Source organism: Gastrolobium bilobum, unplaced genomic scaffold (assembly GCF_033153095.1).
Source record: "Gastrolobium bilobum isolate Gb01-03AN ecotype WA unplaced genomic scaffold, APGP_CSIRO_Gbil_v1 utg2457, whole genome shotgun sequence".
NCBI classification, from domain to species: Eukaryota; Viridiplantae; Streptophyta; class Magnoliopsida; order Fabales; family Fabaceae; genus Gastrolobium; species Gastrolobium bilobum.
The window spans coordinates 237,950-310,038 of record NW_026897884.1 but is presented as its reverse complement, the minus strand read 5'-3'; the positions used below and the strand labels follow the sequence as shown (position 1 = coordinate 310,038).

Genomic DNA, 72,089 nt, shown 5'->3' with positions numbered 1-72,089 from the left:
ACACTTTATAATATATTTATTATATAATTTAATATAATTTAATTAAATCAGTTGAATTAGTGATCCATCAATTAAACTAATAACCTAATATCTCAACCAAATCCATGACCGGGTCGAATTTTAAAATACTGATCGAATGTCATATTTAGAATTCCTAATTGGCATAAGCTTTTTAATTTCCGTGCAATGCATAAACTAATTGGGCATTATAATAGAATTTAACGCGCGCAGCCGATCCTCTTTAACTTATCCATTGTTATTTCTATCATTAAATGCTATTAAGATTACATTTAAATTTTTTTATTAATAATTATTTTTTTAGAGTTATTTTCAGAAGTTACTTTTTGAAAAATTACTAAATATAGTTACACATATACGGACTAAATTAAAATAATTATGCAATACCCAACTTAGAGTAAGTGTTAAACTTTTACGCATCAAATGTGTTATGTTCCTAAAAATTGACCAACATCCGACTTCTATATATTGGAAAAGAAGCAGCCACTGAAATCCCTTTCTGCTTTCGTAATTCATTTTAATCACATCGCATATTAATAAGGAAATGTATACAGATTTAATTAAGAATATGTATATCTTTTGAGAATCCACTAGCAAAATTATATGATTTCGAGTTTGGGGCAAAGGCTGTTTTATTATAATTAACTAGCTTTAAGCCTGTGGATTCCACGACAGGTCTCTCTCAAAAGTATTGAACTTGTACCACAATCGAAACCATTAAGAACAAAAACAGATGACATATTTTATTCCCTCTAATTAAATCAAACAATTGATTCCCTCTAATAATGATATGCATTTCTTTTCGTTTTTCTCTAATAAACTAAATATCAGTCCATGGACATTAAATTTTTCAGAATGGAAGTCTTTTTTAGTTTTTTAGTAAATAAATGGCCCCATTTTTCTAAAATTCGTTCGAGCGATACATTCTAGTCCTTGGCCATACCTCAAAAATCAATCATTTTCACCCTATAATGGCTTGCAATTTTGTATGCTTGGTATGTCATGCAGCCATGTCACTCATACGTAATATTGGGATAATCTATCCTTAATACTATTTTTTAAATAAAAGTTTTAAATTAAATGAAGCACTTTTATACTGAACATATACTTTTAAGAAAATACTCACCAAGTTGGCCCATCCCACAAGGCCCGTTGAGGTAAAAATAACTAACCAATACCAAGTGAGTTGTGACCCTATGATCATAAGATGGGAGGAGAGGAAAATTCAGAAAGATAAAATAGAAATTAAAACACAGAAATAGCGTGTATTTTTTTTTATTAAAAAATTATACAGGCATCTTTATATTATACACAATTTCAAATTTAAACAAAAATAGTCTAGGTCCTTCTTTGTATATATAGAAACCGTTTATTTGTTATGTGGATTAGCTTGGATGAATTAATAAGAGATACAACGTGAAAGCAGTAAATATAAAAAATGAATTGAGGGGACAAGTTAAAATTTGACAAAATGAGAAACAAAAGAGAAAATCATAAAACTAACAAATTTCAAAATATCCTTAAAAAAGTTTAACATGAAATTTATCTATATTATTACAAAGTTTACTTTCAAAGGGGACGAACTGGAACAGTAGTAAAATTTACATTCAAGTTTTTTTTTTTATTATAAAGTTTACATTCAATTCATAAGTAATATCTAAGTAACTGTTTAATTATTTTTCTTTAAATTTCATGGAAAGAATTTTTTAACACATGCTACATAAGATTCAAACGTCTATCTTTTATTGGAAAGATAAACTGCTTTAGGGCCATCCCTAATCTTTCCCTGGATTAAAACGCACAAATTTTATACTTTTAACTTTTTTACCAAAGAATTTCCGATTGAAAGATAAATTCGTGTCCGACACTTACCGGTATTTCTGTAGGAAATCTTAGATTCGACACTTTTCGACACTCGAATACTCGTTGCAAAGACTCAAAAATGGTTCAAATGTTGCGTTGCGTTGTATTTTGAATTCCAACTATCAGATTCGTTAAATTACGATTACCATTTTATTAAGTTTAATATAAACATTTGAGATATCTTATGTTTCTTTACAAAATTGATGGGTATTATAAGTGTAGCTTAATTTTTTTATTAAATTATTGAATATTAAAAATAATATACACTATATAAATTAAAAATATTATATAGTATCAAAACGTGTCAAAATTTAATATTTTTAGAATTAACATGTCAGAGTGTTATATCGTGTTATATCATGTGTCCCGTGTCAGTGTCGGTACAATATAGCATGTGTCTACCCTCATCTAAATATTTGTATTCCCAAAAAAAAAAAAATTATTTATCTTATCGTTATTGTCCACAATAACTTCTTACTGTATGTCTAGTTGTACAGAAATTATCAGTTGGTTTATTTATAAAATAAAGTGTGCATACTATTGATTAAAATATAGAGCATCTTTGCTGCGTCACAACTTTGATTACAAGCCCACTAAGCACATATTATTTATTTTCTCTTCAAAATCAATGAGAGCCCCATTTGATCAAATCAAGTTTTACCACATTATTTTTTATTTTTTTTTTGATCAAGTGTATGTCTTTTTAGTGGACATAAGTTGTGCTTTTTTAATTTTTAACATTATGTCCTATCAATAAGATATAATTATAAGGAAAAAATATTTGTCTTTTTAAATGACACAACTTATATCATTTCACTCTCACAAAAAGGTGGGACCTATATCTTTATTTTTGTTGTCCATTCTCTTTCCTCTTTTATCTATCTCTTTCTCTCACTTAAAATGACACAACTTTACATCTTTTAAAATGACACACATTTTTCCCTAATTATTATATGAAAAGTTGTTCTTTTTCTCTTTCCACGTCAGCTGATGAAGTGACTGATGAGAGAAAAAAAAAATTTCATATTATAATTATATCTTACTGGTAAGAAATAATATTAAACACTAAAAGAACGCAATGTTGTGTCATTTAAAAGCACAAATATTTTTTCTTTTTCTTTTTTCTTTGTAGAATACCATATAAATTTAGGGTGTAGCAAGAGAACTCCCACTAATGATAGTGCAGAAGGAATATGACCTTGAAGACTTACCAAGAATAATATACAGTACGTTCTGCGTTTTTTTTTTATGTATATATTTCTGGTAAAAGGGGACGAACTGGAGTGATGGTAAAATTGTTCTTTCATGACTGAAAAGTCATGGGTTCAAATCTAAGAAACAACCTCTTTATAATTATGTAAGAGTAAAGCTGCGTATAAAAAAATTTCTACTAGTCGAATTTAACGGAAAATGATTTTTATGTATATATTTCTGGTGTGCTACTTTGAGAAATTGCATCGGTATACTCTCTAATCAAACTATCAAGTAAATATAATAATAAGTTTCTGTTTGCTGACTCCGTTTCCAAAAGAGAAAGCACAAGTGAGAGAATACATAGTGTAGGTCCACATATACTAGATGATCTTTTATTATTTGAAATTGTATTCCTCTTAGTAAAAGCTAAACCTTAATTAATCAATGAATTAATGGCGCACCGTACTTTCTTCTGTCTTTTTAAATGGAAAGATGCCACTAAGCAATAAGACTAGTGGTCACTAAAATGTTATGGTCAGATTCCCAAATTCATCAACAAGCATTGTTTACGTGGCTTTGCGCAATTTGGAATTAGGGAATCGTTTTTTCTTTTTCTTTTTTTCTTTGAAGAAAAACGTAAGTGCCTCAAAGCTTAAATTGTGGGTTATTTCTTATGCGAGGTTGGCTTTTGCATAAATAAGCTATTAGCCAATGGAGAGACTGATTGCACTATTCTATTATTCCTCCCTCTAACTACTAATCCCCTCCTTCCCATTATCCTATGTCTTTTTAAAAGAAGCTTCTATCTGATTTTTTGCACACTTTTTTAACACCTTTTAATAACTTGTCGTTCTACAATGTTGAGATATATAGTCTCACATTGGTTAGATGTGCAATTAATGTGGAGTTTATAAGGCCTTGGACATTCTCACCCTTTGAGCTAGCTTTTGGGGTGGTGACCTCAAAGTTCTTAACATACAACTTTATTATGCTGTAATAATGTATGGAATTTTAGTATGATAATTTTACATGAGATGGTTGTATCATATATATATATATGGGAAGGGATCTTTTGACTCTAGAGTAAGACTTACAGCTCTTACTCCTCATCTCAACCGTTGATTTCCGTCCATCTAACGGTTATTATTTATTTGAAATAAATAATTAATTAATTGTTAAGATAACCGTTAGATGGACGGAAATCAACGGTTGAGATGAGGAGTAAGAGCTGTAAGTCTTACTCTAGAGTCAAAAGATCCCTCCCCATATAGGTTATCTTAACAATTAATTAATTATTTATTTCAAATAAATAATAACCGTTAGATGGACGGAAATCAACGGTTGAAATGAGAAGTAAGAGTTGTAAGTCTTACTCTAGAGTCAAAAGATCCCTCCCCTATATATATATATATATATATATATATATATATATATATATTTAGAGGGTAAGAAATGTTATATATATATATATATATATATATATATATATATATAACATTTCTTACCCTCTAAAAATAAAAAAGATAAAATGATGTTCCCAGGTTGATTAATTCTAATTGGGCTCAAATTTGACCAGTAGTTTTGGGCCTTCTACAGTCATTTTAGATGGATTTTTGGGGTAACTTATGTTGCAAAAACTTTAAGAAAAGAGAAATAGTTTTCTCGCAATTCTTGTGTCCGTTTTTTCTTTCTGTTTGACAAATTGGTTACTGCTTCAACATTATTTGTTAATCAAACCTCAACTTGTTGCATAAATGGATGATCACAACAATGGCGGTCGAGGTCGTGGACGACAAGGTCAAGGCGATGATGGCAGAGGACAGGGCAACTCAGCCAATGGCGGTGACGAACAATCACACATCAACACACAAGATGCTATATTGGCAGAAAAAGATAGGCGAATCCAAGAGCTTAAACAATTGTTTGCCTTAATGCTTGAACAAGTCAAAAGAAAGAAGGTAGTACGAAAGATCGTCTCATGCAGAAGAAAGAAGCAAAAACCCATTCTGAAATTAGGAGAGATAAGAACAAAGTCAACTTGGTGATCAATCATTTTTTCCCAACATTGGGATGAAGGTTGAGTTCTTGGAATTCAAAGGCACCACACACCTAAATGAGTTTATCGACTAGTTACACACCGTAGAGAGGGTATTTGACATATAAGACTTGAAAAAAGACCATAATGTCAAATTGGTTACTATCAAACTGAGTTGATGCCTCTATTTGGTGGGAACATGTCAAGAAGTAGCGAGCCAGAGTAGGGAAGTCGAAGATCAAGAGTTGGGATAAGATGGAGAAATTGTTGCAACGAAAATTCTTACCTACTTACTACCGGTAAGAGGCATTCATTGAGTACCACAATATTAAGCAGTTAGACCTGTTAGTCGAATAGTACACTTCTAAATTTCACCAAATGCAGATGCTCTATGATATCACAAAGGAGGACAAACGATTGATTGCACATGAATAGGGAGAACTGTTGACTGAGATCTCTAATGTTGTATACCTGCAATAGTATTGGTCATGGGAGGATGTGTGACGACTGACTTTGAAAGTAGAAGGGCAGTGTAAGAGAAAATAAGGTACTTCAAAATTCAAACCTAGATTTTCTAACAAAGGGAAGTTATCAAGCTCATCGGCTAACACTAGTACGGGGAAAAAATTTTCTAACCCTAAACTAACGAGTAAAGAAGAAGGAATCAGTGGTGGATCAGGCAAGATAGATTCTGTGATGAAGAGGTGTTTCAAGTGTCAGGGTTTAGGGCACTTTACTGCTAATTGTACGAACCGACAATATGTCATTCTTGCTGATAATATAGCCAATGATATAGGCCCTACCTATAATGTGTATTAAGGGTGTGAAGAGGGTGAGGTTATTTATGGTGATTTAGGTGAATCCTTTATTTTTTGAAGGGTGTTGAATGTTGACATAGTTGATGATGAGTTATGGCTCCAACACAATATATTTCACACCAAATGCACCAGTAGCGGTAAGGTATGTAAAATGATCATTGCTGGAAAATGGTGTAGTTTTTGAGTGCATGAACCCTTGCGCAGTACCAGCACTATTGGTGCCAAAAAGCATAGTTCATTGAGAATGTGCTTAGAGAGCCAAGCTATTAATCAGATAACAGTTAAATATTGTTTCCTCATTCCTCACTGTGTTAACCTAATCGATCAGCTTCATAGAGCATCCATTTTCTCCAAGATAGATATGCAGAATGGCTATCATCATATCATGAATGAAAGTCTGCTTTCAAGATGAGAGATGGCATGTATGAATGGCTGTTGATGCTGTTCTAGTTGTCCAATGCGCCCAGCACCTTCATGCAGTTGATGAATCAAGTTTTTCTAAGTATCATTGGTGATATTGTAGTTGTTTATTTTGATGATCTTTTAATATGTAGCTCAGATGTGGAACAACACTTATTGTACTTGAGGAAGGTATTTAAGGCTTTGCGTGAGCAAAAATTGTATGCCAACTTAAAGAATGTCACTTTCTCACTATCAGAGTGACCTTTATGGGATATGTTATCTCTAATGATGGTATTCAGATGGATCCAGCAAAAGTAAAGGCTATTACTGGGTGGGAAGCTCCAAGGAGTATACATGATATTCAGAGTCTTCTTGGTTTGGCATCTTTTTACAAGAGGTTAATCTGAGATTTTAGCACCATTGTAGCACCAGTTATTGATTGTTTTAAACGAAGCAGATTTGAAAAGAGTAAGGAGGAAGAAGAGGTGTTTCAGCTACTTAAGCAAAAGGTCACTCAAGCCCCCATATTGGTGTTACCAGACTTTTCTAATGTGTTCGAAGTACATTGCAATGCATTTGGAGTAGGTATTGGAGGCCTACTAAGTCAGAAAACCAAATCAGTTGCATCCTTTGGTGATTAACTAAATGAAGCCAGGAGGAAGTACTTAACTTATGATAAGGCGTTTTATGCTATTGTTTGAAGGTTAGAACATTGGAGACACTACCTTATCTTAAAGGAGTTTGTCCCTTTCTTAGATCATTAAGCACTAAAATACATCAATGGGCAAGACAAGTTGAACATCAGACATGCCAAGTGGGTGGAGTTTCTTCAAGCTTTTAGCTTCATAATTACACACAAAGCAGGAGCATTGAACAAGGTTGTAGATGCGCTTAGCAAAAAGCATTCGTTGGTATCCACCATGTAGGTGAAGATTGTTGGTTTCGATTCCTTTAAGGAGTTGTATATTGATGATACTGATTTTGGGGAGATTCGGAAGAAACGCAAGGCAGGTCCTTATATGCAATTTCTAATAGTTGATGAGCTCCTTTTTAAAGGCAATAGACTTTGCATTCCTCAATGTTCACTATGAGAGGTGATCATCATTGAGGGACATTTAGGAAGGTTAGTAGGACACTTTGGTGTAGATAAGACCAAAACATTAATTTGCGAACACTTTTGTTGGCCACGAATAAAGCATGATATTGCTAAACTTGTGAAGAGGTATAGGTGTGTCACATAGCTAAAACCAAGGGCACCATTGTTGGCTTACATTTACTCCTACCCAGTTCGAATGCACCGTGAGAAGATATTAGCCTTGACTTCATGTTAGGCGTACCAAGGACTCACCGCAATAAGGATTCTATAATGGTGGTAGTAGACAGGTTCTCAAAGATGGCTTCCTTTATCCTATGTAGCAATACCTTTAATGCTTCATAGGTAGTTCGTTTGTTTTTGCAGGAAGTAGTGATCCATGGCATGCCTAAGACTATTACTTTCGATCGTGATGTGAAGTTTGTATGTCACTTCTGGCACTATCTTTGGAGGGCTAAATGTAACACCCCATAGTATTCTGGTTATTAACATCATGATATTATAGCGTACACAGCGGAAGATTTTATTGAAAGATTAATAAAACATTTTGTAAAAATACGAGCAAACTTTTTCCAAAAGAATTTCTGGAAACATTTCCAAAAAAGGGTACATGATATATTACATTAGCGTAATTTAACATCGTGATATACTAACTAAGTCCCATTAGCTATTACTAGTGGCCATTGACCAACCGGATATGACAATAAGTGTCATTCCCGAAGGAGTCTCGTGGACAACATAACGACTGTTTATCGAACAACCGAGGATATCAATCTCACACATAATCAAACGTGATAAGCACAATTAAATAAACAGACAGCTCGCAAGTCCCACACGGACTGCGATCCCCTCTCAGGGTCAAAGCATACATAATGGCTTTGTGCCCAAATAATACATCCATACATCATGTCTATATGTCCTCATCACATGCATCTACATAACTCATAATAAATACATCCATAATCCAGAAGCTCAACTAATAACAATCCTGAGCATTATTACATACATCAACATAGTCTTAAAATAATCTATCTAGGCATGTCAAAACACTACACATGCCATATAATCAAATAACACCGTAACATACACAGCAACATCAATCCACTAATCTGTAGTTGGGCACTTGCCCCTATAAGGCTCACCGCTACCATGGGTACCTAAAATGATGTCCCTAAAAAGGGATGAGATAACAAAATCTCAGTAAGCTCAAGGTTCTTAGAGCCCGTTTGTTTGCACTTCTTAAAAAAGTAACTTTTATCTTTTTCTTATTTTAGAAGTGTTTTTTATAAAAGTTAAAGCTATTTATATTTTTTAAAATATACTTAATTTTTAAAAAAATATTTGGCTGTTGACTTCTTCTTTTCTTAGAAGTTAACATTTGTAGCTTCTGAAAAAAGTAGGTTTTTGACTTTTTTTGTACTTTTGCTTTTTTAAAAGCAGATATCCAAACGAACTAAAAACGAAAAGTGCTTTTTTTCTTGAAAAAAAGCAACTTTTGAAGAAAAAAGCCCATCCAAACGGGCCCTTAGAGGATCCTCTAATCTCCTAAGCCCACTTTCTGCATGACAAATCAGATATAAAGCATATATAACAAACACACCGGATAATCATAACATCATAATTCATTATTTGGTTAACTATTCAAGGGCTCTCCCCAAGAATAGCTAACTGACATGTCCAACATGCCTAGTGTGACTTCCAGGGTCAAACCATAGGCAGTCAACACGAACTGTAGTATGAAATAACTCCCAGGATCAAGCCATAGGCAGTCTACAAACCATGATCACTGGCCAGGACCTCATCACATACATCATCAGTGCATCATCATAACATCAAGAATCATATCATCTCTATATGAATGTGAATGAATGCACATATACAACATACCATATACTTTCATACAATTCAACTATAATGCCCACCATCATGGTAGGGCAACAAGAGAGGAGCAACTAACACCAGGAGCTTACCTCAAGGAGCTTAGCATAAGCCCACACTCCAATATAACCATGTATGCTCCAAATCAATCCTCAAGTGCATGGTTCTCTAGGCACACCTAGAATAAGAACCATTCACATCATTAATTGCATAGTAATTAATTAAGTCATATACAAGCCTTAACCATTTAATGATTCCACTTTTTATACTCATATGCCAATAATATGCCCATTACAAGTCTAGACCATTTATTACATAAGTACTTGTTTTTAGTGCATTATGAAGTGTTATCTTATTACACAGCAACCACATATTTCAAACACCTTTTCTAACCTTAAAACCACACTCTAGGACCACTAAGGTAACTTATATTATTTTCAACACTTCCATGTCATAATATTCCCTCAAGGCCGAACATATATCCTTAGGCAAGCCTTAGGTTAGATTTTCAATTTGCTAGTTGATTCAAGCCTTGAACACACATTAAACCCTAATTCATCCTTCAACACAATTTTTGCACCTAAAACCCTAATTATTTCACACATGGCCTGTAACACCCCGTGTGCACCCGGCGTATTAACATACAAATGGTAATAACGCAACTAATTAAATGCGGAAGCTAACTTTTTCTTTCCAATTATGAACCATTCATTATTAACCAAGTGGATTATTTATTCCTTTTCAAAATAACGCCTCTATGTAAATTGCAATAAATAACTAACTGAATAACCTCAATAGATATATGTGTATCTAGTCACGGCACTACAACACGTAGACTGGACAAAATCCTAATACATTATACAACTCAACTCTAAAAGCATAACAGAAATCAATGTGGCATGGACAATCCCCATGCTCCCCAAATCAGGCAACAAAGCCAAACAATGTCTCAAATCAATAGCCATATCATAATAACAAAGCATGTATAAATCCAAAAGCGATAACAGGTAGACATGCATATATCAACTCAGCTCCGGCCTCCTGCCGCCAGAGGTCTCAACCCCCAAGGTACCTGTACCTGAAAATGTGCCCCAACACGGGGTGAGATCTCTAAAAAGAAATTTCAGTAAGACTAGGGGTCCTCAAGGATCTCTCCACCCTAAGCTCACTTACATGTGCAATATAAGTTCAAAAACAGTTTAACAATATAATTTCCAAAATCTTTGCAATGCAGCATATATCCATGTCATGTGTGTAAGCATCCTACTGGCCAGAGAATAATGACACGAGCTGTCGAACTCGCCTAAATTAAAAATTATTTTTATTAGGGTTCAGAAAATTAGCAGTAGAGTGGAAACCCTAAGTCGTCTCTCTCAAGGAAATTGCATCGGTCTAAATCGTTTTTTTTTCTGAACGTGATCATCTTCTTCTTCTTCTCTAGTTTTCGTTTCTGTTTTTGAAAAAAAATAAAAAAAACCGTAAATTTCTGTTTGCGCACCTGTCTTGTTTTTGCGTTTTGCACTCGATTGCGTTTCTTATTCCGATTTCTGCACCTTTGATTCTGCATCGGAATTTGATTCTGGAGAGGCATCTTTTATCATTTTTTGAATTTTTTGCATTACGGTTTACGTTTTGGGAAGTTTTGGGCGAATTTGGGGAAATCGGTAAAACTTCAGTTTGAGATATTGGCTCCGGGAGTTCTGTTCCCAAAGGAATTCGACCTTATGAGCATAAGTCACACCCTAAATGGGTGTGAGGTGACCCTTAATTTTGCCAAATTCTGTCGTTTACTAACCCGTTTTGGTGTTTCTTTGTCGTTTCAGGACGTGTCGGGTATTTCTGGATTTGTTCGACTTACTTTGATCGATCTGAAAATTGGTGAACTGAAGAAGACGATCATCCCTAACAAAAATCATGGGGCATAGCCCCAAGCATCAAGCCCTAGTTTTTTCGAATTCGTTCGTTTAGTATTTTATTTTATTTTTCGAAAAAATTTTATTTCATTTTTGAGTCCATAGGGTCATTTAGAGTTTAGGAGAGTTGGTCTCATATCATTCTGAGTTCATTTAGTATTTTTAGTAGATTTATTTTTGCTTCTATTTGCTATGAATCCAATTTTTCACCCTACAGATGCTTGTCCTTCCTTTCCAGACAGCGGTTTCCAAGTTGATCAGTCTGTTGCTGCAGTTTTTCCTGCAAAGCCACAATACCAGCAGATGCAGCAGCAACAGCAAAAAAACCCATCTCTAATGCATATAATCTTGGCTGGAAAAATCATCCAAATCTCAATTGGAATTAGAACCAGCAAAGTGCACCATTCCAACAGAGGCAGCAATTTGCACCTTCTCAGCAGAGGCAAAATTTTCAACAATTTGCACCTCCACAGCCAATGCAGCCGCCGCTAATGCAGCAGCAAGCCAGTAGCAATGGTCCTTCTTTGGAGGATTTAGTGAAGCAGATGGCAACTATCAATCTGCAGTTCCAACAGATTACTGAGTCTTCCCTCCAGAATCTGCAAACACAGATTGGCCAACTTGCAACGGCAATGAGTCAAAATCAACAAGCAAGTGGCAGCTCCCTTCCATCCCAAACAGTTCCAAATCCAAAAGGAAGCGGAAATGTGAGTGTTGTTACTCTGCGGTCTGGCAAGCATATGGAGGAGCCAAACCACACTGCTGCTGAGTCATCTAAGGGAAGTGACACTAGCTCCAAGAAGCAGAGCACTGATACATCTGAGCATTCTATTTTCTGCATTGATGTGATATGCGAAGTTGTTGAGGATGTTTCTGCTGAATTCCTTAATGATTTTTCTGATTTTTCATCTACTGATTCTGATTTCTGTGGTTGTGGTGATAGTCAAGAGTGCATTGTGTGTGCTGAAATAGCATCTCGTCTTTTTGGTTTCAATGATGCACTGAATGATAATTCTGATTCTGAGTGTGAATCTGCATTTTCTGAATTGCCTGCTGATATTATTGATGATCCTAATTCTGTTTCTGAGAATTTGTTTACAGGCATTGCTGCTGACTTGTTTTCTGCAGAATTTGCACCACCAACTACACCTCTTCCATCCATTGAGCAGCCTCCGAAATTGGAGTTGAAGGTTCTGCCCGACCACTTGAAATATGCATTTCTTGATGAGAATGAGCAACTACCAGTCATTGTGGCAAAGAACCTTCTACCTGAGCAGGAAGATAAACTGTTAACCCTGCTGAAAGCAAATAAGAAGGCAATTGGGTGGATAATGGCTGACATTATTGGCATTAGCCCTTCCATGTGCATGCACCGTATTTTGCTTGAAGAAAGTGTTAAACCAGTGAGGAAGAAATCAAGCTACTTGATGTTGTTTATTCTCCTTAGGGAGTTCAGGGAGTTCTCTTCCTTCTTTTTCTTTTCTTTCTGTTATTTGCTTTTTTATTTTTCTTTTCCTTTCTTTCTTTTAGTTTATGATTTTTCATAGGTAGATTTTCCTTTTCTTTCTGGTAATTATTGAGTGGTACATGGAGTAGACTTAGATCACAGTGTTTGATAGCATAATCTGTTAGGCTTTGATCTCGATTCTTGGATTATAACTACCTATTGATTGATTATGTGTTGTTGATTGCATGACTTGGTTTACCCTTGTGAGGTTTTGAGCCCGCATACATGGCATATCTTCTGGCCATGCTTTCTTTCTTGTGTGTTTCTGCTCTTGATTGTTGTCCTCTAGAACTTGCTCTTGTTCTTTTTGAAACTGCATTTTTCACTTTCATGCATGAATATGATTGAGGCATTCTTTCTTTCTTTACTCACTTTAGCCAGATAACCATCCCTTATGTTATTATCCCTTGGTGAGCCCTTTTGAGCCTTTATTTCCTTTATTTCTTAAGCCGCATTACAAGCCTAAGTGAAAAACCAATTAATTCCACACCCTGGAGTTTTACTGAGCATTGGTTTCATTGTGATGTTGTGTTTAAGTGTGGGGGTTTACCCGAGACGGACAAAATTTTAAGTGTGGGGGGTGACCATCTGATTCATTTCTGCTATGTGGTTTTACTTATACAAAAAAAAAAAAAAAATGTGTTTATCTTTTCAGTATCGTTGTTTTATGTTCTTAGTTTAGTTCTTAACTTTTGCTCTGTGTGAATTTCTGGGGTGTTTAGCTTTCTCTTCCATATTTATCCATACCTTTACCTCAGCCCCATTACAACCCTGCATAAAGCCCTCTTGATTTGTGCATGCATGTGTTATGAGCAGTGGAGAAGTAGAACTTGAGCAAGTCTATGGTAGGATGATTTTCTTGAGTTGATTTGAGTGATATACTGAATTAACTGATACATTTAAGAGAAAAATTGAGAGCATCTTGTGAGGAACCATTTTTGTGCAGTTAGCAGTTGCAGTTGAAGTTAGCAGGTCTTGTGATTCAAGATTAGGGAATTTCTGTCCTGATTGATTTACCTGTGGAAGACTTGTGATCTTTGTATATTTTCTGTATGCTTCATAGTTGTTAGAAAGGATTGGTTGATCTTAGTCTTTGCTTTCAATTTTAGTTTGTTTTTGCCCAGGAGTGCAAAAAGATAAATGTGGGGAATTTGATAACTCATATTTTGTTACACTTATTTATTACTCTTGGTTGGTATTTTTATGATTTATTTGAATTAAATAAAGGTCTTTTGGGTCAATTTACAATTCTAGATTTTAGTTGGGTTTAATTGATTTTCGTCATAATTTTCCAGATTTACACTACTTCCGTATTTTGACCATATCTCACTCCACAGATATCCGATTGACTCCGTTCTTGTTGCTTTTTGCAGCTAACAGATAGAGCTACAATCTCTATTACTTTTTGCACGAGTTCGACAGCTCGTGTCAAATTTGAACTCGCGCAAATTAAAAATTAATTCTTTTAGGGTTCAGAAAATTTGTAGTAAAGTGAAAACCCTAAGTCGTCTCTCTCAAGAAAATTGCTTGGGCAAAAATCGTTTATGATGACAGAAAATAAACGGAGGGTTTGTTTTGATTTCAGTTTAATAATTAAAAAAAAGGCAGAAGATAAAATTGGATGAAAAATTCGTAATTAAAAACAACCAACCTAAGGTTTGGAATCCATGGACGTCTTTCCTCGGATAAGACGATATCAGAATCGTGATTGATTTGTCATTCGGATCAGAATCCTTATTTCCAATTGACAACCCTCTCTAAGCGATCGCTTAGCATTTGATCAAAGACGATGCTTCTACTCATACAATCGCAGAGTATCAGCCCGCTTGATTTAAGGTCATAGGGTCAATCAACCTAATCATCAAATCTGATGATTAATCCCTTTCCATAATCGCAATCGCGAACCTCAGATTGAATATCCACAATCACACGATATCAATCTGAGTTGGGAAGGGAAACAAAACTGATTTGAAATAAACGCAAATCCTCAAGACTAATCCATGGAATCCATTACCCTTAGGTTGATTAAAAGGTTCTTAGCCTCGCATGGCTAAGGTAAACATGATTAAAATAAAAGAAGAGGAAGAAAAAGATGAAGAACAGAATTGAATTAAAACTCAGAGAGAACTTTTCTGTTGTAGAAAATTGACTGCTGAAGGGTTTCCTAGAGTCTCCCTTAAATAGCCGTCACGCAGGACGGCTAGGGTTTCACCGCTTCAGTCCAAACATAAAATAAAAGCTAAATAAAATAAAATAAAACAATAAAACATGGCCTTGAGCCCTAAACACATTGGGTCCTAATGTGAATTACAAGTTCAAACGACAAAATAAAATTCCAGCAAAACATGTCATCTTGAGATCAAGTTTCGACCATCTTCCCGTCCGAATTGGGCTTCAGTAGCGGAATAGAGATTGTAGCCCTATCTGTTAGCTACAAAAAGCAACAAGAACGAAGTCAATAGGATATCTGTGGAGTGGGATATGGTAAAAATACGAAAGTAGTGTAAATTTGGAAAATTATGACGAAAATCAATTAAACCCAACTAAAATCTAGAATTGTGAATTGACCCAAAAGACCTTTATTTAATTCAAATAAATCATAAAAATACCAACCAAGAGTAATAAATATGTGTAACAAAATATGAGTTATCAAATAAAAGGTAGGGATTACATACGTCTACAACCTACAGTACAAGGAGCACCGCTTGCACCTCACTCACGGGGTTACCATCTTGTATGTCTCCACATACTCAGGGGTTACGGTCTAGGTGGTACACCACATACATATCATATGACACTTGCACTCAATCAAACAGCTCAATAGCATATCAAGAATCGTCATTTATTTTCATAAAAAACACAGCATGCATATAACCATCCCTCCATGAGGTATGGTGGAACCAATAATGGACAAAATCGAGGACACGAAAGCTTACCTGTCGTGCCAAAATCTCTATCCAAAGGCTCGGTAAACACAGACAACCCAACAGTCTCACCACATGTCAATAGCAATCTTTTCGTATGAATACACAATTTAATATTCAGAATTCTCAATTTCATAATCATTACGCACGTTTTCTCTTTCGTTTACATCCTTTTTAATTCATAATTATCAAGCATTAAGTCCCACAATTAAAGGTATTAATGTTTCCCAACAGGAATACTGACTTCCTAGGGCATCATGCCCAAATGGGAACTTTCCCACGCATTAAAACTGGTTTCTGGTCATTCTGACAGGGGCTAAACGATTACCAAACAATGGGTAATCGATTACTTCACATGATAATCGATTACCAAAACAGAGTAATCGATTACTGCATATGGTAACCGATTACCATACGAAAGGCAATCGATTACCACGCGGACAGAACAGAATTCTGCAAAAAATTCTGCATAATCCGCGACCCCAAAGCTTCCCCAAGGTCCAAGGTCCGTTTTTTCATCAAAATAGAGGTTCAACAATACTTATCATACACGGATTAACAAATTTTAACTTGAATAATCAAAGTTCCCTCTTTTAGTGACTTAAACAAGCTAAAATCAAGAATTTTCAAAGGAAGTGATCATGGTTTACCTATGGAGCCTTGAACTCAGAAAAATGAGGAGACTTTGATGACCAAAGGAGTGCTCCAAACCACTGACTTAGTGGTGCACGAAAATCCCCTCACCAAGGTAGATTCTTTCCCTCCAAAGCTTGGTTGTTGAAGCTTCAATGGAGGTAGAACACACTCACACTCCCACAACCAAAGAAGCAGTCCCCAAACACTCAGAAAACAAAACCTCAAGCTCCCAAGAACACTCTCCCCACACCCCCCAATGCTTGCTACAAGTCTACACAATGATGGAGGAGGGTTTTCAAGAGTAAAAGGTGGAGTCTTGGGCTTGAAATGGAGAAAAGCTCCAACCTTCCTATGAAGAAGAAGGTGGCAGCCAAGGAGAATCAGTAACCCACGTAAAAAGGAGTAAATTATGACCTAGAAATGTGTGCCCTTTGTATTTATAGTCCACTTAAGTTTAACCCGTAAGTATTAGCACTAATAGCTCTGCTAATCATTTTATTCTCAAATTTCATATTCTGAACCTAGTCATTTTTTTAGGATTTGTCATATTTTTATTATAAATTTTCACAACACTTTTCCGGTACGCGTTTACACGCAGTCGGTATAAGTTGTGACGTCAGTTCTCATTATTTCGACTCCAAATTTGATACACCAGTCCTAAATATTATTCTACGAATATTCATACACTTATTATAATTTTTCAGGATGCTTCACCGCTACGCACTTATACCGTGAAGCAGAATCGGTTTCTGCACTTTTTGTCAGAAAAACGACTTTCAGCGTTTTTAAGCCCTTTTAATAATTATTTAAGTCTTCCCATGTTTATTCAAGGTCAATTATGGAATTTATCTCTTAAACTCATAATAGATTATTTAATTTCCTAATTTAACGGTGCAGGTTCTTACATGGCCGAAACATATAAGGTATCATTCCTTAGGATTTTCTTTCATTAAATTACATGATCATGTGTCCATGGACTAGTCTTAAGCCTAAGTTTTCAACTAGCTCCATAATTAGGTTTAATTAGCAACTCTCATTAGGGTTTAGAAGCACTAATTGTGTAATTAGTGAACTTAATGAACTAAGACCTAAGGTGTCTATATGGGAATGCATAAGGGACCTAGTAAAGGAAAAACCCTAAAATCACTGACGAGGACGGGGAGTGATCGCCGGTGCGAAAGGGCATGGACAAGGAGCGGCTCCTGACAAGCTTCCAGCGGGGGGTTACATGAATGAATTGAATCGACACCCGAAAGAAAGGAATTCCAAAGACTGTGCAGATATGAGACTGCACAGTTTGGGATAGCTTATAAGAATTAATTGGTACTACCTACATTAACAAGATGCATCTATTTTTCGGTAGCCTAGAACTCAAGAACTCCATAGTCAAGCGTGCTTGACTTGCAGTAATTCTGGGATGGGTGACCTTCTAGGAAGTTTTCCCAGGAAGTGTGCGAGTGAAGAAAAAGCACATTGAAAAGTCTCGTGTTAATATGTAGGGATAGTCATTGATTCTTGAAGCGGCCGGGCGTTACACTAAAGGGGATCAAGCTGTAATTTAGTTCATCTCACCACCCCCAAACTGGCAGCTAAACTGAAGTTATGAACAAAAGCTTAGGTAATTTATCATGGAGCTTGTTGGAGACAATCCCAAGCAGTGGGACTTGGTTTTGCCACAAGCAGTGGCGTAACCACCTTGTTACTTGGTAGTGCCTTGGCACTACCTTTGTTTCAAAATTTTGTACTTATTATTATTAATATATATATATATATATATATATATGATTAATTAAATTTAGCCATGCCTAAAATTGTAATTTGGCACTATCTAAATAAATATAACAAAATTATAATATTTTCATCTTCAATTTTTAATTTTTATTTTTTCCCTCATTTTTTTAACCACTCATTTGTCATTTTACTTTTTTAAACAAATTTATATTTTTTATTTTTATACCCACATCTTCTTTTACACAATTCTCCCCCTTTCCTTTTTTTTTCTTTTTTCTCTTTTCCAATCAACATCCCAAAATATCCTCCTTCCATATTGCCCAAGTCTTGTTCTTTTTCTCAAAATCAACATCAGCCGCCGCCAAGCAACAAACTTGTAACACCCCGTATATATCCGGTAATATTATCATACTATCGTATTAAGCAGCGCTTAATTAAAAATGCGGAATATCTTTTTCTTTTCAATTATGATGTCATTATCATTACCAACTTGCTTATTAATCAATTAATAAAATATCGCCTGTATGTAATTGCAATAAAACAGCTAACTGAAATACCTCATAACATAGATAATAAAAGTGTGGCTCTAGTCACGGAACTACAATAGCGTAGACCGGACCGTCTAACAGTTTAAACAACTCCAATCTAAAGGTACTAACATAAAGTGTCATGGACAATCCTCATGCTCACTCAAATAAGGCAACACGCCCAACATCAGTCTCAACAACAACATAATCATAGATAGCGGAAAACATAAACATCATCCATATCCAGTCATGGCAGCAATACAACATAATATCATCAACTAAGCTCTGGCCTCTTGCCGCCAGAGGCATCAGTCACCATACTACCGGAACTTGAAATAAGCATTCCCCAAACATGTGGAGAGATCTCTAAACAAGAAATCTCAGTAAGGCAAGGGATCCTCAAGGATCTTCCACCCCAAGCTCACTTATATGTGCAATATAAGTTTAAAAGCAGATCATCAATATCATTTCTAAAACAGTGCAATGCAACAGATAATCATGTCATGTGTGTCAATACTATTCTACTGGCCAGAGAAATGCAGGATTTATATACGTCTAATACCTACAAATAGTGCAAGACGCTACTTGCATCCACCCCGGATCACCATCTTGTATGACGCTACATACTCAGGCTTACCGTCAAGATGGAACAACACATGCATATTAAAAGCCATTACACATAAAGCTCAACAACATTTCAAATATTCAAAGCATGTAACACAGCATGCATAAAACCACACCCCAATGGGACATGGTGGAACCACAACATGGATAAACCGAGGACACGAAAGCTTACCTCTCAAGCTATCCGTCCAAACCAAGAGTCCACACTGGCCCAAGGTCACCAAACAGCACAATCACAGTCTGTTTATAACAGGAATATCATCAATAACCATACTTGATTGCTTAATCATTTTCAATACTGCATTTTCATCTCTTCATGACATATTCTAAGATTTTAATATGTTAAACTAGACATCTCCAGCTTTACAACGACATATTATACGCCTCAATCGGAGTTGTATAACTCCGGTTATGCTTTACGAAAAGTGACTGTTGTAACCAGAATTTCCAGCAACCAAAATGCGACTTCAAAATGACACTTCGATCAAACCACTTATCAAATGGCTACTAAATTTTACAGAGTTGTAGCCCTATGTTTTAGCTTTACATAGGTCCAAACCTCACTCAATTTGGAGCTTTGTAGCTCGAGATATCGTAATTTTACTAAACTAGGTCGTTGCTGTCACATTTGCACTAGGTAATCGAGTACCATACAGGGGTATTCAATTACCCTTCATGGTAATGGATTACCACTCAAAGGTAATCGATTACCACCTGTGCAGAAAAGCAAAAATGCAGATTTTTCTGCATAATCCGAGCTCCAATGGCCTCCCAAGGTTTCCAAGGTTCATTTTAGCCGAAAATAGATGTTCAATACTACTTATTAAACATAAATTAACAACCTTAACATGATTAATCAAAGTTATCTCTTTTCATGACCAAAACAAGTCATTTTCATGAAAAATCAAAGGAAATGTTCAAGGTATACCTATGGGGTCCTTGAACTCAGAAAAGAAGAGCCTTTAATGCTCAAAGAAGTGCTCCAAGCCTCTGCCTTAGTGGTGCACGAAAATCACCACACAAAGGTAAGTTCTTTCCCTCCAAAGCTTGGTTCTTTAAGCTCCAATGGAGGTGAAATGCACTCACACTCCCACAACCAAAGAGGCAGCACCCAACACTCAGAAAAACAGCACCTTGAGCTCACAAGAACACTCTCCCCACTTCCCCAAAGCTTGTCACAAGCTCACCCAATGATGGAGAAAGGCTTTCAAGAAGAAAAGGTGGAGTCTTTGGCTTAAAAATGAAGAAAAGCTCCAACTTTGCAATGGAGAAGAAGGTGGAAACCAAGGGAAATCAGAAACTCACGTAGGAAGGCTTCAAATTCTGACCTAGAAGTGTGTGCCCCTTGTATTTATAGGCGCGCTTAAGTTAATCGCGCAGTATTAGCGTTAATAGCTACGCTTATCATTTTAATCCCAAACTTTAGAATCTGAAACTACTCATTTTTACAAGAATTATCATATTTTTCTTATATTTTTCAGAGCACCTTTCCAGTACACGCTTTTCATAGCCAGTACCAGTTTCTGGCACCAGTTGTCATTATTTTAACTTGAAACTCGTTTTACAAGTCCTACATGTTATTCTAGTAATTATCATGCACTTATTATAATTTTCCGGAATATTTTTTCGACACGCATTTATACCGACTGACACAACCGGTATTTGCACTTTTCTTCCGAAAAGCGACTTTCAGCATTCTTAATCACTTACTATAATTATTAAAGACTCATAATAATTATTAGGGTCAATTATGGAATCATTTCCTATTTTCTCATAATTTATTAATTAAATGCCTTAATTAACGGTGCAGGTTCTTACAAAACTCAATCAACCTCCCTGATGCATATCAAAAATTTGTTAGTTCTGCAGCGCAAGTTTTTAACAAATGATTATTAGCCATATTGTTTAGCTCATTAAGGAAGAGCATAGCAATTTCATTTCGTCTCCACTTTCATCAAAGAAATTTAAATCCATTTGATGTATGACTCATTACAGCATGGACCTATTACTGTTATAAATTCTTATATTTGAAATGTTTATCGGAAAGATTAGTACATTTTTATATGTTTGTTTTTATATATAATAATAAAAATTTCAATGTAATGTGACATTATTTAGTAAATAATTTAGATAAATATACTAGAATTCATAATAAATTTTTCCTGATAAATTTGTGTAATTACAATAAATATTTTAATAATTTGAAATGTCAAATTTTTTGGCACTTCCTAAATTTTTTTCCTGGCTCCGCAACTCGCCCCAAGCAGAATATTCTTACAACATATCACGGGAAAGAGCCCTTTTGAAGTTGTTTATGGGTGTAATCTAACTACCCTTGTGGACTCAGCATTATGACACCCCGTCAACTGCCGGTATGTTATCATTGCAAATGATATTAAACGCAGTTATAATCACAACAGTTGAATTAAAATCTAGCTAAAATATATCATACTATCCCTATAAGATACTCCCATAAGGTTATCATAACCATCACAACTTTATTCTTAAGGTTCTAAAATTTACGCTGCTCATTTAATCATACAAACCAAAAAAAGCCGTCAGATTTTCCAAAATTACGACAACAATTTATATACCATAATATCTGAGCTTTTAATACGTTTAACTAGACTTCTTGAGATTTCCAGCGACATATCATAAACCTCAATTGGATCTGTATAACTCAAAATACATTCATCGTAAGCCAACTGCTTCAAAATTGTCTTTTGAAAAATAGGGCAGTGAACAAAACTTTAAACTGGGGATGTCTGCTCACCCAAATTATTCTGATATTTTAATATAAGAAATTAGACATATGGTACTTCAATTTGATATATAATATGCCCCATTTGGTTAAGAAACGAAGGAGATACGACTATTTTAAAAACAGGCCAGAAACTGTCTACCAGAATTCGAATCTGGACAATCTCCCTTCTTCCGAAAACTAGGAACAATTCTCAACTCATAAAAATCCCATCTTTAAGGAAATAAAAGTAGACATCATTAGCTTTAATTTGGTACTTCACACTTCCTATTTGGTTGAGAATTGAGTGAGTTATGATTTTCCTAAATCTGCACTAACTAGTGAGTAGAAATTTTGACAGCATCCTATTATATCCTCTCAAATCCAAATGTTACCAAATTGACCATTTGATATAATTGTTATACCTACATCTTTCCAATTCAAGGCCTCATCTATTGATTCATCTATGAATCAACTTCATCAATACAATCATGCTTTCCGTGTTTATATCATATCCCAAAATGATAAACTCCAAATAAATATATACTTCATTTGGCAAAATAACTACATAAGTAACATCACTATATACATGCTCTATACATCATTATATCTAGCATATCAAAAATGGCATAGACATCCCTATGCTCTCAAAATGCATAGATATCATATGAGATACAAATATACTTCAAAAAGTAAATCCCACAAGCATGCAACAACATGGCAAACTAGCTTGGTCTCGTGCTCGGTGATGGTCTTGCACCATCAGTACCTGCACATGAAATCCCCATAACGCGGGGTGAGATATACATCTCAGTAAACTAAGGATCTTCGGAGGATTCCTCCTCCCAAGTTCACTTCAGTGTAAAAGAAATAAATCATATAATACATCATATACATATCCATGTCATATAAGTAAAGCTCATGCAAGACATCTCTCAAGTCTACACACCTTCCTAGGAATGCTCATGCAGCAATACATAAATCCTATTGGCCAAAGAAACTACACTCTATGAATTACGCAAGAAACTCCCTTGCCACATACCAAGTACAAAATACATACCATACACATACATATATTAATGCATCAAACAAGGGATAAATCCCAAGAACCAAAAGCTTACTTGTAGTAACCTCCTACCAAGATTCCCTTTGTGTCCAAAGTGTCCATACACTAACCAAAAGTTCCACAACAGTAGATTATACTAGTATTACCTATCAAAGGCACAACTGTGATCATTAAATATTCCATACAAGAAATATCAAAATAGCTATCAATCCATCCATAACGTAAGGATAGAAATTTACCAAACTTCTTGAAATAATCAAGAATCAAACCCTAGATCCGTTGGTTCATCCAAAGATTGCTTGTTCACCAACTTCCCACTTGATTCACTCCTCGAATTCAAGTGAAACAAGCACATCAAAGACCTATGGCACATTACTTGCATTGTAAGCAATCACACTATATACACTTGTGATTTTCGAAAATCTCCAACCTTGTCCAAATGATGATTTGATCATATTTCTACCATTTCTTTAGATTCCTTATCGTACTTTCCAACTATAGTACAATGAATGATCTTCAACCTTTAGATGAACCAAAACACTTCTCCTTTTCTCTAAACAACATGAAATTTCCATATTCCAACAAAGTTTTCTCCTTATGCACTTGTTTTCAATAGGATTCAAGTAGTAGGTTTTGATCACAAGACAAAACTAAGCATTTTTCGTGTTTAGTGTTTCTTGATTTGGTGACTAAATGGAAAGATACAATTCCAAGCTCAAGGTTAGTGGAGGTTCAGCCCTAATGGAGAGAAGCACGAAAATGATGCTCATAATAAGAGAAAAAGATGCTTAGTTAAGTTACTAACCCTTTTCAAAAGTCAACAATTCATCAAAATATCTTATTTTGCAAATTACTAAATCAACCTTCATGAAATCCTCTTCTAGTTCATAACTTAGGCAAATTTCTATAATTCCAATATTCACAAATATGGTTTAATAATGCCACACTACATTATTTCCAAGTTCCGGGCAAGTTTTTATAATTATGTTTTTGCCCTAAAACTTTCACTAATTGCACTTTTGTCCAAAAGTGACTTATTTTCACCTAATTAGATTCTCCACCTGATTAGACCATTATAATCATGGTTAATTCATTAATCAATGCACAAATTTGAAATTCAAAGGTTAGGGTTATTATAAGCACCGTTGGCAATACATGACTATTTTAGTGCAGATGCCGAGGATTGCGCCAACCACATCAAGGAGTTACATCTATAGGTTCATGATCATATTTAAAAGCAAAATATGGAATACAAGCATCAAGATGGCAAACACAATATGCGAATTATTTTCAAGGAAGGAGATCTAGTGTGGATCCACCTTAGGAAAGAATGTTTTGGGGCTAAAAGGTTTGGCAAGCTACAACCTAGAGATGATAGCCCCTTTAGGGTGCTTGAGAAGATCAACAATAATGCTTACAAGATTGAACTTCCTAGGAAGTACAATGTGCCTAGTATTTTTAAAGTTGTAGACTTGTCTCCTTATCATGATAAGTAGGAGGGCCTAGTGAGCGAGAGTACCCACAAAGACCCAGAAGATTCGAGGATGAATTTTTTTTGGTAGGGAAGGTTGATGCACTCAGGTTAACTAATTCGGATTGTGCTCAAGTTTGACCGAATAATTTGAAATGAGCTTTCGAGCAAGACATGTTGCCTCGCCATGTTTACTAGCAATTTGGGCTTATCAGAATCATTTAAATGAGTTTTTGGGGCTGTTTATGTTGAATAAAATTTTAAAATCAAGAAATAGTTTTCTCGCAATTCTTGTGTCTGTTCTTTCTTTCTTTTAGCCAATTAATTACTACTTTGACATTAATCGTCTAAACTTATTTGAAGATAGTAAATATAGTACAAATGCTTGTACCAAAAAAAAAATATAGTACAAATGATGAAATTTATTTTTTATAAATTATCATTATTATCAATGTTTTTACGTTATAATCTAATTATTTTTCATAATTAAATTAATATATTTAATTATGTTAATAATCGTATGAAAAGTTAAAATTAGTAAATAATATAACATTAAATTAATTTACATTAATATTATTTTTATTCTAAATTAATTAGAAACGACAATCAATAAACTAAAAAAATAATAATAATGACAATTAGACGATAATGACAATCAATATTATTTTACATTATTAAAAATAATTAGATGATAACATAAAAATTGATACTAATGACAATTGATAAAAAATAAATTTCATCATTTGTATTGTATTTACTATGTTCAAATAAGTTCAGTCGATTAATGTCAAAGTAGTAATTAATTGGCTAAAAGGCGAGAAAACTATTTCTTTACTCTAAAATTTTATTCAACATAAACAACCCCAAAAAGTCATATAAATGATTTCGATAGGCCCAAAATTGATGGTACATGTGGCGAGGCAACATGTCTTGCTTGAAAGCGCTCTCTCTCTCTCTCTCACACACACACACACACTCACACTCACACTCACACGCACACCCACATGCACATAAACTTATTAGATATACGAGTCATTAGATTACACACACACTTATTAGATATACGAGTCATTAGATGCAAGCAAATTAATGGCCAATACGTACACACACATATGCTTTAATTTTTTAGATATATGAGTCATTATATGCAAACAAATCAATGGCTAATATTTGGTGTAAAACTTCTAATTCTTACGCTGATATAAGAATAACCTACCACATATTTGTATGGGTTAATCGGATGTCATGTGACTTGACACAAGATTTAGTGCGGTCAAAAAATTATAACTATGTACTACGAGTAATACATAGTTATTATATTAAAGTTGTGTTTTTTTTTCTCTCTTCAGAAATTTAACTATGTACTACCGGTAGTACATAGTTATATTATTAAAGACTTTTTCTCTCTCTCCTCAATAACTTTCCAGACAGTTGTCGGATGACATAGGAGAGAGAAAAAAATAACTTTAATATTATAATTATGAACTACTCGTAGTACATAGTTAAATTTATGAAGAAAGAGAGAATAAAACACAACTTTAAATTATAACTATGTATTACCCGCAGTATATAGTTATAATTTTTTGACCGAATCAAACCTTATATTTCGTCACATGACAAATCATTTTTCCTATATATGTATATATATATGAGATAGGATCCTTTGACACCAGTGTCAAATTTGAAGTTTGACACCTCATCTGAGAGCCGTTAGATCAAAAAAGATCAACGACTTTGATTTGTGAACATGTGACATCATTGATCTTTTTTGATCTAATGGCTCTCAGATGAGGTGTCAAACTTCAAATTTGACACCGGTGTCAAAGGATCCTGCCTATATATATATATATATATATATATATATATATATATATATATATATAATTTCTCAAGCTGTTTGAGATAGCTTTATATCTAGCTACTAAATCATAACTGTACAAAGATGGATTAATGGTTATAAAGGAAGAAAAAAAAAACAGAATCATAACCATTCAAAGGTGAATCAATTAATATAAGAAAATAAATAAACAAAACGACATAGTTTTGAGATGGACGGAGATAAATATATCTCAAGCTGCTAGAGAAACACACACATATACCCTCACAATAATAGATTTCTTCCATTTCATCCTTAGATTATTTATCTCAAAGTAACTTGCTATTAACCTTTCCATTTCTTCATGTCATGCTCTCGTTACAAATGTCTTTTCATACCAGAGCATCTATAATTCTTTAATAGCTATGCTTAAATGATTCCAATATATGTTCTATTCTTTTCCTCCTTCGATATTACTTTAATATTTTATCGAATATCTTCATTCTTTATCTTACCTAATCCTATATGACCACATATACATTCACATCTTTATTTTTTCTAATCACATTTGATGTTCATGTTGCTCCTGTTTTGTCCAACATTTAGCTCGATATAATATTATATGCCTTATTGTTGTTCTATAAAATTCTCTTCTCAACCTAAGAGAGATTTCACAATCACACAAAAGTCCTAACGTACGATCATTTATCCATCCTACTCTTATTCTATGACTTACATTATTATCAACATGTTCCTCAATATTTTGTAAGATTGATCCTATATATCTATACATATCTTTATTGGCTAACTTTTATCCTAGCATATTCATAAATTCTTGATTGTGTGTTCTTATTGTGGCTAACTAACATCCCATGTATTTAGTCTTACTAGCTAAGAGTTAACATAAATTTTTTGGACTCTAACATATTTTTATATAATTCTAGTTTAATGTTAACATCAATTTTGGTCTCATCAATAAGCACAATATTATCTACAAATAACATACACGATAAAAACTCATTTTGGATATATTTCGTTAGCTAACAAGCTTCTCCATTAACTAAGGCATAAAAGCAAGGATTCAAAAGCAAAACTATGATGTAAACCATGATTGGGAAATAATTTGATGTGACATTACAAACCTTCGTACATGCAATAACAATAATGCCATCTTATTAGTTCAAAGAATTTTGATAAAAAAATTATTCTGCCAACTTATTGTTACATTCCTTAAGCATTTCGCACTTTGACGGGGACATCATCAAATTTCAAAGCTTTATTAGTCTCTATATTTCTTTTTACATCTTTAACTATGTGCGCTTTAATTCTGTGGACAATCTTTATGCTTAAATCACCATAAACATCTTTCAAATCCACTCCACTTATATAGTTTCTTCAATTAAATCATTCACTTTTCTTTAATTTTTGTATTTCTTACTCTCTCTTTTTTAACATAACTAGTCACGGTTTAATTGGAAAATAATAATAATGCATTCATAACATTGGATATAGTTAGTAAATTGAAGATTTAAAATAAATAAAATATAAAAGACCTAAAACGAATAAATTGAAAGTACCAACCATTCAATAATTTATTTGTTCGAAAATTTTCAAAGTGTGCAAGAATTGGATAATAATTATGTGATTGAATTCTTCAACGCCAATTTTCATAAAAAAAGATTATGAAGCTGTGTGAGTATGAAATATTCCATCTATTATTATTCATACATAGGCGGCGTACAGGAAGTCAATTACTTCTTTTGAGGAAATAATGCACGTTTGCTGATAAACTTGATAGTGGGAGACGACTATATCATTGAAGCTCCAACTTCTTCGGTAACAAACATTATGATAAACCTATTATTATACTTTAATAAAGGGTTTAGTATTATCATGTTGCATCCTATAACATGAAAAATATTAAACCCTTTAATACAATCACTATCTTTGATCCCACGTGGCAGTCCCTCATTTTACTTAACCAAACATTTAAAAAAAAAAACAATAGTTGTTACTTCTATTAAGGAAAAAAAATTATCATTTTTTTTGGAAATACAAACAATTATTATTTTAAAGTACACAATGTTGATCTTTTATATATTACTATATTTTGATATATATTTGCTGGTCTTTTATACTCCCTCTCTATAAAATGACTATATTTTGATATATTTTTTTTTATTTTTTATATTCCATCTTCTCCATAATATTAGGAGAAGAGAAGAAAAAGAATATTGTTGAGGAAATAGAACGTGAAAAATCAATAAATATGACACAAAGTTGTGTTGTTTAAAATGAAATATTTTTGTCTATCGACTATTGAATGCACCGTGACAATTTTTTTTCCTTGGATTGACACTTTTACTATTTCAAATTTTCATTCTCTTCTCTTTCCTATATATTTTTTTTTTTATATAATTTTTTTTTCGTGAACATCTTTGGATGGACAATCTTACTCCAGCTTCTAAGTGCCTAATTCACGGCTAATTGAGCATAAGGGTATAAAAAGTAATTAAAAAATGTTAAAACATATTTATTAAAATGAGTAACTATAATTACTTGAGCTGTTAAGGTTTCAGCTCGATAAATTTGAGGCATTTTAAAAAATAAAAATAAAAAAGTTGAGACTTTTGTATCATCATAGAATTAACTTATTTAATTTATAGGCATTTCAGTTTGCTGATGCTTACGATATGCTCCAGCGGTAAATCATTCTCTAATCTTGTTAGGTCCTAGAAGACTGTATTGCTATACCGTATGGTATGCGCTCAGAGATACCCTAGAGATAGGTATCTTGGTTGGCTTGTAGCCAGTATCCCAATTACTGCACACAAGCAATAGGCTTATAGCCAAGACGTGGGTGTGTACAGTGTTGGCAGTAATAGGAAATAGGTCAAAAAGTGTGTACCTAGTATCTTTAGCCTCCTATTTATAAGGGTTACCTCTAGGGTTTATGTAGATCTCCCAGTTGTAGTAGGATTCAACTTCCTTTCTGTTGAGATAAAGACTCTATCTTGAGTAGCTTTGTTGCTTGATATTTTTAGGATAATTAAGTATTTATCCTTTAGTGAATTCATAGGTAAGTAGTTAGGATATGATATATATCCATAACAAGTCTATTCCCTTTTCGTTTGGCAAATTATAAACCCACCTACTTTATTATACTTATTTTTATGATAGGGAAAAATATTTTTACTTTTGCTGCAGAATTTTTTTTTCCACCACACTCATATAATTATATGTCCAAATTTTCGACGGAAAATATTCCATCCAAATTAAAAACGGAAAGGTTAGTGAGTTCCATTGTAAAGAGAATAAATTAGTGGGAACCACTCACTTTTATCTGAGTATGACAGACAAATTTTTTCTGTTGCAAAAACAGAAATATTAAACCCTTTATAATATTTATAGAAATTTATAAATTTAATATTATCCTACATATTAGTTAATTGATTATAATAAATAAGATTGAATTTCGTATTTTTTTTTATCATTTGTAATATGTTTTTATCCTAGCATTTATCTTAAGTATATCTCTTAGTAAACAATTAATTTTAAAAGTAAATTTAATTATTATATAAATTATTCTCTCTTTTTTTGGAATACATTATATAAATTATTCTTGACTAATAACATGGCAGAGTGATCAAACTAGTAAGTTGCCTCAACCACTGTCCATTGACATTTTTATAGGTGCACATCACTCCTTGTCTAATAGGAATGATTTAAAAATCATCACACATTTTCAGCATTTGGACGATGTACTCTCTATCAAATCTTCAAGATAGAACCTTTGCGTCATAAGTGGGAAGAGTCAAACTCTTACTCTCACCCTAACAACACAAGTGACAACATCTCTATGAGACCCCATTTTCTAGGCTCCCATGCATGTTGTCCACATCATTTTTGGTGGATTCGCGATGGACGACAATCTCTCCCCGTTAGGAAGAAACACTTTAGTGTCATACGACCACCTCTGCATGGATGGACTTCTTCTAATCAGCAAACATCTAAGTTTGAGATTCCCCATTCTCTTCTCTGACGAAGACCTTGAAGAAGGAATCAGGACTATAATAGCACTATTGCCATCTCTAGAACCACCATGAAGTTTGGTCAATCAAGGTAGCTGAGTGGACATTATCTTCTGTAGTTTGTTCAGGCAACTCGATTCAGATGAAGAGGACCTAATTCCACACCATAGAGAGGTGATAATAAAGGATTTTAGAGTAGGTAGAAGAAAAAGATCAAATATTTTTTGGTGTTTACTCTATGTTTGTCTGAGAAAAAAATTACAGAATGAGTAGGTAGTTTGAGCCATAATTAGGGTAGGCCCGAATTAATTAAAAAATAGAACAGGAAATAACTAAAAATATATAATATAAAATAAGGACTATCAAAGACAACTTGTTAAAAATGGAAACAAAAAATTTGAATAAAGATGCAAATAAAAATCAAATATAATGGCAATAAAGTCATTACAAGAGAGAGGAATATGGACCAAATAATGGTAGTTCAGTTGGCAGGTGCCAAAGAACTGAGTAGGTGGGGTGAGAACATGTGTTCAATCCTTTTCAATATTATTTTTTAGGAAGAGTTTAATGCCTTAATTCCGGGAGTATCTCGAATCAGATTAGTCACAAAACAATGAACCGATTAAAATATCAGAGGAACAGAGAAAAATGCACTCTTGATAAAACCAAATTTGCAAGGCAATAAAATGAGAGTCGGAAAGAGAAATAATAGGAGAAAAATGTGCTCCTGATTTTTTTGCGAAGATACCTTAAATGTGGATTTCAACTTAACTACTCAAACTTGACTCTGGCCACGGTTTTGGTGAGAACATCAACCACTTGTATATTAAAAGACACATATTATAAGTAGAGATGGCAAAGCGGGCTTCCCGCCCCGCCCCGCCCCAGCCCACCAAAAGCCCGCCAAAAAGCGGGTTGGCCTGCCCCGCACCGCCTTCAAAGATGGGCTAGACATCTCAGGCGACCCCGCCTCGTTTGGGTGGGCAGGGCGGGCTGCCTGCCAAGCCCGTGACATTTTACACTAAAAATTAAAAAAAAAAAAAAAAAAAATCAGCCCAGGCGGGCTTGGCGGGCAGCGGGTTTGAGAAACTCAGCTCGCCCCGCCCCGTTTGGCGGGCGGGGTGTGTCGGCCCGGCGGGCTCGGCCCATTTTGCCAGCTCTAGTTATAAGTGGGCTAAGGTCCTACACTAGAAATCCTTTTACTAGAGATAACTTCAACCTCTCGATCTCTTCAATAATGTATTTTCTTACAATTATAATATCATCAACACACATAATTAAAATAGACATCAATTTCTTTGGGCTAGATTTAAGAAAAAATATGATTAGTTTGACACTAGTAGTCTCCTTGGCTCTTTACAATCATAGTAAACTTCTCAAACTATACTCTTGGGGATTCTTTAAGGTCATATAAGAATCTATGGAGTTTGCACTCTTTCTTTGACTTATTTCTAATATAAACTCCTTTGGTTCATCTATTTACACTTCTACTACTAGATTTCCATTTAAAAGGATATTTTTTTATATCTAATTGATGGATTAGCCAACCTTGGTTAATAGCAATGGACAAGAGCACTTCAATAGTGTTTAATTTTGCCACCAGAGAAAATGTTTTTTGGTTATCAATACCAATATTTGGGTAAAGCCCTAGTTATTTACCCCTGTACTCTCTCTTCTTCATTCATTTATACAATGATGCTCAAATGTTTTTTTTACCTAAACTTTATAATGTTTTCCAAATTTACCATGTCCAGTGTACTAACTCTCGAAAAACACACCAAAACACAACCAACAAGTTTGGTTAGCCCCCAACTTGTTGTGGTTTGAGGGTTACTCGTTCGACCAAGTCACGGTTCTGAAGAACAAGAGTCACAACACAACTCCTTCCCAACATAAGTTGGCTTGATTTAGTTCGATGGGTACACTTTGATTAGGGTTCGCTTCCCTTAATGTGCAAATGAACCCACACGAGTTATAAATGATCTCGGTTCTCATTAAAGAAAAATTGAAAGAATCCCCGATAATATTCTCTAAAAGGGTACACATCAAAAGGAAGACTTCGACAATAATCTTAAAAAAGGGCACACACTAGATATACAATGCCGAGTAAAATGAGAAAAAAAAAATTAGGTAATAATTCTAAAGACTGGCCACACCTAGTTCTAGCACAGACCCAATCATCCCCTAAAAGAACAAAAAATTGAGTCTTTATCTTAAAAATTGTTACATCCAGCTAAGGGACACATCCAGGTCATCCCTAAAAGTGACTTTCATAGTTCAAAATTGTAATACCCTATGTACATCCTGTGTATTAACTTAATTATGGTATTAAACATAGCTCGAATTAATTTTAAATTACTTAGTTAACAACTCCTTAAAGTATAAATATCGTGAAACGAATGATAACTATGGTGAAAATACGGATAAACTTTTTCTTTTACATAAACAAGTTCATTCCATGATCCTTAACGTCTAACTCATTTGTTATAATGATTAATTTAGGTTGGGAGGTCCTATAAGATGTCAAGTGGCCTACACAAGATTGGAGGTGTAAAAGATGAAAAAACTTTATTGGTCTAGCGAGTTATAACGCCTTATATTGAGCTATAATACGCGGAACAATTATAACTTTGTTGGGTTAGCATGTTAAAATGCGTCTAAAGGGCGTTAAAACGCACTACATACACGTTGTAGTGCATTAAAGAGCGCAACTTGTGCGTTAAAGTGCGCCCAGACAGAAACTTTGGGAGGTTTTCCTGCTATAGCATGTTATAACGCCCATTGAGCGTGTTTTGACACGCTAAGTAACCATAGGACCTCTGTCAGAGATATATAAAACCATTAATGTAGCCTCACCCACTAGCTTAAGCTTTTGGGTTGAATTGGTTCTTTACATGGTATCAGAGCCTCGATGTCACAGGTTCGATCTTCACCGCCCCCACTTTCTCTTGTGGAATTTCTTAGCTCAGGCAGGTGGATCTGTGCATTGTCCACCCTTTAAGCCCATTGGGCTCTCGTGTTAGGGGACGTATTAGAGATATATAAAATTATTAATGTAGTCCCACCCACTAGCTTAATCTTTTGGGTTGAATTGGTTCTTTACACCCTCTTTAATGTACTAGCCCTCATTCTTGAGCATTAGTATAACTCCTCCCACCTAATCGACCATTTGACAATTCATACACATGAAATCAATCACCAAACACATATTTCCAAGGGAATCTATCCATGAATTCATCCTACAAGGTCATTATACAAAATTCGAATGTCTTTGGCTTCAAGCCATCAAATACATCACAAAGGCATTGATATAAACATGTTTGGTACCAAAACATCATTACCTTACAACACTTGACTCATTATTTTCAAATATACAAGTTAGGATCATATTTATGATACATATATGCTCATGTTCAAATACATAACTCAAAAATAGTCCTATAATGTATTTCATCCCCAAAAATATGCCAAGTCACCAAAATGAAGCTCTCATGAACAACATAGGATCCTTCCCCTTGGAAGTACTAGCTCTTTACCCTGGGGTACTTGAAACATGATCCCCAAACAGGGTGAGATATGAATTTCAATAAACTTAGGATCCTTGTAGGATCACTCCACCCTTGAGTTCACGTTCCTACAAGAAAGGTTAGAGAACATGGCATAATAATAAGGTAGCAATAAATTGATTAAACTTGTGCATCTAGAACATTAGGACCACTCCAATGAGCCATACTTTAAAGTGAGTGCCCGTGTGGAGCTTCCAAGATCCATATCTTTTAGGAAATATCCCCAAAGGAAAGTTCATGCACATATTCTATTGATCAATGAACCTACTCAATCAATTCATGATACAATGGCTAAAACATCAAAGCACATCATATCAAACACTTAATTGCACACCAAATCTATATGAATGCAACTATATCATAGCTATAAAAAACAACCACTCATTCAAGCAATCAGGAGTGTGGTGGAACACCAAGTGAGACTAATCCTATGGTCCAAGAATTTACCTTTGAAGATTACTTTCCAAGCATTTCTCTTCTAAGCTCCAAGGTCAACAAGTTCAAACACACTTTCACACTTTCACAACCAAAATCATCATTACACCTCCATGAGTATGGTTTAAGGATCTTACCGCTAATTCTTGAAAAGTCATGATTGGAAACCCTAGCCCAATGTGGGTTCCAAGAGTGGTTCCAACACAAGATCACCACTACCTTCAATATTCTTATACCAAATACACACCAACCAACTATGAATTTAACATTCAACCCACAAATCATATTTTTCCCAAATTTCATGAGACCCTGGGTTTAGAAACTCTCAAAATGAACCAAAGGAAACCATGAGTTCTTACCTCTAACCTTTTAGGGCCCTAAGGGAGAGTGGAGCTCCAACCTCTAATGGAGGAGAACCTCCCTTTTTCTTTTTTCCAAGGTGGAGCCCAAACCCAAAGGGAGTGAGTTTTTCTCTTTCCTAAATTCTTGGTAGTTTTGATGATGGTGGTCATGGAAAATGAAGCAAGAAACTGAATTATTTTATGAAGATAAAGTAAAAAGGTGAGGGTTTCCTTGCCTTCAATTGTGTTGGTCGAACAAGAAGGAAAGAAAGGGATAGAAGAGAAAGGTCAGGTACTATAGGAAAAGAAAAGAGAAAGTGAGGAAAAATGAGAGAATTGGTCTTTATTTTTATTTTATTTTAGCAAAATATCTAACGTAGATTCTTTTAACTTTTGATTTTTGAGTCAATTTGGGTTGAGGCAAGGTGTCACACACTTAATTAATTATGGGTCTTATTAAATTCTATTTAATTGTAAATTTATCTCAAAACTTTAAATATTTGCACTTTTGCCTAAAAAATGTCTTAACTCAGAATTAAACTTTTCACCAAATTTAGCCACTTAATTAATCATTAATCTCATTAGCATAATTTAATTATTTAGGTTATTATAAAAATTATGCCTCATTAGACAAGTCAAGTATATCACGATCTTAGTTATTAAATCCTAAGTTTAAACTTCAAACCAAATTATAAAGAAAAGAAAAGTAGGCCGATCTACTCCTAAACATATTCCCAGAAGCAACCGGCCGTATTGTGGCTCTTTGACTAGTTTGGGACTTTTCCCCTTTAAATTTATGAATTTGGTATCTGGTTGGGAGATATTACCGTTTGGAGTCTTTAAGTGCCGTGGGGCGGGGGGGGTCCCAGCGTATCTAAATGATGCCCCCGGATTCCCACGGCACTCATGTAATTGTTTTCTTTTCTCTGCTAACCAAGTGTCGCCCCCACCCCCATCGACACTCAATAAATATATAATTTTTAATTTAAATAAGAGCTGCCCCTATCCCCCATCGGCACTAATTCTCTTTTTTTTTAAACCCTAATTTTGTGAATGTCCGTTTACTTCTACGAATGAAAAATGAAAAAAACAAAAACTGATTTGTTCGAATGAAATTGGAGGCAGACAGGGAGCTAATCTCTGGTTTCTTCTTTCCATCTACAATTTGGTGGAGCTGGAGACAGACAGAGGCAGAGGCACGACCAAAGCGGAGGACAAGAACCTTATCAATAGTGTCTCTAATGATGGAATCAACCTCTAATTTCTTAGACAAACATTGTTAACAGGTAACTCATTCTCTTTGACTATAATTTAATTTCAGAACATCAAATTCAATTATAGAACATTTGCCTGAGTTTATCTTAATTGATTGAGAACCTGCATTTTTTCCTTTCTTAAAGAGCGACGAGGATGTGATGGTTTGGTTTGTTTCACTTCATACCATTCATGGTGATTTTTTATATTATAAAATAAGCAATTTTGATTCATTAACAGTTCTTTATAACATAAAAGAAAAGAAAAAGAAACTGAGGGAGAACTAAAACCTCGATCTGTAGTATTGAAATATCTTTCTTCCTTATTCTTCCTTTTCCTTAGATGGAATTTGTGTTACATATTCTGAAATGATTGGCATTCTATGTACAGAATAAAATCATAGGCTTCATATTTCAAATGCACATAAACAAATTGAGAAATAAGAATGTGGTACTGCTTGGATTAAGTGTTGAGAAAAACACAAGTATATTATCAACGATGATTCACATAATTATTCAAGAATTTTAAATTCAGACCATTTATATTATCATGGCATCTAGGAATTTTCATCTAGTATTGGAGAATGCAAATTCTATCCTCCTATAATGAACTCATACTGCAACTAAACATAGTGCTATTGTACTGGATATACAATAATCTATCTCACTAGTTGGACGATGACTCCCGTGTAGGACATGTACGCCTTATGTGACCAACTTGCCTACAAATGCCACATTTAACATTGCGTATTTGTGACTCTCGCTCATCCATTTCATTCCTTATACGTGTTGATCTTGTTCTACCTTTCAGACGCACTGATGCAGGGTTAGGACATAAAATGTGACCTTCAGACAGTGGTATAAAATCTTCATCCCCAATCGGGTACCATTCAACAGAATATGCATTGACAATGTTCTGAAGTGAGTACACCGGGTCCACATATTTATAAAAATCGATCTTTCAGAACCTGCACGCTGCAATAACATGAGAACATGGATAGTGGAACACAATAAACCTTCCACATTGACAACCAGGTGTGATCAAATCAACTGAAACAACACGACCACCTGTCTATGTAAAATAATTAAAAGCCTTTTCAACCTCAAATCTGTGTCCATTAGGGTCATAACTGTGCACAATGTGTGTAGATGCAGCCTTTTGGTTATTTTGCATCTCCTCAAAAAGAACTTTACAATATTGGTTGCCAGCAGCTATTTCCTGACGAGCATGACTTGCTCTTTTAACAAAGTATTCAACACACCTGCTGTAGGTGAATTTCACAATAGCAGAAATCGGCATACTTCGGAATCCCTTTAGCACTTTGTTCACAGCCTCTGACAAATTAGTAGTCATATGCCCATATCGTCTACCCCCTTCGTCATATGGAAGAGCCCATTTCTCCTTTGAGATACCATCAATCGAAGCAGCAATCTCTGGTTTTCGATCCCAGAATTTCGTCAATAATCAATCAAAATGTTTCCTGGAAGCCATGCACCCTACACAAAAATAAAAATAAAGTGAAGTTCTACCACGAATACATTATGGAATAAGTCTTATAATCATACCTAAATTCAGTAAGTCCTTCTTCAATTGGACATTATGGAATTTGTGGTTGAAATTGCTAGCAATGTGTTTGATACAGTATACGTGATAGGCATGTGGAGGCCCCCAATGATCAGGATTGTTTGCTACTGCTTGTTTTATGCTTATGTGACGGTCTGATATAAGACATATACCTTGCATATTAGTCACATGAAAACGTAGCTTTCGTAGAAACCACGACCAATCACTAAGTGTCTCAGATTCTACAATAGCAAAAGCAAGCGGAAGAACGACTATTACCATCTTGTGTGGTTGCAATCAATATCGTCCCCTTATATTTTCCATAGAGATGAGTGCCATCAATTTGTATCACAGGTTTACAAGATTTGAAGGAATCATTGCATTGTTAGAATGTCCAAAAACCACGAGAAACATATCACGAGAGTCGTCTAGCTCACCGTCTATAATGTACGGGAGTCGATCAATCCTGTAAAATGAACCTCGAGGAAACGACAACACGTACTTTAACCACCTTTCGAGATAAGCATATGAATCTTCCCAATCATCAAACAACTTAACTATGGCTTTTTGTTTGGCCATCCAGGCTTTTTGATAGGACACTTTATAACCATTAAGTCCAGAAATTCTCTCCTAAACAAGTGCAATGCTAATTGACGGATCCACCTGAATCATGCCTGATAAAAAAATGGTTGAATACAACTGTTAAGCACAAGTACATTATACCATCACCATTTTTCTTAGATAAACACATATTTTTCGTAGTCATACCTAGAATACATGAACAAATGAAGTTAGAATCGAGTTGTCTGTGATCCTGCGAAAGATAAGGGTTCACACAAGTGTGTTTGCCTCCCCATCTAGTAACAATCCACCGATCTCTCCATCTCGGTAACATTGCTCGCACCCTCCAAGGACATCCTTTAGCATGATTAACACATTTCATGAGAAGCTTATTTTTTTTTGCTTTCCTCCACTGTAATAGTGTGATAATTCTTCATACAATAACATTTGATTGCTTTCTGTACCGATTCCTTACTTTCAAATTCTTGATTAACATATGATTCATCCCTCATTTGCTAAGAACCATCATTCCCCCCAATCAACAATCAGTTCTTGATCTGGGTGTTCCCAATTAATATAAGCATAGTGCGGACTCGCATTCCAGAATGGAGTATTAGTTTGACCTACACATACTAGCACTCTATCACATTCAAGTAACATATGAATATAACATGTTAAATAAATTAGTCAGAAGGTTAATTAACTAACCAGTCGGAACAACATTTTTGACATTATTAGTGTCCACATCACAATTAGAGTCACTACCCTCAAGAGGAACTTCTTCATTTACACCTTCATCAGAGTCACTACCCTCAGGAGGAACTTCTTCATATACATCTTCATTAGAGGCGCCCAAATTAACATCCACGTAAGCTGCACTGTCTTTCTTTTCTACAACTGTATTCTCCCATTGATCTGACGGAGCATCAGAATATGGAAAATTTAGATCCAATGACTGAACAGGCAAAGAAGAACTGCCTGCACAAGCAATGTCGGCATACAACTCAAGCATCGTCATTGCAGACTGTTGTAGAAGCGACTGTTGTAGATACAGATTGAACATCATATCAACATCATCATCATCAGCAATTTCTAGCATAACAAATTTTTCTATTGTATGATATTGGCTGGTTAATCGAGACACCGATTGATTGGGACCTAGCTTCAATTTATCCGCAATCTTTATTTTTAAATCATGCAATCTCAACCTGCATTGTATTTGTATTCCTTTGGTTTGCCCTTCAAATGTCCATCCTATAGCACCTTCATGTAATCTACCATTTTAATATATGATTGCATAAATTGACCCCACATCTAGAAAGAAAACAGTAAAATATTAGGCAATAAGATGTTTTATGAAAATTAGAAATGAGATAAATCAAATAATTTATTCTAAATAACATTATTAAAATACTGAACATTATACATGCCTATGTTAGGATATTACAATATATTTCATTGTTTCAAATATCTAAATGTAATTACTTACACATGAACATAAAAATATATTTTATTATGTAAAATCTCTTTTAATTATACATGCCTATGTTACGATATCACAAAAGAATTAATTTCAAATTAATACAACTATTACTAATTAAAACAAACCGTAAATATTAATAACAAATTAATTATTCTAAATTATATTATTAAAATACTAAACACAACTCATCAATGACTAATTATTATGTCAAATATCTAAATATAAAAACATTATACACATCAACATAACAATATATTTTATTGTTATCAAAAAAAAAAAACAATATATTTTATTATGTAAAATCTCTATATATTAATTATACACGCCTATGTTAGGATATCACGAAAGAATTAATTTAAAATTATAACAACTATTACTAATTAAAACAAACCCTAAATATTAATAAAAATTAATTATTCTAATTTTTTATTAAAATACTAAACACTACTCATCAATGACTAATTATTATAACGAATATATAAATGTAATTAATTACACATGAACATAAAAAATTAATTATTATTTAAATTCTCTATATATTATTAATTATACATGCTTATGTTATTAGGATAACACAAAATAATTAATTTCAAAAATTATAACAACTATTTCTAGTTAAAAGAAACTCTAAATATTTATAAATTAATAATTTTAAATCATATTATTAAAATATTAAACACTACTTTCCAATGACTAATTATTATGACAACTATATAAATATAATTAATTGCACACATGCTTGTGTTAGTAAAAAAACTAGTGTATTAGATTACCAAAAAAAAACTAGCGTATTCTAAATATTATTATGTCAAATATCTAAAATAAGTAAGAAATTAAATTATTTTAATTAAGGGTTCACTTTTTCTACAGTCAATGTAGATAACTTATCTAAAGTGAGCCCAAAATGACGTCGTTTTGAAGAGAAAATCAAGATATTTTTGTAATTATAATTTATTTCAGGGTTATAATAGTCTTTTTCATTATAATTTTTTAATTTTTCAACCCAAATCGATGTCGTTTTGAAAGCGAATGTAGAACATTAAAGCCTTTAATTAATTAATAAAATGACAATGATGTTAACTTACTTGCCTTGCAACTTTTTTGCTTTGGAAATAAAACAAAAGGAGTATGTCTCTGCAAATGGAAATAAAACAGAGGAGAAGAGAATGTTGCAAATGAAAAAAGAAAGAGATAGAAGAATGTTTACAGATCTGAAATTTTGAAAGCGAGAGGAGGTAAAATTAGGATAATGAGAGGCTTGGACGGTTGGGGTCGTGCCACTTGGCATGTCGTCCGAGTTCCCCAGGGGGGGTGACACTCAAATAATTAAAAGAAGGGTAATTTTAAATGAGTGCCATTGGGGGGATGGACGACATTTAAGTAATAAAAAATAAAATCAAATTTAGTGCCGATGGGGGGTGGGGGCGGCACTGTGTCCGAAAAGAAAAAAAAAACACATGAGTGACGGTGGGGACTGTGGGCGTGATTTAAAGTCGTTGAGTCCCTCCTGCGGCACTCAAAGACCCCAAACGATAATATCTCCCAACCAAATACCAAATTCATAAATTTACAGGGAAAAAATCCCAAACTAGTCAAAAAGCCGCTCTATTGTATGTGCCAATTGCCATTTAGCTTTGTCTATAACTCACTAGAGACTCAAGAAACAAAGAGAAGATGTATACGAACGACAAGATCTACTTCTAGGGTTTGTCGAAGTCAAGATTAGATGTAGGTTGGGCCAAAACCTAATCTAACATAACCTATTTACCCCTCTGATAGAAATTTATATTAAGTATTTGTTTCCTATTTAATTATTAAATATCATTGCATTTAGAAAATCTACTTAATATATATTTTTAAAGAATTTAATGAATAATTTTTATTTTCAAAATATGAATTAATACCATTGTATCTAATCCTAATTAATGTTTTCAGACTATTGTTTATTGTTGTATGGAAGGTATACTTCTCATACTGAAAATTCTTATCATTATATAAATTTATCGTTTAAACTTAATTAAACTTAGCTTTTTATTTGAAGACACCGTTGGAGGTTGAATGAATTATATCATTAGAGCTAATATAATTAATCAAACACACATAAATAAAAAATGAAAAAATTACATATAATCAAGAATATCACAATGATGATAATCCTTTCTAAAATTTATTGGCACCTTTGTTTTTTTTTAAAAAAAACAAAATTTAAATGTGTGCTTTTTACTAGATCTCTTTAATTTTAACTTTTTAATGGACTCCCTGAATTCACTTACCCTTAGATTGATAATAGAAATCTAATTAAGTTCTTTTGAAAAAATTATACGAATCTAATTCAAAATTTATTTTATATAAATTTATTTAAAAGTTATCAAAATTATAGGAAAGTTGCATATTAATTTAACACTAATGATATGCCTGAAAATATACACCTAAGTTGTAGGTAAGTAAATTATTATTGACCAGCTTGAAAGTATCATCATCGTTGACTTTTTATTGTTAAAAAATAATTTGTTTTTAGGTTAATCATATGATAAATGTCAGTAACCAATAATTAACTTGTGACTGGAAATTTTGACACTCTTATTTGTATGATAACATTTCCTCTTTATTACTTAAAATTTTAATTACCTAAAATGATCTTTATTAATTTATCTATTTAATTAATAAATGAAACTTTTCATTACTTATACTTAGTTATTTTATAACATTTTCCCATATGCTATTTAAGAGCTAAACAAGAAACAGAATTACTTTTTTTAATGAGGTTTTTTATTAATAAGTACTTTAAATTAAATGTGTAATTAATTAATTAAGTATAAGAAGTAAAAAAATTTAAATAATTAAATTGATAAACTAATAAAAATCATTTTAGACAATTAAAATTTTAAGAAATTATAAAAAAATGTGAATAAGCAAAAATAAACCGGATTAATCGGCTAATGAATCAACTGGTGGATACATATAAAAAAACAGAAGCAAATATGAATTCCACTTATTAATAACCACATGTAATTGAGTAATAGGTTTTCATATGTAGACCTAGATGTAGATATGGATATAGATATAACATTCTTGTTTATTTAACTTGTTTTTTCTTTTTTCTCGATTCTTGTAAAGGAGCACCTTCACCAACCGATTCTCAAAATAAGATGGAACTAAAATAATAAATAAAGAAGGGAAGAGAAACTGTGCCCCACCCACCCGTGTCCTTTTCTTAACCCTTTGATTATTTTATTTGCATTCTTTAATCCTTCACATTGGACTCCTGTAGCAACATGGGAAACTCAGTCACTGCGTGAAGCACCTTTCTCTCTCTCTCTCTAATGCTCTTAATTCTTCAAAGCTCCTTTGCCTTTTTCTTGAAATGGGCAAATAAAAAATTATGGTGGTGGTGTTGTGGTTAGGATACCGATTAAATTATTGTTTTTTTGTGTGTATTTTAATCCACAAAATGCAAAGCATATACTAAATTAAGCATAAGTTTCCAGCAAACGGTGGGTGTCTCCATGTTGCATCTCTCTCCTTCTTTCTTCTTCTTTGCTTTAGTTTCTTCCTTCAACACTCCAACTCACTTGTCTTCTTCTCATTCACTCTCTTCCTCTTACGTTTCTCTCTGCAACTTCAACTTCAACTTCAACTTAACATGTCTATGTTGTTATTTTGCCTTAGTCCACCACCAACGTCTCTTTTCTCTTTGCTTTGATTGCATATTCTGTAACGTTCACCCTCCATTTACTGCTACCTTTGACTTTGGTTTACTAACACCTCCATCTCTCCTTTGCAAGTGGCTTTTTCCTCTTTCTCTTTCTCTTTCTCTTTCTCTTTCTCTTTTGGTCTTTATATTATTTATAAAACGTTGCCTTATGGGCGTTTCTCTTCTCCATTCCCCTTTCGCAGCCTTTCTTCGGGTTCTGAATATTTGCATAAATATGCACAAACCCTTGTCTTAAAACCTTCACTTTTCTTTATTTTCCCCCACTAAACCAATCTGTGGTCTTTTTTTTTTTTATGTTCTTAATCTCTATGAACGCTGATCAACCTCTCATGAGTCATGATGTGAAGCTTTTTAGTTTTTGTGCTCGGTCTTCATCTGGGGTAAGCATCTCTTTTGAAGATGGATGAGATTCATTTCTATACACAATATCATTCGGTTCTAAATTCTTTTATGCAAACATTAGCTGAAATTTTCAATCTTTTGTTTCTAGAATTTTTGTTAACCAACAAATGGAAACGCCTTGCTTAATTAGTGTCTTACTTATCTCATGCTTATGAGAATATTCATTTGGGTTTTGTAATTTTTATAGATTTGTTATCAACCAAAGAAAACTCTCCTATTCTGTTTTTATTTTTTATTTTGGGTAGTACTGATTAACCTATAAAGAAGATTTTTTGTTTTCGTTCTTGTTTGTGAGATTTCTTTGTCTGTTTGTTCAACTTGTATATGTATGCATCTGTCATGTCTTGTTCTTAACGTCTCACATTTCAAACAAGTAACTGTTGTTGCTGATAATTTTGTCTTGATTTTCTTTCTGCAGTTTCACTGATCAACGTTCAGAGAAAAAGAAACAGAGGACCAGGGAAAAGAACGTTTGCTAGGAAATGACCTATTATGACTAGTAAAAAAGCATTACCCATCTCAACCTTTGGTAGTGGCTTTTGGGTTAGTTATCAGAATTCCCCAGCAAAAAAGATGAGGATTCTCGAATTTTCACCCTCTGATGGCAATGGTTCTTCGGCTGATGATGAACCTTTACCTCAGGATGCAGATTATGATGCTGTGAGTCTCAGTGATGAGCTTGAGACTTCAATCTTGGCCAGATTTCCAAGATCACAGCACTGGAAATTGTGTTTTATAAATAAGTGGTTCTTGAATCTTATTAAGAGTGGTGAGATCTATAAAATAAGAAGAGAGTTAGGATTCAAAGAACCAACTGTGTTTATGTTAGCTAGTGGTGAGAGCAATTGGTGGGGAATGGATTGGCCTTTCAAGTCAAGCAGAAAGCTTCCTCCTATTCAATCAGATTACAACTTTGAGTATGGAGATAAGGAATCATTTACTGCAGGGTCCCATCTTTTAGTTTCAGGCAAGGAGATTGATGGAGCTGTTATTTGGAGGTATGATTCAGAAACTGATGAATGGCTCAAGGGTCCTTCAATGATCAATCCAAGGTGTCTTTTTGCATCAGCTACCTGTGGTAACTTTGCTTTTGTTGCTGGTGGTATTGAGACAAACACTTACAGCCATGTCTTGGATTCTGCTGAGAAGTACAATTCAGTGAGCCAAACATGGGAACTTCTTCCCAAGATGAACCAGAAGAGGAAGTTTTGCTCCGGTTGTTTCATGGATAACAAGTTCTATGTCATTGGAGGACAAGATGAGCATCTGAAGGACCTCACTTGTGGGGAATTCTTTGATGCAAAGACAAATAGTTGGAACTTGATTCCTGACATGTGTAAAGATATTCCTCTTTCAGTTTCACAATCTCCACCTCTTCTTGCTGTTGTTAATAATGAGCTTTACACGCTCGATGCTTCTTCCAATGAGCTGAAAGTGTATATGAAGGGAAGCAACACATGGAAGAAGTTAGGTGTGGTTCCAGTGAGAGCTGATGCTCAAGGAGGTTGGGGTGTGGCATTTAAGTCTCTTGGTGATGAGATACTTGTTATTGGTGCATCTGCTGTCTCCCATACAGAACGTGCCTTGACTGTTTATACTTGTTGCCCTGATCCAGATATTGAAAAATTGCGGTGGAAGCAAATTGAATGTGGCAGCATCCAGCTTAATCACTTTATTCGCAATTGTGCTGTGATGGGAACATAAAAGTCTGAATTTTAAGCAACAAGAAGAGTAGCTTGAAACCAATCTCAAAATAAAACTTGCAGGTTATTCTGGAATTGTCCATAATTACATCATCAAGCTTCTGTTATTTGATCTTTGTTTTTCCTATGTCACATGTGGTTGTCACTTTCTCAAACATCTTGTTAGGAAGCTTGTTGATGTATCTTGTTCCTTTCAACTTTAAAGTAGCAGGGGATTGATTGAAAATGGCTAGTACATCCTATTGTTGGTGAAGAAGTTTCATAGCTCAAATGCTATTTCTTTCTTCTGTTGTTCTGATGCCCTGATTTAGTTATCTATGTCAAGAATTCAAATCATGTTATGGAATATCAAATTTGAAGCATTTGCTTTGATTGAGTAGCCATACTTTAAAATACTTTTCAGTTCTTTCTGATCAGTTTCAAGCAGAACTATTTCCCAATTTTAATGAACTAACGAACCGTGAAATTTAAACTGATATGTCTTATTTCCGAGAGTTGGTTTGATGTTCCTTAAAAAATGAAAATGAAAATTTTTGGGATGAAGATTCATCTTTCAATTTTTCATCCCAAGTTTAAGGGCAACAAAAAAAAAGAAGGGAAAACTTCAAAAATTTCCTTAAGAGTTTTCTTAATTATCATTTATCCCCTCACAAATTTTTTTGAATCATTTGCACCCTTATTTAGATTATTTTTATCACTTATCCCACTGATTTAAAGTTTCTTTATCATTTACCTCTCTCATTTTGGGGGTAAATGATAAAAAAAATTTAAGTCAAGAAGTAAATGATTTAAAATTTTAGGAAAGGGATAAATGATTACTAAGAAAGTTATAGAGAGGTTTTTTGAAATTTTCCCAAAAAAACATGCACGAAGAATTAGACTCAAATTATAGTTAGACTCAAATTAGTCTCTGTATATTCGTACTCTTATTTTTCCACTTCATTTAAATGTGAAGTACTTAATGTACATGGTGCCATAGTGCACTAAGCATTGTTCCATTAGTGAATTCGATATAGAATTTTTTTGTTTTCCTTGAGTTTGATTGAATAGATAGAGTAAAAACATTCACATAAACTTCTTCCCAAACTGTTCAAGTGTCTGTACTAAGGAGTTTGTGAGAAGGATTATTAAACTTGGTAAAAAGGTTTTTATCATTAAAAAGTTGTGCGCCATTTTGAAAAAGAATGTTGTTGTATGCATAAATAAAAACTCCGACAGAATTACAGAATTTTAATCAATATATTCATTTTTCTCTTCATTCTCTTCCTTTTTATCTAAATCATTAAAGACTCTTCCTCACTTTTTATGTGGTTTGTATTCAAATTATTCACGTACTTTTCCCTTTGGAAAGAGCAGGAGAGAGATTGAGATAGAAAAATGAATGCTAATGATGTTAAATTGTTAACTATGTGTGGTATGTCAGAAATTTTTTATGATAATGATGTTCATTCCTAGAGAAAAGAGACACTGAGCGCTATGGCTGTTAGTTCGATCAATATGTTCCTGAATTAAATTAAGAGTAAAAAATAAATAAACAATTCTTTGCACGTATAAAACTTGCAAGTCTCTGTCTTGAGTGATTATATAAAAAATTTCCATTCAAATATGAATGTCATAAGATGGTCTTTATACTTGGGATAACTGAATATAAGCAAATATCATCTTAAAAAATAAGTTAAAAGGAAAATATTTGTAGGGGACCAAGTTAACAAAAAAAGAATACGATTTTGAGCTTCACTTAACAATAAAATGCTTTTCAGGGTGGACAAAAGATTTCATCTGTTTTTTTGTTGTTCTCCCTTATTTTGGGCCTTAAAACTTAAAAGTCCAATGGCACACGAGAACGAGAGTTAGCCTAAAAAGAAAAATGGCGGGAAAATAATATGAATGCTGGGAACGAAAATGGAGGAACCGAAGTGAGAGTGTCGGAGAACCTGAAGCGTCTTCACTCTCTTCTATTGGTCAATCCCATTTGGATCTCTTATTTTCTAGGAGTGTTCGCAGTTTGGATTGGATTAGATTTGGAAGCAAAAATCATCTGATCCAATTCCTTCGGTTTAATCATGTAATTATTCATTTGGTTTGGATTTTTTTTTTCAAATCCGATCCGATCCGATCCGATCCATTCCAATTTTTTTCGGTTTGGATTGGATTGGATTGGTTTTCGGTTTTTTGAAAATTCTAAAATTTGTTTAATGATTATTGTGCAAATAACATCTTTTGTATATATTGGTTTTGTAATTTTTTTTTTTTTGAAATACAAAAGAATCAGTAAACGATATTAAATTATTTTTTTGAACAATGAGATATAAAACTCTACTAAGATGAAATTTTGTTGATGAGATGTGATTAGGTTTTTTCTTGGGTTTAGTTGATGAGTTATTGGGTTTAGAAATTTTTGGACTATAATTGGAAAAAAAACCCAAGTAGGTAAAGGGGAATTAACATATTGGATCGGTTTTCATCAACCTGTCCAAAAACCAATCTAATCCAATTAAAATTTATGATTTTTTTTCGGTTTTTCGATTTTTCGATTTTTGGTTTATTCGGTTATCGATTTTTTGGTTCGGTCACCGCAGTTTGAATCGGTTTGGATCGGTTGATGAACACCCCTATTATTTCCGATTTCGGTTGGTATCTGTAACACCCCGTATATATCTGGTATGTTATCATGTCTTCGTATTAAGCTGCGCTTAATTAAAAATGCGGAATATCTTTTTCTTTTCAATTATGATGTCGTTAATCATTACCAACTTGATTACTTAATCATTTTCAAAACATCGTATGTATGTAAATTGCAAAAGACAGCTAACTGAAATACCTCAATATAAAATTAACATCAATATGTCTCTAGTCACGGAACTACAACACGTAGACCGGACAACCCTGATAGTTTATACAACTCAAGCTAAAAGTACTAACATCAACGTGGCATAGACAAACCCATGCTCACCAAATAAGGCAAAAAAGCCCACAAAAGTCTCAACAACAGCAACATAATAATAACAAGCTAAAAGCATAACATCAGCAGATATATTCCAGCATCCAAACATGTCAGCATATAACATCAATATCAGCTAAGATCCGGCCTCCTGCCGCTAGAGGCATCAGCCCCCAAGTTACCTGAACCTGAAATAAGCGTCCCCAAACGTGGGGTGAAATCTCTAAACAAAAAATCTCAGTAAGACAAGGGGTCCTCAAGGATCTTCCACCCCAAGCTCACTTACATGTGCAATATAAGTTCAAAAGCATTTAACAGTATAAGTTCCAAACTATGCAGTGCAACAGATATTCATGCCATGTGTGTTTTAACTATTCTACTGGCTAGAGAAATGCAGGACGTACGTCTACAATCCCACAATAAGTACAAGGAACACCGCTTACACCTCACCCACAGCCTCACCATCTTGTATGTCTCCACATACTCAGGCTTACCGTATAGGTGGAACACCACATGCATATCATAAAGGCACTCGCATATAACAGCTCAATAGCATTTATCAAAACAATACATGAAAACAACATCATGCATATAAACCATCCCCCCATGGGACATGGTGGATCGAACAATGGCTAAACCGAGGACACGAAAGCTTACCTTGTAAGCTAGCTATCCAAACCAAGAGTCCACACAAGCTCAAGGCCCACAAACAGCACAATCACAATCTGTTAATACAATACTTAATCATCAATAATCATCACTCAAGATTACACTAAGTGATTAAGGTTTTCATACTCATTTTAACTCATTTCATGTTATTTCTGCAGGAGGTATTCGAATACTCCACGAGTAGTATTCAAATACTCCAGCTCTCCAGAAAGTATTCGATTACTTTCATTTAAGTATTCGAATACTACCAAGTATCCGAATTCTTTCCCCCAGTATCCGAATACCACAGTATCCGAATACCAAACCTCACCGTATTTGAATACTTTCCATTATTCGAATACTTCTTCAAAGGTATCCGAATACTTTTCTTCCCAGAAAAGTATTCCAATACTCCTGCAAGGAGTATTCGACTACCAGTTTAAAACTAAAGTTGCAACTCTTTACCAATTACTCTAATATTTTAATATGTTAAACTAGACATCTCAAGATTTCCAACGACATATTTTATGTCTCAATCGGAGTTGTATAACTCCGGTTATGATTTTTGCAAAGTTCCTACAACAAACTGAATTTCTAGCAATAGGATCACGACTTCAAACATAAACTGAGAGCAATCCACGTATCCAATGGATCTGAAAATTTACATGGTTGTATCCCTATGTGTTAGCTTCACTTAAGTCCAAACCTCACTCAATTTAGAGCTCTGTAGCTCGAGATATTGCAATTTTACCAAACTAGGTCACTGTTGTCTCGCGAAGTATTCGATTACTGCACGAAAAGTATTCGAATACTTCTTCAACAGAATGCAGAAAACTGAGTTTTAAAGGTATTCGAATGCTTTTTTCAGGAAGTATTCGAATACTGCACGAAAAGTATTCGAATACTTCTTCAACAGAATGCAGAAAACTGAGTTTTAAAGGTATAATTGACCTCCAATGATCCAAACTTGATCTGGAGTCCAAGAACTCCTTAAACAGATGTTTATTAACATGCTTAGGACTCAGAAACACATTCCTTTATTCAATTGATCAAAGTTTTACTTTTTAACCGATTAAACAAGCTTAAAATCATCAAAAGACAAAGAGATGATCATGGTATACCTCTAAGCTCCAAAAATTCGAAAATAAGACACCATAAGGGTCCTCAACACAGCACTAAAGTTCTGCCACTTCCCAAATACGAAATGCACTACAAGCTAGGACCTTTCACCATCAAAATGGATCCTTGAAGCCTCCAAAGACCAGTAGGTGGCTTCCTCCAAGAGAACCACCAACTCAGCCCCCACAACCTCTCAAACTCAGAAGCTACACTCAGAAATGGAGCACATTTCAATCTTTCAAGGCTTAAGTACACTCAAATAAGAAGCCATTATGAAGAAATCAAGAGTAAAGATAATCTCTTGAAGGTTTTCTATGGAGAAGAAGGCTAAGGGAGGGTGAAGGAGAGGGTGGCAACCAAATGCATTAGAAACCTCTACGTAGGCACATCAAAATCTGATCTAGGTTTTTGTGCAAGTGGCTATATATAGCCTACTTAAGTTTAATCACACAGTAATAGCACTAATAGCTACGCTTAGAACTTAAATTCCAAACATAGGATTCTGAACCTACTCATTTTTCTAGGATTTATCATATTTTTATTTTATTTTTCGCAGCACCTTCCCGGTACGCGTTTTTCCATAGCCAGTATCAATTTTGGCACCAGTTCTCATTATTTTGACCTGAAACTTGTTTTACTAGTCCTATATAATATTCTAGGAATATTCATTTACTTATTATAATTTTCCAGGATACTTCATCGATACGCATTTATACCGAGTAGCAGAACCGGTATCTGCACTTTTCGTCAGAAAAGCGACTTTCAGCATTATTTCTTACTTACTATAATTATTAAAGCCTCATAATAATTATTAGGGTCAATTATGGAATTATTTCCTAATTTCTCTTAATTAATTAATTAACTTCCTTAATTAACGGTACGGGTTCTTACAGTATCTCATTCTTTTCTATAATAGAGATAAAGATGTCTAGCAGGTGGCTGGTATGTTGATATTGGATCTCTGTGTCCTCTCTCAGGTATCTGTGGGGATATGTATTTATGGGAGAGATATATTAAAGATCAGCGGATCACTGTGCACTATTATAATAACAACATAGCTAAAGGATGAGATGTGTGCTGCACAGTGTCAGTTAAGAGAGAGCATGTAGAATGTATGTATTTTATTTGGTTAACCTTTTATTTATAGATTAGTTACCTGACACTAGTGAAATTTTTTGGTCCAAATTAAGATTCATTATTGTCGAGTAGGTTTAGTATAAGGGAAAAATATTTCTGCAGATAAGTTATCTACAAATAAAGACTATTATAACCCTGAAATAAATTAAAATTACAAAAACACCATGATTTCCACCCCAAAACGACGTCGTATTGGGCTTATTGCAGATAAATTATCTACAGTAACTGCATAAAAAGCGAACTCTTAGTATAATTAATAAATATGCCAGCCATTTAGAATACAGGCCTTTCATGTGAGGTCATAACACTTTCTTTCTGTCTCAACCTTTCAAACTTCAATTCATTTCAATGCTTTCAGATTTGTGACCTTTATGCGATTTCTATTCTATTCTTTTGATAAGAGTGTTGCATTGTGTTTTTTATGCTATCTTCATCTCTTTGTTTTGTTTTCTTTCTCAAACTAGCTTTGAACAAGCAAACAAGTCTCCGGATCTAATCTCTTTCGTGAATGGATCTCAGTTGTTTTTACTCTAATCGAAGTTTTTTGTTCCTTGAAGTAGTTAAGGACCTTGATGTAATGATTTGTGAATAAGCAATGTTTCTTTTTGTATGCTGTGTCTTTTTTCTTACAAAGTGGAAAGGGAAAAAAAACCCTGGAAAAACTTTTGGGGAAAAATGTGTACACTTGGAGTTTAATAGCCCCAAAATTGGTTATGTGAATTAACCTTCAAGTAAAGAGGAAGTTAACTCTGATGTCTGTGGCAATGGGTTTTGAATATATAAGTGTATCTCATCATAGAGTGTGATTGTGCTTAAGCTTAGAATGGACTTATGGTGGCAGCAACAAGACTCTCCTTCATGTACTTTTTGAATAAGTTATTACGATTCACTCTAGCACTCAAATCATTAAAAGCCATAGGCACAAAGTGAATCGTAGAATGGTACACATGAACAAACTTCATTTATATAAGGTGTGCAAAAAGGACATACCTCAGTTTTGAAAATTTACCAGATCAATGTGCATAAAGGGTATGAATTTGAAATCCTTTTTCTTGTTCAATAAGCAAACATTGAACTTTCACTTTCTTACACATTTCTCCATTTCTTGAGTGTTGAATCTCTAAGGTACCATCGATCAAGTTTCATTTAGAGTTCTTTGCCTTACCATTTGCGCTAGAAGGAAAGAGACACAAGGGTACCTACAACACAACTCATTTATTGAATTTTTGGTACCCAACTCTTTTTTGGTCTATATTGGTTAAGCTTGGGCAGCAACAATCCATTATTAGTGAAAAGTGGGGGTAAAGTTCCCTTAACAATCCAAATTTGCTTATAAGCTTTAACCTTTCTTCTATACTTGTAATGATGATATCCATTATGTCATTTTCTTCCACAAAAGTTGCATTTAACAAATGGACTTTTAGACATATACGGTTAATGCACATGTGAAGTCTTTTTAGCATGAGGATGATGTGCCTTAGGCTTTTCATAACCTAAACTATAAGTAACATGCGAAGGTCTTTGACTACCAAGTATAACACCTAAGTTCTCCCTAGCACATGTAAATTTTTCTAGGTCATCATTCAACCTTTAAACTTTTTTCTTAAATTTTTCATATGTGGTGCAATGCATGTTTATATAGGAGTATTATGAGTTACTTGACCATTTTTAGCCATTAGAATCCTAATTTTTCATTAATCTTGTGGCAGCATATCCATATCCAAATATTTCATGAGTTGATATCCGAATATTCATATCCTGATATTTATTGGGGCATATTCGGATATCCTCATCCAGATATTAAAATATCCCCATCTGGATATTCAAATATCCATATCCAGTTATTTGAGTGCAGCAGCCATATTTGATCCAATTTTGGTTCAAAATGATTTCTAATTGATTATTTCTTACTTATTACACATGAATGCATGATTCTAGGATCATTCTAACAGTGTTCCACATGTGTGAGGCTTGCATATATTGATCATGTATATGATTTTCTCAATGCACGAGTTTATGGCTTCTAAATGTAACCTTGAGAGACATAGCACAATAAACTCAATTCTAAACTTCTTAAGACTTAAAATGACATTACAAACAATACTAGCACATGTATTCATATTTCTTCAATGATCTTCAATCTTCAAGTATTTTAGAGTCTTGTAGTTCCTTTCTGCACTTGAAAACTTTGACTTTGGTGTTGACTTTACTCCTTTTAATAGTTCCTTCACTTTTGCATGTTGCTTTAGTCTTTTAACTTTATTTGGGACTTATTGCACTACCCTCTATGTTTTCCATCCATGTTGAGATAGTTAGTGCTTTGTAATAATCAAAACTTGATTTGCATAGACTTGGGAACTTATGGAACATTTTCATCTTTATGAACTTGTGTTCAGTAATGAAGGATTCAAATTTCTTATACCACTACCTGGGTGCTTACTTCAAACCATAGAGGTTCTTCATCAAACAGAATGCCAAATATTCCTTTCTTGGAGCTCTCCTTCAGGTTGCTCCATGAAGATCTCTTCTTCTAAGTTGCCGTGAAGGAATGAAGTATTTACATCCATTTTCTCAACTTTAAGGTCCATTGAGGCTATAATGGCTAATACAATTCAGAACGAAGTCATTTTCATAACAAGAGAAAATATTTCTTCAAAATCTACTCATTTTTTCGGATTACAACCTTTCACCACTATTCTGGCTTTATATCTTGGTCTTTGGCCATTCTCTTCATGTTTAAACTTGAACACCCATTTATTCTTCAGAGCTCGTCTTCCACTATGCAGCTCGGTCAACTTATATGTTTGATTTTCATGCAAGGTCTTCATCTCATCCTGTATTGCTTTGTCCCATTCTTTCTTTTCAAAGCTCGTCATGGCTTCATCGTAGCTCCGAGGCTCACAATCTTCAGCAACAACGATATATTCATCAAGAGGGTATCTTGTGGAAGGTCATATCACTCTAGAAGAGTGCCTAATATGCATTTCAGGTTGAGATTTCGGCTTTTCATTCTCACTTTAGACCTCTACACGACCTACATAATCTTGTATTTCTTCAACACCTTTAATAGGTGGCTTTTCTTATTGCTAGTCATTTTCATCATTTTCTTGATTGGTTTTTACCCATACATCAGCTCAGACAGGAAGGACAAGTTCTTCGCATCGTACAACAACCTGAACTTTGGGTTTAGAGATATCTTTTATACTTTCGTCTTCATGGAAGACAACATCCCAACTTCTTATTATTTTCCTATTGACAGTATCTCAAAGTCTGAAACTAAACTCATATATCAGGGAATTGAGATAAATACATTCTTTCATTTTAGTAACAAGCTTCGCCCTTTCATCTTTTGAGATATGCACGAAAGCTTGACATTCAAACATTATAATGAACATAGGACACTTTTTGTCCTTTCCATACTTTTTGAAAAAATTCTCATTGAAGATGTCTTGATGGTTATAAGTTAATTACATCAATGGCAGATTGAATGGCTTCTACCCAAAATGATTTTGGTAACCCGATATACTATATAGCATACTTTGGACCCTCTCTTCAATAGTCCAATTCATCCTCTTAGCAACTCTATTCAACTACGGTGTCTTAGGGGTGTCTTCTCTAGTCTCATCCTGACCGTTTTGTAGTAGCCATCAAAATGGTCGTAGTATTCTCCTCATTATTAGTTTGGACTCCTTTCATTTTTGCCAGTCTATCTTTCCACCATAGCATGAAATTCTTTGAAGGCTTAGAGAATTTGGTTTTTGGAATGCAACAAAAACACTCACACCTTTCATGAGTGGCCATTAATAAAAGAAACAAAATATTGAGCCCCGTTGAGTGATCTCTCCGACATGGAGCAGACATCGGGGTGGACGAGATCAAGGATATATTTGTGTCTTCTGGTATAATCTGGTCTTACGAAAGAAACCTACCGAGATTAGATTGTGGCTCTTGTCTAGTGCATGCCTGATTTCTTTTAGCACAAGTCTGCAACCAACGTTTGTGGGCAAGGTTACGTCACCAATTCCAACAATCTTACTGGTGACTTAGTCTCCCATTTTGACAACTCCGAAGTCATTGCTTCTATAGGAGGAGGAGAAAATTTTGTGTGGAGTAACGTGAAAGGAGACACTTGAATCAACAATCCAGGCATAATCGTCGTCACCTAAGAGGAAGACCTCAACATCAGTATTTGCAGCCACCACAATGGTGCTTTTATTTTCTTCTTCTTAGGTTCAATTTAGTCTGGTTTGACATTGCTGCTTTTTTGGTTTTTCTTTAGAGTCTGACAGTCTGGCTTCTTGTGGTCAGACTTCCCACAGTAGAAGCAGATCAATTCATACTTTAACATTAACCGACCTCTGGACTTATTACGACTTCAGCTCTCACTTTTGCCTCGGAAGATGGAACTTCCTCTGCTCTCAGCAACTTCGCATTGGACTTGCTTGTTACACCTCTTTTTCTTCTTTTTGACTCCTCGTTCAGGAGGTTGTCAGTCACAGAATCCATTGTAAGGTGTTCCTTATGAGACGAGTTGCTTAAGGTCACTACCAGAGTATCTTAGATTTTTGGCAGTGAGCTGAGGAGTAAGAGAGCCTGAAGCTCATCAACAATTTTCATCTTAGCTTTAGACAATTAATTTACAATACCTTTGTATGATGCTCAACCGTGCTCTTGGCGTTGTTGTATTTGAACTTCATAAGTCGGCGAACCATATGTGCCTTATTCCTCGGAGTCTTCTTCTGTATCATGGACTCCAACTTCGTCTATAGTTCATACGCATTGGTGAACTAGAATACATGCTCAAAGAGGTTTTTGTCAATATATTTCCTGGTCATAGCCACGGTCTTTTTGTTCAGGATCTCGCATTCTTTTTCGTTCTTTTCTTCAGGGTTCTCAACACCCAGAGGTCTTTACAGAAGATATTATCTTCAATTATCAGTATCCAGTATGTGAAGTTGTCTGATGTGACCTTGAACATCTTTCCATCTCTCTGTCACTTTAGATCCCAGGCTCTGACACCACTATTGTTGGGACGAGGTCCCTAAATCAGCACTGAAGAGAGTTCAAGTTGTCAAGCGAAGCTCTACACCTCAGCACGTGGAGATCGACCTACAGGTCAATAGGTCGACCAAAATGCAGAAATCAAAAAATGCAAAAAGGCAGAGATGGAGAGAAGAAAACATAAATTTTAACATGGAAAATCTCTCATAATGTAAAGGAGTAAAAACCATAGGACCTAGTCTAGAGATTTTTTTCACTGTGATAATAGTAGGATTACAATAATCAAATTTCCCTAATTTCACTAAAGGTTTACACTCAAATTCACCAAAAATGATAGTTACAAAATTCTTCTCTAAGGTCACATATTCAATCTTCTCTTCGGATGATTCTCTTCAAAGTTTGTTTTGCTGATGTAATTGTGACATAAGTAACTTGAGCTTTTGAGCCCAAGAATAGTTTCTTTGGCCTGTTTAATTTAATGGGAGCAGGCCTCTATAAACTTGTGTTGTAAAACAATATGTTATACACGCTAGGTAAAAATTATAAAGGGTCAACTAATTGTCCCTGGGAGATTGATGACTCAGCACGGAGAGACTTACATAAAGGACTTTATATCCCCCTTACCCTTCACAGGTACTGACTATGATTCTCATCTTTTTCTACAAATTTTTAGTACCATGTCACTGACTTATTTGCATTGGACATGACGAGGCAAGAGCTGAACGTAACCTCCTAGAGAAAGATGGACTATCAAATAGAGGTGAAAATTTTAACGCCTATGACATGAATTTTTTGCATTCATGTCAACCCATATTTATATTCGTAAAAAAATCATTTTATATTTATATTTAAGTTATTTGTGTCAATTCGTTAAATTAAAGTATTATATAATTATATATGTATTTTCATTTTTTAATTTGAAGTTATTTAAGTAATTTTTATTCAAAAAGTAAAATCGATATATATATTTATATTGTACATCATGTAACTCATTAATATCAATTTGTGGTGTTTGTATCGACATGAATTAAACACAACCGGCTATAATTCAAGAGTTGGTAACCAACAATATCAATTATTATAGACCCTTACCTAACATACTGCATCCCTTAACCGATTTATTCTATACATAAAGCAATGTGCTCAAGAAAATTAAACGAATGCTTTAAGCTTACTGTAAGGTAATAAGATTTTGTTTAATTAAATCAGCTTGCGTAACACCTTACGCAGACCATCCCATATGAAATATTCAATTGGGGCAAGCATGTGCAATCTTCTGACCAGATTCTAAAGAAATAAAGTCACCAATATAAAGCATGTTTTGCAGGAATTGATTTCTCACTGATTATGATGAACATGTTCAACGATTAAGGTTAGGCTGGTGAACATGTGTGGAAAGCATCATCGTACGAATTGTTTACAACTAATCATTCTCTATATACAAGAAATAAAAAGTAGTTGCAAGTTTTCTAATTCGAGTAATGCTTAAGTTGCGATTGTTGCATAGTATAAGTAATTAAGTTATATAATAATTTTTTGTATTATTATTTGTTTAATGCATTATCAACGGCCAGTTCGACCGGTTCAGTCAACGGATCAGTTGTGCAATTAATTTCATATTAAATAGTTGAATCCAGTATAGCATGTGTTCCAATTGTGGGATTTAATCTGTTTTTGAAATTTTTAATAAAAATGTTTTAAGTTGACCTGTTAGCGACACTTACCATAAGTTACAAGGATTTTGTGGTTAAAGGACACTCATTATTATATTTATGGGAAAAGTGTGTAAGGATATAAAGTGAGAAAAAGAGATAAATCATAGGAAGCGAGGGTGAGTTTATTTTTATTTTTTCTCTCCTGCATGATCTATCTTTTTCTCTCTCTGAAAGGACCATCATTTAAAAGAATACATACTTTGTCTTATATTTATTATATAGTTTTATATAATTCAATTTAGTCGATTGAACTATTAATTCACTGGTTGAATCAATGACCATTAACTCATTACTCTGCCTGAGTTAATGGTCAATCTGAGTTTAATAATGTTGGTGTGCTTATTTATGCATAAATATTAAAGATTTTTGTGCCACTCGTAAATAGAATAAAACAAAACTTATTAAAATATAACTTGGGTACTTTTTTATTTTATTTTTGGTATATAACTTGTGTATTGTTTTAGTCACACTAGTCGAGATAATAGAAAAGTAGGAGTTTTGTAATCATGAAAAAAAATTTAGAGATTCAATTACTTTTTCGTGTGGTACTTATATTATTTCATTCTTATCTTTTATTTTGTTTAGAGAATGATCCGTTTATAATATATGACTGGTCATATATTCTTGAGTGAAGTATGACCGGTCAAACATAGTATAATTTGTAAGAGTATGTAAGTGAAAAATTTGTAAATATAACTTTTCAATTTTGTTTAGCAAATCAAATCAAACTTTTTAAGTTCTTTTGATATACATTTGATATCGGGTGCGCACTAAGCGTTTCCCCTTCTTTCATTAGGTTTCAAGAGGTGTAGTTGAACAAGGAAAAGTATACAAAATGGCGTGCTACATCATTGACCCTTAAAATATCTAAGAATTATTAAAAAAATACAAATTGACTCACGTGAATATAAAAAACAAGAAGTTAATCTAAGTCAGTTTCTCCCTCTCGCAAACCAATACTTTTAAGCCGCCGGCCATGTGTGCCGTGAGCAGTGGCACGAGTCTCGGCTTGTCAGGGCTGACGATTCTAATTTTGAATCGCCGAAGAATTGAAGCCACCACATACTTCATTTCAACGAAAGCCATTCCCTTCCCTAGACACACCCTTGGACCAGCCTGAAAAATTGGAAATTTAAAGGGTGAAACAACACTCAATGTAATTATTCCTTCCTTAATATTGTTGTCCGGTTCAATAAACCACCGGTCTGGTCTAAATTCAAACCAGTCCTTCCCCCACAACGTTTCCATTCTCCCCATTCCATAAGGAAAATATGTGACTCTATCTCCTTCATTCACCACAGTACCATCTGGCAATAAATCATCACCTCTTGCATGCTTAGAATCCCAAGCAACTGGTGGATACAGCCTCATAGACTCACATAAACATGCCTTTAACAAACTCAAGTTCTTCACTGACTCATAATCCAATAATGTTCCTTTTGCCTTAAGTTCTGTCTCTTTCACTATCTGGTTCTCTATATGAGAATAACCCGATAGTAACCAGAAGAACCATGTCATAGCCGCTGATATAGTGTCCCTCCCTGCCATAATGAAACTTATCACCGTGTCTCGTATCACATCATCATCATGACCTGCAGATATAAACTGTGACAAGAGATCTTCAATAACACCCTTATTTACCTCTCCTTTCACATTCATCTTCTCCTCCTTCCTCTCCTGAATCATTTTCATGACATGGGTCTTAACTTCCTCAACAGCTTCCCTCAGCTTCCGTTCAGATCCAACCCCAAGAAATCTCTTCATCTTCCAAATCATGAACAAAGGTGCTGCTCCACGCTTTGCTGATATCTCAGCTGCTACATCAAAAGCCCTTGCAAGTGGTGAAATGGGAACACAAGGATCCAAACAACAACAACTATTATTAGTACTCCCCAATGCGAATTTGCATATAACATTAAATGAGAATCTTCCTAACAACTCTTGAAAGTCAACCACTTTTTTCTCAATGGAAAGTTCTTCCAACATAGGCAAGAGCCTCTCACACACTTCTTCCTCCAACACGTGCATGAAAAATTCCCTAAGGGACCTTGCAGAGAACGCATGGCTAGCTAGTTTGCGTTGTGCTAGCCATAACTCTCCATCAACGTTAAATATTCCATGGCCAAGAAAATCACCAAGAATATCAGTGAAGGGCTTACCTTTGGGGAAGTTGTTGAAGTTTGTCTTGAGAATGTACTCAACATTCTTTTGGTTTGCTGTCACAATTGTTCTACGCGCTCCTAGCCGGTGAACAACGATGGTGTTTGTCGGTGACTGAGCCAAAAGCTCAGTGTACCAATCTAGAAGACGGTAACGGTTCTTGTAAAAGGATATCAAGCATTCTATGAGGGGATAGGTGAGTTTCTTGACTCGCTGTAACTCAGTGAGTGCTATGTAGAAGATGATAAGAAGAAAGATGAATGAGAGAGGCTGCAAGGAAAGGAGGTGCTTGAGCACTTCCATGTTATCATGAAAATTGTGTAATATGGAGAATTTATGAGTTGACTCTCATATGGTCTTTAAATATCCACTAGGAAGTACGAAGTTTTGTTATGAGTTGAATATTTTAATTTTTTTTTAAGAAATATTCCAATCGATTAATCTCATTATAATAAGGATTTGATTTTGGATTTATTCACCCAATCATATATTATTACATCGTTTAAAATAGGAAATTGTTTAGAAACTCCCGTTTAAAATATATTATAGCTATAATAAATCTAAATCAAAATGAAATCTTTATATCTACCACAGGAAAAATCAAATCTGAATAAAATCAATGAAATTTAATAGATATATATTAGTATTCCTCTTATTTAGATTCCAAATAATTATATAAATAGCCATTAACAAAAAAAAAATCAGTAAATGATCCGTAGTTACTCAGTCAAATATGGCAAACATGACCATTTTTTGTTAAAAATAATGCTAGCTTAGTGCTCCATGATTGACTAGCATTTAATTTCTCATTTGGTAGATTATTGTTAATATCATTGCTTGTCGGTATATGCTTCTTTCTTTATCTTATTTATTTAGTGGAATACATTGACGTGCTTTATTTTCAAAATACAACGTGCACTACTTCATTGATGTACCTTATTGGCGATTTGAGTCACAATATGATAAAACGCAAGTAGTTAAGCAAAAAGAGTCAGTAAATATATATTTGGACTAGTTTCAAGTGCTGATTTTCAGACTGAAGTTTTTCTTTACAGCATACGTGTTTATCGCACTAAGTAATCTCATCGGCACAAATTTTATTTTCAACACATATGTTTTTTAAAAGAATACACTCAAGATTTGTAGACGATTAAAAGAAGGTTTCAAAAAACATTTTGTTTGGTATAGTTTCCACTAATTCTATTAATATTTTGTAGGTAGTACTTCGAATATTTTTATTCACTTGGAGTTTGATTTTTATTATTAAGTTTTATATATATACATAGAGGCAGGATCCTTTGACACCAGTATCAAATTTTAAATTTGACACCTCACCTGAGAGCCATTAGATCAAAAAAGATCAACGGTGTCACATGCTTGCAAATCATAGTCGTTGATCTTTTTTGATCTAACAGCTCTCAGATGAGGTGTCAAAGGATCCTACCTTATATATATATATATATATATATATATATATATATATATATATAGGGGTAGGATCCTTTGACACTAGTGTCAAATTTCAAGTTTGACACCTCATCTGAGAGTCGTTAGATCAAAAAAGATCAATGGTGTCATATGCTTACAAATCAGAGTCGTTAATCTTTTTTGATCTAATGAGTCTCAGATGAGGTGTCAAACTTTAAATTTGACACTGGTGTCAAAGGATCCTACCTCATATGTATACCATACAACTCACACACGCTTACGAGTGAGGCCCTATACCCGGGTCTGAGTGAACTTAAGATAGAAAAGAGGTTATGTAGTGATATCCATTTTGGATGTACGTCCTGTTTGGTTATCATGAAAGTCTCATCTAGAGCATGACTCTTTCGGGATTGTAGCCATTTTGGACGTACGTCCTGTTTGACTATTTTATTTCAAAATGGGATCTAAGATCTAGAAACCAAGGTTCCCATAATTATAGAACCACCACAATGAGAGATCTCACATAATGTAAGACCTGTTGACAGTAAGGTTATGCAATTCAATAGAATTCGATCCAGGATACAAAGGAAGCACATCCCCTTTTTACTCTTACTCTTATTTTCTATATATTTCCAAATCATTATAAATTCATATTTCAACTACTCATGCAAATGCATCATGATAGGCACAAATATTATCTTCATCATTTTAGAAATAAAAAAAATCTTTGTACTTACTCATATTGTCTATCTTACACCATTTAACGAAAGTTTGTTAGAGAACTGTTGAATTTTAGTTTGATTGTGAGTATCATTATTATAAATATGGGATCAAATTACCGCAAGACACCATCATCGATGTTGAGGAAAACTTTGCATCTCAAAGCTAAAAAGCCTGAAACTGAGAGTTTAAAGGTACTGGGGCGCATGTTAAAGAAACCACAACGGTTGATCTTCACTAAGAAGTACGAATAACAGAGGAAGGGGATTACAGGTAAGCAACCTCCTGGTCAATTCAAGAGGGGTGGTGGCCAGAGGGGTGGATTCAATGATAGAAATTCTGCTCCACTGTGTGAAAAATGCAAGAGGTACCACAGGGGTCCTTGTACTGCTGCCCTAAATTCTTGCTTTATATGTGGTAAGGTCAGAGATTATGCTAGGGAATGTTATAGTAATGCTGGGCAGGCTGCAAAGTTGAAGACCTTGCCATCTATTCATGGGACCTTTCACGCCTTCCTTCGGCAATAAGTATATCCTGGTTGCAATAGATTACGTTTCAAAGTGGGTGGAAGCCATAGTCACTCCCACAAATGATGCCAGAGTAGTGATAAAATTCATCAAGAAGAATATTTTCACTCGTTTTGGAACCCCAAGAGCAATCATTTGCGACGGGGGCAAGCACTTCGTGAATAGACAATTTGAAGTGCTCATGAAGAAATATGGTGCTCATTAGAAAGTTGCCACTTCTTATCATCCACATACCAGCGGGCAGGTAGAAGTCTCCAATAGGGAGATCAAAAGAATCCTGGAAAAAGTGGTATGCCCCACTAGAAAAGACTGGTCTAGCAAGTTGGATGATTCCTTGTGGGCATACAAAACTGCATATCATACACGTATAGGATGCTCCCCACATAAGCTCGTATTCAGAAAGGCATGTCATTTACCTCTAGAGTTGCAACATAAAGCTTTCTAGGCTGTTACCCTATTGAACATGGGCACTATACTTACTGGGGAAAAGGGATTGCTCTAACTGAACGAGCTGGAAGAATTCAGAAGTGAAGCATTTGATAACGCTAGTCTTTACAATAAGCAAATGAAAAGATGGCATGACAAAAGGGTTAAGGGCTGGTGATAAGGTGCTACTCTACCGATCAAGGCTGAGATTGTTCCCAAGAAAGTTGAGATCCAGGTGGGATGGACCTTATGAAATCCTTAAAGAACTACCCAATGGAGCATTCATAATTGTGAATGAAGCCACCGGAAGTACCTTCAGAGTAAATTGACATAGACTGAAGAAATATAACAGATGAGCAATGGATCGAGAGGAGATAACTCTTCCTCTCGATGAATCAGAAAATGTGTAATCAAGGAGCACAAAGTCGAGCTAAGACTATAAACAAAGCGCTAATGGGAGACAACCCAGATTTCCTTCCCTTAAGTTTTAATTTTGTTTTAAGTCAATTTTTAAGTTTGCTAATAAAGAGTTTCTATACACTGTAGGAAGTTAGTTTTGGCGTTTCTCTTGAGCAACTTGAACCCAAACTGTTTGGCATGGAGCAATTTGTACTTAGATATTAATCTAAGATATGGATCTACTTGAAAATCGGCCGAACTAACTCCTTTGGCAATCCAAAGACAAATCATGGGCTAGATCTTGGGGGATGATTTCATTTTTGAATTACCTTCCCGATTCTGTTTGGCATGAAGTATCAGTTACACCAATCCCCCTCAGCCACGTTGCGTAACGGTTAACAACTTTTGGATAACAATTCTACGCCAGTTTTCAAAAAGTAACTGTAACAAGGGAGGTACATCGGAAGTAGTTACCTTTTTTGACTACATTAAGAGCATGTTTTTTTTGCCTTCCAGAAAAAATAGCTTTTATTTCTTCCTTATTTTAAAAGTGCTTTTTACAAAAGTTAAAGCTATTTATATTTTTATAAAATTATTTTGAAAAAAAATATTTGGCTTTTGACTTTTGCTTTTTTTAGAAGTTAAAATTTTTAGCTTCTTAAAAAGTAGGTTTTTGGCTTTTTTGTGTGACTTCTGCTCTTTTTAAAAGCAGATATTCAAATGAACTTAAAGTGAGAAGTACTTTTTTTCTTAAAAAAAGCAGCTTTTGGAAAGAGAGAAAGCCTATCCAAACGGGCCCTAAAGGCGAGCTAGGTCTGTGATGCACGCTTATCCTACCACCGCTCCTATCTCTCCTCAAGCCCAATCAATCCCTTAAGCCCACTACCTCTCTGTCAATAAAATCTCACTTGATTGTCTCTCTAGCAAACTACAACCACTCCCCCTGACCTTCAACCCTAATTTCTTCAACCGTTGTCTTAACCCTTTTTGCCTAAAGAATTGCATACAATGACCAGACAGAAAACAAAGTTAGCCATCACCTCTTCGACTCCAAGGAGGACAAGAGGAAGCCAAGAGCTTAAATTTGTCCCCACCTTTGATCGAACCATAACACCAGAAAGAGGCATCGCCATCGTGAGTCAGAAACATAGAGGAATTGAAGGATGGTTGGTTGATGATATTACAAAAAAGGGTTGGAGTTGTTCGTTGAACCACCACAACAGGCTAGCACTGAGCTTGTTTTGGCGTTCTTGGAGGCGGTGAAAGCAGAGAAGCTGCCAACACTTACCATCAAAGGCGCGAAGGTGGATTTCACGCCAGAAGAAATTAATGAAGCTTTCAACACAATCACTATTCCGGAGGAGGAGGATGAGTATGAAAGGTACTATACAGGGCGGGGAGAAGAGAGTATCACTACTGAAGTGCTTACAGCTTGATGCCAGTAAGCCATGATACCAGAGTACATTGGGAGAGAGCGGTCCTAGTTTTCTGTATTGTCACTAAGAAAAAGTTTGACCTGGGAAGGATCATATACAAACAACTGGTTGCAAATGCTACCAATAGCGCACCATTCTATTTTCCATGTTTAGTGTCTGAGTTGTGTAAGAGGGCTGGTGTAAAACCCAAGCACCCTGAAGCTGAAGAAACTATTCCTATGGCAGCGGACATTGATCAAGCAACGTTAAGAATGTTGAGGGAGAATGAAAGACTGGAGAGCGAAAAAGAAGAGGAGAAGGAGGATGATGATGATGAGAAGGTAGAAAAGACTGAGGATATACCAGAAGCATCAGTCAACGGTAAAAATGTAGCCTCACAAGAAATTCCAGGAAGGAGGAAGCCACCTTTGAGGAAGACAACTGCGGGAAGAGTCAAAACACAACTTCTGGTTGATGCCCTTGATACAATCACCTTTCAAACCATGATGGGGGTGGGAACCGATCTTCTAGCGGTGCAGGAACAAAATATTAAAGACGCACTCTATGGAGAGCTCCAATATCTCAAGGACATGAATGTGCAGCTTGCATTAGAAAATGAGGCTTTACAAAAGAGTTGAACCAAATCAGAAGTGTTGAACCTCTTCCTAAGAAGAGAAAGATGGACCTGAATGATAAAGGGAAAGAGCCTGCTGACATAGAAGAAACACTCAAGGAGTTGGTGGACTCTATGAATTTTATGAAACAAAGTCTGTTGGAAAAGGATAAAGCCCATGGAGAAGAAAGAGCCTACTAAAGCAATGAAATACGCTCCTTGAAGGAAGACATGGAGATCACGAAAGGAAAAGAGCTCAATTTTAGATGTATGTAAAGGCTCGAGACAAAGTGTTCAATGATAATTGGAAAGAAAAGTTCACAGACCAACAAATGTTTCCACCATTTTCAGACATTTTGCCACCAAAAGCCATAACGGATGCTCCTAATCAAGGAGAAACTGAAGGAACAAGCACTCAATAGGGTCACTCTCGTGACCCCAAGTTTATTCATTCCCTTTCTTACTTGTATTTAATTTTTGTGGAACGGATGCCTGAATGTCTGGGGTGGGTTGGTTTACCAATTCTCTCTGATTGCTTCTGTTTTATGATTGAAGTTTGCAGTGTACCAGGTATTCGCCACCCTAATTTGTTTTTCTTAAAACTTTTATATTAATGTAAGTAGTTTAGAGTCTTGTGTTTAAGATTTAATTGTTTTATTCTGAGAATCATGTTAGTTCTGATTATTCCTTGAAGGTATTTAGTGATAGCTCTTTGTTGTAGAAGAATACAAATGCAGAGCCAAAAGAGCAGTAACTTCAAGAAGCAAGAGTAAAGTGGTCCATTCTACTTGGAGCAACACTGAATCTAAGAGCACCAAAAGATGACCTTGAGCGTGTACACCTGATTTGTACTCTGTAGTTGCTCCAGAAGAAAAATCGTTGTTTAAAGAGACACCCATGTTCCTTGTTTTTTTGTTTAAAAAAAATATGGTCTGTTCATCTGCTCCATTCAATTGTTATCAAAGATCCAATTCATCAAAAAGGAGTATAAGCTGCTCAAAGAGCCACTATTAAAGGTCAGCCCTATGCAATGCCAAGGGTAGTTGACTTCAAGTCAAAAGACCTAATAAAAAATATGGGAGTTGTCATATGAAGAAAACACAAATATCAGAGCTATTTCTCATTTATGGTTCAATTTACAGAGCAATTTCGGATGCAAGCATGAAGGGGAGTAATTCACACACTCACTAGTTTGGTTAAGTGAAACTCACAAGTTGGAGAAATGCTCCAAATTGTGACTGGAAGCTGGATCGATGGCACTCACTTTAAAAATTTGTAAGGAGCTTGCACCACTTACAAGAGAGGCTGGAGATTACACATGATTGCTCAGGACGTGCAATGTTTAGTTTTAGGGTGTTGAGGTCCATTAATGGTTTTGATGCTCCTTAAATCTACATTATTGATGCGCAAGTTACCTTTTTTCTTCCATTTTCTCTGCAAGGAGCAAATACTTGTTATTGTGGGTTGAAGCAATACTTAATATGGGGATTAAGGCAGTACTGGAGCAATTTGATATGATTCTTCCCTTTATGTTTTTAATGGATCAAATTGTCTTTTCAGGAAACTTGAAGCCTAGCAAAAGAGAGCCCACTAAATTGAAGGAGAAACTTGGAAGAAACGGTTAAATACAACACCAAAGGGGGACCAAAAAGCACACTACAGTATAGGCACAGAAAAAGCACCTAATCGAGAGCCTCCACGTCAGCTTCAGTAGAAAGTGTGTCCTCATTAGCAGATTCGTGCAAAAGGAATTAAAGGAATTAGGGGACCACGGCTACAATAGGGTTGAGTTGCAAGGAGCAACGCTGTGATTGGAGAGGATTTGAGGAAAGATGAGCTTTAGATCTAGGGAGTGGCTGAGATTGAAAGCAAAAAACCTCAAATAAAAGGAAAGGAGACCTGAACCAGGGATCATCTTCAACCTGAAGTTTTAGAATTTTCTGAAAGCTTTTCCTTGTATTTTCTTTTGTAGTTGCAGTATGCTCTCTATGAGCTAATTCTCTTAAGTAGGTTAAGGGTGAGGTAGAAGTAAACTCCTTTGTCTTAGGATGAATTTGTAATGAAACCATCTTTTCCTTAATGAATTATGAGTTGTTCCTTGTTTTAATGTTCTAATTTCGTAATACCCTTTGGTTTGCGAAGTCATCCCAGGTCCACTTGGTCGATGAAACCCTCACAAAGTAGTGTGGAGGGAGATTGGAAGTCTTAGGATATTTTGCTCTGAGTCAGAGGAATATCCAGAAGGGGGAGCACTATCATGTGTAAATCATTTTTGCTAGTGATCCCTTCAGCCATGCTCTTCTGAGAAGGTAGACATGATCTCTTGAATTTAGATTCAATTAACTTCAAGAGTGATTTGAAACAAAAGGCCTTTGCTCCAGGTTATATTGAATGAACCGTAATGGAGACAGGAGCATAGTTCAGTTTGAAAAATGTGTAACATTGCAGGTTCAACCAAGGGGGTGAAAATATCGAGCCCGGAAACCTACTTTCTTAAAATTATTAATCTTCTGAAAACTAAAATTCAAAGAGAAATATAATTGCTCTGAGTGATTTCTAGTTACATAGACATTTACATCATTGCTCTCGTCTTGATGATTTTTATTGTTCAATAAAATTTTTTTTTTAATATTGTTCAATGAAGGTTAAGAATCACTCCCGACATTTAGCTACTTAGATTGGTTAACTCTGTTTAACTAGCTAGTAGAGAATGCTCTTTGAAGAATTCCAACTGAGAACGTGTGTTGTTATTACTCTTCGTCCTGTTTAATTTCAATTGTTTCCTTTTAAACGCTGCTTTTACATTTGTTCCTTGAGGGCAATAATCTAGGGCTAGTTGAAAACCCTGTATTGCTTGACGCATGCGCTTGTGCATCATGGGTAGAGTTGTATAATAACCCTAATTATGTCATTTTTAAATTAGAGGGTTATAATGAGGTCCTTATGGTCATAAATGGAATGAGAATGAAATTCTAAGAATTTGGATACCCATATTGAGGGTATTCCAGTCAAGTGAATTTCCATCTGCTGTTTTTGACTGCTGACGCAGTAATAGACTGTAGTATAGCTCCAATACAATGAATTTAAGTTACAGAGCTGTCCTAATGATATGAATATCATTAATGATGTAAGCATAAGATTTGATGAAGTTTGATACCTATATTGAGGGTATTCTAAACATTTGAGTTTTCACCTGTTGTTTTTGACTGCTGATGCAATATCAGTCTGTAGAATAGCTCCAATCTAGCAAATTATAGTTAGAGAGCTAATCTAATGATATAAACATCATGAATGAGGTTAGGATATGATTTGATGAAGATTGATACCCATATTGGAGTATTTTTGAAAAGTCACTTCTGTCGGGTATTTTGTATTGCTGTAGCAGCAACCGGTAGAATCCTAAAACGGGAAAAAGATGAGAAAATGGAAATAAAGACCAATATATGCCTAACAAGTCATGATTAAACCAAAAATGTTAAATTTAAGAAGATTATGAAATCCAGGTACAGTTAAGAACATTGATAAAGACTACAGTGCAATTAAACAACTGTTAGTAGATCTGTGATGTACTAATCAAATTTTTAAGTTATGAACATGAGAATTTGAAAAAATTAATGTTAAGTACTTAAAGTTAGAGTCTTGGAGGTTTCCAGGTAAAAAATTTGACGACGGATCAGTTAAAAATTACACCGGGTCTCACTAAAGGACGAATGTCACTTAAGTGACATGGCAAACCTAATTAAGGCACCTTCCCCTCCCATTTCAGATCTGATTCCAGCAGCCCCTTCCTCCTTCTCTCTCTAAATTTCAGATTTTAAAAACTCTCTCACTTCTCTCTAAGATTCCTCCACCAAAACCTCTCCAAAACACAAAATCTCCTTCATCAAAGTTGTTCCTTTCAATCTCCTCTTCACAACCATACCATTTTCATGGTGTCGATCAAATTTTTGATTTCCTCACCCCACCCTACAGCCATGGTTTTTGATAGTTCAAGGACCATGGAGTTGTGTTCTTGAGTTCTCTTGAAGAACAACACTTGGTTGCTTGGTTCCTTTGATTTCTAGTGTAAGTTTTCTTAAACTTTTCTTGAAAAATCTCATCTTTTTCTCTTGTGTTCATGAGCTCCAACTCTTGAGCATGTTCTTGAAGGTGTGTTCATGTTTAAAGGAGCATTCTTGGTGGTAAAAGGTGGAGCTTGGAGCTAAAGGTGTGAGCTTGAAGCATTGGTGCTCATTTGAATATGTAAGCATGAAACTTTGAAAAAATGGTGACAAAAATTCCACCACCACCACCTAAACAATTCAGCCATCATGATTTCTTAAGGGGGTTGATGTGTTTATTTGATAAAAATTGGTTCTTGAGGTTGTTAAGTGTGGACAATCATGACTAGGACCAAGGAGAAAGGTTAAAAACGCAACCTTTAAGCTTGAAAATGCTAATCTTGATTAAGGAATGGATTTAAGCTCTAATTACTCTATTATATCAAATCTGTCCTAAATAGTATAATTAGGATTTTATGTTTAAAATTTAATAAAATGATGGATTAGTTGACTAATTAAGTGTAGGATTTAATTAACTAAAGAAATGGTAACGTTAACAAGTTAAAAACCTAGTTTGTATAACCTAAACAATTTGGCCACCTAAGGATCAATTAGGGTTAGTATGTTAAATATTGGTTTAAGACCTAATTAGGACATTAATTTAGTGGTTAAGTAAAGTGGATTATGCATAATACATTAATTAATGATTAAACTCTAAGATTAGACTTAAGTAGGGTTTAGGTGCACTAATCAAGCAATTAGTAAACTTTAAGTATCATGACATAATGTGACTAAGGGGATTTCATTATGTGACTTAATAATACAAAAATCCAAGAATTAAAGTGAATTAGGATTTATAATCAAAAGTAATTAAGGTTTGTTAAGTAAACACATTTAAGGCTAAGCAACCAGTTTTTATGCAAAATTGGGGAGCATATCTCAATCCAAAGAGGTCATCTAGGGCTGTACCTTATATAAAATTGAAGCTTGAGATGTTAGCTATATGGTGTCAAAATTTGGTATCAATTGAAGATGTATTCTATTCTGTATGTTTGTTTGAGTGAGGACTGCACAGGGAGGCCATGTGCAAGGGCTGTACATGGCTGCAACTTCCACGAATTGTTTCTCCCTCAATTCTTACTCAAATTAGGCTCATAATATGTATAATTAAAGATAAAGATGTCTAGTTGTCTGAAAAAAAATTTGAGAGCATTTGGTCTAGTATATTTTCCATAATCATAGAAATGGTAAAGGATGTTTAGGGCTCTGTTTGGAGTTGGCAAACAGCTTTGCTTGTCCAACTTCAAATGGTGATAACCGGAGCTAGAAAACTCCAAATGAGGCATGTGATACCTTGTTGGAAAGGTAATTGAGTCTAGATTAACATAAGTGAGTTGCGCTCAGTGATTAGAAAACAGAAGCATGTACAGTTTTGGGAAAACCGTAAAAGTGATATTTAAGCTAAGTGGTCTTAGGAGAACCCTTAGTAACTTATAATAAGTAATTATATGGCTTGGAAGAGTTGAAAATAATCTAAGTTATCTAGGTGAGCCTAGAAGAGGATTCTAAGTTATGTAAGTGATTAAAGAATGTGGTGGCTTATAATAATGCACTAAAGTAAATAATAAGTAATAATTGGTCTAAACTTGTGATGGGCATATTATTGGCATGTATGAATGTAATGTGGAATCATTAAGTGATTGAGTATTAATAATGTAAATGATTCCTGCTCTAGGTTTTCCTAGAGAGCTTGGCACTTGAGAGTGTACGAGAGCATACGTATTGACGGTTGGAGTTGGGTTGTTGATAAGCTCAGTGAGGTAAGCTCCTAGTTCTAGTTGACTCCTCTCTCTTCTGGCCCCACCACGATGGTGGGCATTATTGTTGTATTGTATGAAAGTATATGGTATGATTTATATGTGCATTCATTCACATTCATATAGATGTTATATGATCTTGATGTTATGATGATGCACTGATGATATATCTTATGAGGATCCTGGCCAGTGATCATGGTATGTAGGCTGCCTATGACTTGACTCTGGGAGCTATTTCATACTAAGATTGTGTTGATTGTCTATGGCTTAACCCTGGAAGTCACACAGGTGTAACTGTCTATGGCTTGACCCTGGAAGTTACACAGGTGTAACCGTCTATGGCTTTGACCCTGGGGTTACACAAGGATGATATGATGATGTTATGTTCATGCTGTATGTTTGTATTATATGCTTTATATCTGACTTGTCATGCAGGAAGTGGGCTCAGGGGTTAGAGGATCCTCTATGAACCTTGAGCTTACTGATATGTGGTTATCTCACCCCGTTTGGGGACATCATTTCAGGTACCCAGAGTAGTAGTGATGCTTCTAGGGGCAAGGCCCCCGCATTGGAGTATTTGATGATGCAGCTGATGATTTTTTGTTATGATTAGACTTGATGTTGGCATGTAGACTTGTTACCATGCTTAATTATTTTATGGAGATTATTGTAT

At 34.7% G+C, this 72,089-nt stretch overlaps 1 protein-coding gene and 1 pseudogene across 1 annotated transcript; one reads left to right on the top strand and one right to left on the bottom strand.

Annotated features, from left to right (window-relative positions):
• Positions 1–43,571: 43,571 nt before the first annotated feature.
• On the top strand, positions 43,572–45,606 carry LOC133311120 (F-box/kelch-repeat protein At3g27150). The gene is made up of 2 exons (XM_061512138.1): positions 43,572–43,585; positions 44,026–45,606. The coding sequence occupies exon 2, from the start codon at positions 44,100–44,102 to the stop codon at positions 45,309–45,311; it is 1,212 nt and encodes a 403-aa protein (XP_061368122.1). The 5' UTR covers positions 43,572–43,585; positions 44,026–44,099; the 3' UTR covers positions 45,312–45,606.
• A 13,162-nt stretch (positions 45,607–58,768) lies between these two features.
• On the bottom strand, positions 58,769–60,334 carry LOC133311107 (cytochrome P450 94B3-like; annotated as a pseudogene).
• Positions 60,335–72,089: the final 11,755 nt, after the last annotated feature.

Excerpts from the sequence above, each read along its gene's own strand:
- LOC133311120 (XM_061512138.1), top strand. The coding sequence starts at position 44,100 with ATGACTAGTAAAAAAGCATTACCCATCTCAACCTTTGGTAGTGGCTTT.